The 72,089-nt window shown below is 39.2% G+C and overlaps 3 protein-coding genes across 5 annotated transcripts in view; 1 reads left to right on the top strand and 2 right to left on the bottom strand.

Annotated features, from left to right (window-relative positions):
- Positions 1–26,671: 26,671 nt before the first annotated feature.
- CCR6 (C-C motif chemokine receptor 6) lies at positions 26,672–32,766 on the bottom strand. The gene is made up of 2 exons (XM_027633978.1): positions 32,674–32,766; positions 26,672–27,766 (listed from the first exon to the last, which is right to left on the bottom strand). Exons 1-2 carry the CDS (start codon positions 32,764–32,766, stop codon positions 26,672–26,674), a joined length of 1,188 nt encoding a protein of 395 aa, XP_027489779.1.
- Positions 32,767–47,147: 14,381 nt separating this feature from the next.
- Positions 47,148–68,390, bottom strand: FGFR1OP (FGFR1 oncogene partner). Of its 2 annotated transcripts, XM_027633930.1 has the most exons (13): positions 68,067–68,390; positions 60,486–60,539; positions 58,599–58,653; positions 57,902–57,990; positions 56,952–57,086; positions 54,672–54,755; positions 53,410–53,627; positions 52,449–52,529; positions 52,123–52,232; positions 51,458–51,526; positions 50,695–50,734; positions 49,949–50,042; positions 47,148–49,499 (listed from the first exon to the last, which is right to left on the bottom strand). In XM_027633930.1, exons 1-13 carry the CDS (start codon positions 68,154–68,156, stop codon positions 49,425–49,427), a joined length of 1,194 nt encoding a protein of 397 aa, XP_027489731.1. In that variant the 5' UTR covers positions 68,157–68,390; the 3' UTR covers positions 47,148–49,424. The 2 variants fall into 2 exon arrangements, with proteins under 2 accessions (XP_027489731.1, XP_027489730.1); XM_027633929.1 differs by lacking the exon at positions 52,449–52,529 and having other exon boundaries at positions 68,067–68,373.
- A 2,489-nt stretch (positions 68,391–70,879) lies between these two features.
- Positions 70,880–72,089, top strand: part of RNASET2 (ribonuclease T2) — a 23,180-nt gene continuing 21,970 nt past the window's right edge. Inside the window, exon 1 of one of the 2 annotated variants that reach the window (XM_027634039.1) lies at positions 70,880–70,977. Coding sequence is in view for 1 of the 2 variants with exons in the window: in XM_027634038.1 (XP_027489839.1) it covers positions 71,636–71,664 (29 nt within the window). In the remaining variant the exon portion in view is untranslated. Of the gene's footprint in view, positions 70,978–71,568; positions 71,665–72,089 lie in introns of those variants that run through there. The other variant, XM_027634038.1, reaches the window with a different exon arrangement.

Raw genomic sequence — 72,089 nt, 5'->3', positions numbered from 1 at the left:
CTTCTCTGCAGCCTCAGGTGGGTTACATGTAATTTTTATTATCTTGTCATTGACCATCTTAAACCCAGTATGGATTAGTCTTTCGCTTTCTGAGTTCTGGTTCCCCAAAACAAGTTCCTGTGGGCATACCTGAACCCACTTCTGACCCCACATGAATGCAGGGCCTGCACTGCACTCTGCCTCCTTGATGCAATCTGTTTCTAAATCCTGGAGTGGATAATGCCTTTGCAGGAATTCCAAGGGGGATTTTGCTCCATCTGTGAGATGACACTTCACAGGCTGATCCACCCTACCTAGGTCCTTTGTCAGGGTACTCTCCAAAGGTCTTCCACCAGTTCTGTCTGCTTGTCCTAGAGAATCCATATGATGAGTTTGCCTTTCCTCATCCACTTGTAGGTTCATGCCTGTCATTGTTTCAGGACATGCTTGCAGGATTTCAGGCCATCTTCTCTGTGATGAGTCAATAGGATTTTCCTTTGAATCTTCGTCTCTCCCAATGACTTCTTTTTCTTCTTCACTTTGCTCAACTACTTTTGCTTCACAGTCAGTCTTTATCTCCCACTCAGCTAAAGCACAGTCTGCTTTTTTTTCATGTGTATCCATCCGTACGGAGTTACTGACCTGCAGATTTAACTGAGGGCATTCCCCCGGCTGCAGTATACCTGTGTTCACTTGGCCAGACTGGAAGAAATTACCCCAGTGATTCAACCCAGCTCGTCTGGAATGCTTGCTGTCTTCTTTTACAGTCTTCTGTTTAATTTTTTTGAACCTTGCCATAACTTCTCTTCGTTTCAGAGAAATCTTTGGAGATGTTATTTTTGCGTTGCTCTGGAAAAAAAAAAATTTAAATCCTGAGAATCACAGTCTGAGAATCATTCTCCAGAAAGGAAGATATTCACCATAATTGAAAAAGTTGAGATATCAGAAATCTTAAAGACACTGGCTTTGGGTAACTGAGTACATAAGAAATAGCCCTGAGACTACCGGGAAGGCATGAGAACTTTTAGAAGCAGTCACTATGTGATGCCTCCATTCATTCAGTAGTAGAGTAAAAGGGTTAAGATAGTGCTAAATGGTTACATGATAGAAGATGATAAAAGTTCGGGCTTTCTTCATTTTCAAAGGAAGTTCAAGTGACACATAAATATATAAATGCATCAGTTTGAGATGGTTTTGCCAGGGAGACATAAAGAAAATTCCTGAGTTATGTGCATTCCGGAGATGTGCATCTTCCAACTCACCAAGCCTAACAAAAGGCTGAGTCTGACACCTAGAGGTGACAGGAATAAGCTCATCTCACACTGCACGCACAGCAAAAAGCAGAATGGTGTTACTGAACTTGTCCCTGGTACAAAAACGGTATTTGGAAATGCCCTCACTCTCACATTAGTAGCACATGAGAGACCATTTATTATAGAAAAAAATAACAGAATCAACTTTGATGTCTAATTTAGCTAAGTATCTTGAGACTCAGGCATGAACTATGACCCAGAAAATATGTGGAAAAGAGGAATCCAGTGGGAAACAGTAGGGGAATAGGATTGTGACAGAGTAATACAGGGTTTTTTTACTCTGGGGAAAAGTCTTCCAATATCACGTGAAAGAATTGTGGAAAAATGTGCTACCACGCCAAAACAGAACCCACACGATACCTAAGGCCATGAGAATTCGTCAAAATCTAAGTGAATGAACCAACGGCAACAATACCTGTTGCTCCTTGTGCTGTTTCTCTATGAGATGATTGTCTGCTTTAAGTTGCTCTTCAACAAATTTTTCAGAAGTCTTCTGTCTAATGCCAATTGCTGATGTGACTGGCCTAGGTAAGTAAAAAGAAGGTACTTATTTGCAAGGTTCTCCAATTAGTTTTCTTTTGATAATTCTTCTGCAACTGATGTGGAGTTTAGAACTGTAAATGTTCTCTTCAATTTTATTAAATTGTGAAGAATGTTAGTAAAATCTCACTATTGTGTGAATCTAAGTCTCAGTTTAAAACATCCTGTCTAGCCTAAGCATTAATTATACTTTTAGCAAGCAACATTTTTTGGTCTGGTATTGGTCTTTCCTTAAAAATAGACAATAGTTAAAAAGAAAAATATTTCAGTCATTTCTCCAGACTAGAGCTAATGACAGTCAGAAAGAGCTCACTATCTTCCTGATAGAGTGGTTTGAATTAAATGGTGAAGGGTGATAGAGTAGAAAAAATAATATCTGTAACATTGTAGAGGGCCAAAATGAAGGCTGACTCAAAATGAAATGTAATACAGCATATATGAAAGTATGAAATTGGAAATAGGCTTGAGCCTAAGTTTAGTCACTTACTAATAATTTCTGCTGAATATTAAAAAATTCTGGGTTTTCTGCTGGTTATGCAGCACATCACTGTTCTTTCTATACCCCACCTCTACCTAACACCACTGTACCATGGATAATCTTTTCATTTGTCAGTCTGTCTCTGTCTGTTATCATATACCGTAGACCAAAACTGTTGCTGAAGATGACTCAACATTAGACAATACTCATTTCAGGGAAGTTTGCTTCAAACCAACTATAGCCTGTTACCATAGCAAAAATGTCACAAAGAACTGGAGTACATTCAGCTGGAGTAAATTCTGTGCTTTAGTTTCATTCAGTTCATACCAACGACACAATGTGAACCAAAGCACAAGTAGGGGTGGCTGGGAGACAGGCTTCAGAAGCTCATTACTGATCCAAAAAGGCATATGTGGACAGGCCAGTTTGTCCAGATGTGCTTACGGTCCTGCCACCTCTTCCCAGTCTTCTGATCTGGAGGTCCTTGTCTTCCTTCTCTGTCCAATTCCCACAGGTTAACACACTCATGACAATTACTCTCCATCTGCACTTTCCTAGAAGTTGTCCTCTTCTCTTTTATACTTCATCAAACTTCAGTGTGCCAAAGACCTGCTGCTCCTATCTGCATCAGTCAAGGAAAGGTAACAACTCTACAAGCATTTCTTCCGTCACCAATGCCAATCTACCCCTTTTTGCCTCATTGTGAGCACCCCCTCAGTGTCCTAGTACAGTTCCTTTTGCAATGCAGTGATGTACCAGATCAGAAAACTGATCCAAATTAAATGTTACATTTCTCCTCTGTACAGATAATTTTAACAAGGATTACTTCACTGACTCGTTAACTATACAGGTATACAAAAAATGGTCTCAGCACAGCTGAAGAGGCAGAGGAAGGACAAGAATGAATGAGCTACCATCACATAATGATGGCTACTGCAGAAGTAATGGCACATCAGAGGATGTTATCTCTCCCTGCCAACTTTTGCCTTACTTCTATCCTTTGAAGATCATACTTACAAAACTAGTTCATTTAAGTTGGCTAGACCAACATTCTATTACATAGAAGTAGATCAACTGACAGGCCGTAGACCTGTCCAGTTTCTGCCCATGCATATCTGCCACTCTCAAGCAGAGAAAGAACCATCATGTTGCAAATATAACACATACATTACATATACAATCAAGGAAAATATGTTTTTGTAGCTTGATGGACTGACTAAGGTAATTTCTCACCTGTCTTCTATGCTTTCAGTCTTCATCTTTGCCTCTATGCCAAAGAGAGATGGAGAAATCTCCTCCTTTAGTTGTTCTCTTTGTTCTTCTTTGGCAGCAGAAAAAGCTTCAGAGAAACCTTCTTTTAATTGACTGCTATCTAAGCAGCAGGAAAAAGGTGTAAACAAAGTCTTTACAGAATGAATAAATGAAAAATAAATATCATAAAATAATTAGAAATATTTGTATTTTCAGGAACATAGGCAAGGTTTTAATTTTTGAAAACATTTTACAGAATACAATTGAATTATGTAGGTGGAAGGATGTAATCTGTGAAAAAAAGAGGCTTCTCATCCTCAAGTTTAGTGCTGGAAACATGGAAAGGACAAATAGTATGCTTTGTGCTCCTTATCTCTAGAGATTTGTAATGCTTGCTTAATGTGTTCACCGCAGAACGTGGTAGTGTAGGCACTGCTAGACAGTACTGAATTATTTATGTATCTATAATTATGTGAGTTGCAAACAAGTTCATTAAACAGTTTAACAATCAGTATTTGTACAAGAGACTTTCTAACCAGGCATTTTCTATTCTGTTTCACAAAAGTGCAGATTTGTGCATCTTCCTATTGTAGCTTACTGGGTATGTTCACCAAAGGCAGCCGGCTTCCACTTCAATTAATTTTTTTTTCTGAGTGTCACCTAGTGTTGAGTTTCTCCTTCAGGTCAAGCTAGGACTGACAACTGGAGCAGAAAGCCTTTATTTGCTCATTCATACTATGCACTGTTGCTGTAGGCAGGAACTATATAGCTCACTTCATCATATAAATGCAACCAGTGCTACTGAAGTCCTTTGCAACATGCTGAAAGGAGTTTCTGGTCCAACAGCAGGAATACAAAAGTTTTATATTCATCCCTCAGACTTTCTCAGCTATACACCAAACATCTCCAGTCTAATGGCAGACAAGCAGTGCAGTTTCTGAAACTTGCTTGCCTGTCTTGCACCAGAATATGGTAGAGGGGTCAGAAGTAACACAGTAGGTTGACAGCAGCAAGGGATGCAGAACACATGTGTTCCTTCCCACGATCTTAGGTATGGGGCTGTGCTGTCTCCAGAATGCTTTAATAAGGAGAGGTGCCTAAACTCTGTAATTTTCAACTTGTGCTTCCCAGTGCAAGGCAAGAACAATGTCTCCAAGTAGCTGTTTAATTCACCTTTCTTTTCTTTTCTGTTCTCTTCTTGAGCATCTTGTCTGGAAAGGTTTTTTGTGGGACTCTCTGTAGACTGAAGCAGCGGCTCAGTGCTTATACCTTTAAATAAGAATGTAAAGCATTATACAAACTATTGATATGCTTATGCTTATGTATCCAGCAATAAAAACCCAGACTCATCACAACAGTTGGGAAAGTGTCAGCTCAGCCTAGTCCTCAAGCACATATTCAACTGAAGAATATCTCAAAGACAACTGCGCTGACCAGCTCCCAGTGGGAAGTTACCCTGATGTACTAAGGCCTCTGCACCTTCAAGCCTTAGTTTTACACACAAGGCAGGTCGAAGTCAACATTGCTTTAAAAAAAAGCAGTCATACCTCCCACTGTCCTAATATATTCCTGCTGTCCAGTCTTATTCAACTTGTTTATCAACAACCTGGAGGAAGGGATAGAATGCACTCAAAGCAAATCTACTGATGATGCGAAACTGGGGGGGAGTGACTGATACACCTGAAGGTCATGCTACCATTCAGGGGACCTTAATAGGCTGGAGAGTTGGGCATATAGAAACCAAATTAAGTTCAACAAAGACAAGTGTAGGATATTGCACCTGGGGAGGAATAACCCCAGAATCAGTTGAGGTTGGGGGTTGACCACCTAGAGAGCAGTTCTGAAGGGACCTGGGAGTATTGGTGGATGACAAGCTGACCATGAGCCAGCAGTGTGCCCTTGGGGACAGGAGTGGCAATGGAATCCTGAGGCACATCAGGAAGTCTGGCCAACGGGTTGATGGAGATGATCCTCCCCTTCTATTCAGCCCGTGTGAGGCCACATCTGGAGTATTGTGTACAATTCTGGTCATCACAGTTTAAGAAAGACAAGGAACTACTGGAGAGGGTCCAGCAGAAGGTCACAAAGATGATTAGGGGTCTGGAGCATCTCTCTTATGAGGAGAGACTGCAAGAGCTGGGTCTGTTTAATTTAGAGAAGACTGAGAGGAGATCTCACCAATACATACAAATATCTGAAAGGTGAGTATCAAGAGGATGGTGCCAGACTCTTTTCAGTGGTGCCAAGCAACAGGACAGGGAGTAAGGCACATAAACACAAGAAGTTCCACCTCAACACATCTTTACACTGAGGGTGGCAGAGCACTGGAACGGCTGCCAAGGGTAGTCATGGAGACTCCCTCTCTGGAGATATTCAAAACCCACCTGGACACATTTCTGTGTAACCTGCCCTAGATGACCCTACTTTTGCAGGTGAGTTGAACTAGATGATCTCCAGAGGTCCCTTCCAAATGTAACTATTCTGTGGTTCTGTGATTCTGTGATTCGTCCACCCATAGACCACCCCTTCACTCCCCTCATTTGTACTGGCAGAAGTATTTCTGAAGATCTGCGATAAACTTCACTGGGCAAATGATCCACATTCACTTTAACCCATCAATAAAATAATAGTTTCAGGCACAAGAAGGAGACAAGACTATTCGTGAGAGTACTTGTCCTGAGCTGTCTTGGAAAATATGAAATTAAAATTTCAGTTGTACTATGGGACTGCCTCACAGCATCACAGTCAGGTGTTGTTATAGAAGTTCAAATGAATTCATGATACCTGTCTAATTTACATTCTCTTCCCTTTTAGACTGTTTTATTCTGACTTCTTTTTGTTCCTCTTCCCCCCATTTTGAAATCAGTTTTTGATTTCTTGCAAATTGTTCTTTTATTCTTTCTAACCCTTTGGTATCTTCCCACAGAAAACAAGGCTGACAAAGTGTAACAAAGAGAAGATGCCAAGTAGAAACTTAACATTGTTTTAACTCTGAACCATGTGATTCCATATCAACGTGAGGAACATCAAGATTGTTAAAAAAGACCAGGCCTTCTTAGCTAAGAAGCACATTCTCACACCTTTGGAAGCTAAATCCACATCCTACTTCTTATGTGTCTCCCCCTGAATACAACATATTCCCTACTTCATATAACTTAGCTTTTCCAATATAATTCCATTTATATCTACAAGGTCCAATTTCATTCAGTGTGAGACATAAGATGACTGTGATTCAAAAACTAAAAAAAGTGAAGTTTAAAATGCTTTAAAAGCTTTCATAACAAGCCACAATAAAAACAAAGCACCTTCCCCGAACCACAATAAAACCAATCACTAGTAAGGGCAAAAATTCAGAAGAGTTGCACAATAGACTTAGGTTTAGATTTCCAGCACTTTTTACCCACCTGAATCTGAAAGCTGCACATTTTCTCCTGAGATTTCTGAACTGCTCTCATTTGGCATGAATACTGGGGATCTGCTTTGCCAAGCAGAGTGCATTGCCAAGAGAGAGGTCTGTAAGAATTCCGGGCTCTCAGCTTGGCAAGAATTTCCTGATGGGAGCTGGACAGGAATGAAAGTAGCTGGAAAGCACGGAAGGGGTGGCATCGTGGCTACTAGGTGAGAAAGTGTCCCAGGAGAAACAGAGAAACCTAAAAACAGTTGCCAGAGAAGAAAAATTAGAGAAGCTTAAGACAAATATTTTGCATTGAACTAAAAATCTCTTACTAAACTCTTATTACACAAACCCCACTTTGCTTTCATGTTCCCCAGTGGTTTGCATGTTCAGGATGAAACAATCAAATTCTGTTTATGTTAGTTTATTTAAATTGTAAAACCTGCTTGCTGCAACCACCAGTTGTAACTAAAGTTATCATATACTACAGGAACGGTGAATTAAATAGAATATACAAAGTACTCCCAAGCATGTAAAAAACCACAACATTTCCCCTGGGACTCCTGACGTCCATTAGGAGGTAAAAGTTAGGTATTGCAAAGTATCTCTGAGCCACACCACAATGCAAAAGAGGGGAAGGTTTTCCTTTTAGCTCTGGATGGCTGGTTACACATTATATTAGAAGACTATGTGGAAAAGACATAAGCAGTTCTACACAGGGGCCAAAGTCCAGGTTCACTACTTCTGGGAAAGGAGCTCCTCTCTAAGGTTGCAAAATTACATTCGCTTCTTATTTTCATTCTTCACACCAAGATTTCTCTCTGTCCTGTGACCTGACTTCAATAAGTAGAAAGAGAATGGCTAAGACTGAAAATGCCTCACCCCTAGTTAAGGTATTTTTTGGAAAATGCCGTGAATTTGATCCGTGAATTTGAATCTCATCTGGCACAGACTCAGGAAGATCCCAACTCGCTACTTCTGGGCAGACGCTTCACCCATGCAGCTAGCAGGTGGGCAGAGCCACTTCTGCCTGTGTTCCATGTGAGAATAAAATGACGATCTGTAGTTTAATGAAGTTTTGATTTTACTGTTGATCACTGTATTAGTTTAAATGCATGGCAATATTAAAGCAACTATCTTTACTATAATAAGACAAATCATAGCCTAACTAGTTCTTCATATTTTACTTCTTTAAAGCTTAATTGGACCAAATCATGCAGTGTCTTTTGCTACTCTCAATCTACACTGCCTCTAGTAACAAATAAGAGCTTCCAATGCAGATTTTGGTCAGCTTTTCATTCAGGTCAGCATTTTGTCTATGGTTTTATATATTAGCTAAATGTAGCTGGATATGCAAATACACCCAAATAGCATCCTATAAACATATTTCTTACTGTATGAGCTTGGTCTTGAATTCATGGCACTAACTGTACTTACTTTCTTCAGAAATGTGTCAAGTGATTTACAGAACTGGGTCAGAAGGAAAAGATGTTTGTATGATGAACCACAGCAGACTCAAGGCACTTTTCCTTCTCACACTTCAGTCTTTCCTGAGAACCCAAAAAAAGTGGTGCAGCCTAATGGTTCTGCTCCTGGTGAACTGGTGGAAGTAACAACAAACACCTTGCTAATCGTGGCATTTGGGCAGGGATTAATGAGCAGCATGGGGACCCCTGGTGGTCTAGTGGTTAGGATGCAGCACTCTCACCGCTGCAGCCCAGGTTTGATTCCCGGTCAGGGAAACTCCCCCAGGCAGATGGAGCTCGTCAGCCCTGTAAGGCCATCCATCTAAGAGAAGGTCACTCTAAACAAACCTACATCCTGAGGACCTCACTGCCACTGTCCAAGCTCACTCAGCCCTGGCAGATGAACCTTAGGATTAAAGGGTGGGCTCAGTTCAGCGCACACTGTGTCTCACCTAAAAAATCCACTGCGCAGGCTCGAAGGGTAAAGACCTTTCCCAAATCTTTGTTCACGAAGACTGGCCATACTATACTAATGAGCAGCATAATTTCTCTGTGGATGTTCCGCTTTGATTAGAAAACTTGGAAACCACAGACTGTGTACTTGTTCCACCTGGTCACCACGGACAGCTTGATAAGCATTTGCCTGTCATTTCAACCAGACTTTTCTCTGAGGCAAAAAGAATAGGATAATGAAGATTTCATTTATGCAGCCTCCATTCTCTCTCTTTCTCAGGCTGTCTCCCTAGTATACAGCAGTTGCTTTTGGCAGCTATTTCGTAGTGGCATAGCTCCATCAGGAAAATCAGTACAAAAACAGCCAGGTCTGCTGGTATCACTGCTGGTATGGCTTAGCTTCTGGCTGTAGAGTCAATGGTTGAGATCCTGCTTATCCCCCCCAAACAAAACCCCTGATTGTCACGCATCATCGAGTTTGAAAACAAGACCTTCAAACAGACCTGACACTGTGTTGTTTCTCAAGTGTCTTATTCCCTTCAGTCTCATATTGCTTTACACTGCTGGTATCATCAGGAAGCTCAGAAAGGACCCCACAACACAGACAACCTAAGTTGCAGAAAGCCAGGCTTTTGGTGGTCACTATGTGGCCAGTGTTTGGCCCTTGTTTCCTACCTGGTGCATCTACCCCAGCGAACATCTACTGTTAACATGCTCAGCGCCAGCACCTGCTGCACCCCAATGGTGTAATGTTGGATTCCAAAATTTGGATATGAGAAAAAGAAAACTGCTAGGTTTAAACAAAAGCCTTGGGCTAACAGAGACTGGGGAAAAACCTCCATCTAGAGTCCAGACAAGGACCCATTGATGTCACGGATTTGGAAAGTCCTGTCCAAGCCCAGAGAAACCATGCCATGATTTCATCAAGCCAGTGCAGAAGACTTTGTGTTTTATCTCTCCCTTTGTGTTCCCTGGATCCTGTGCATTCTACAAACCTGAATAATACCTCTTTCCCCCATGTAATCCCCCTAAGATAAGATGGGTTTTTCCCTGTAATTGTTAAGACCCCAAATTTGTTAACCTGGGTTTTTTCCTTACGTCATCCCCTGAAACCCCTGTTTGTAATAATTGTTATAGTTACAACCCCCTCTTGAATATATAGATCCTAAACCCTTTAAATATGAACTTGTGAATCCAATAAAGGATATAATAAAGATACCTCTGCTGGGATTGTCATAATTATTGACTCGCTACAAATGGATCTAGTTGTCCATTGTTTATCCAACTCAACATTTTGTCATTCCTATAGAAGGTTCTCTGAAACCATGAGGCTGAGAGGGAATGAAGAAAAGCCCCTTTATTTTGTTAGCTAACAGCAGCTATTATATTCATTTGTGAGGTAGATTAAACTTGCTAAAATTTCATTTTCTTTTACAGAAGCAATAATTTAAGGTCATATTTCCCTAAAGCCACTAACAAGTGCCAGCTGCAAGAGTTTCTGGGATAGGGGGTGAGGGGAAAGCAAGAGGCCATAAATTCTTAGTTGTTTTGTTATTACTACTTTGCCTAAAGTAATACCTATTGCTTTAAGTGAACCTTTGTTAAAGCAGATGTTCCTTATATGGCAACTGAAATAAATAAAACTCTTCCAAATTGGTCAAGCTACATGTGCTATGAGGTGGTTTTTTATGTGCATGGAGGAACAGCAAAAACATAGTTGTCTGAGAGGACTTAGTCATACTATGTATGGTAAAAAATCTTTGAAAAAGATTTTTCAGTTCTAAAAAGCTGTTTGTAAGACCTCATCAGGCTACACTGAACTCTAGTAGGCAAGGTGCCATCACCTAGTTCTCCTAACTCTCCTCTGAGGTCTTAGCATAATGGGATTCTTACACAGCTCCTCAACTGAGCAAAGAAGCTTGAAATTAGACTGAGAAACTGATGCCAGATCAGTGCACAGATGGAGGCTGGGCATGCCTTAGGCTGCTTAGGCTCTTAGAACACAGATTAGGTGAAGCTGCCTCCACAGAAAGTTATCTGAGAAGCAGCAGCAATCCAAGAATCATCTGGCCTTCCTATGCCATTGTGGATACTCCCTGCTGGATGTTATGCACAGGCAGCCCTACTAAAGCCAGGACAATGCTGTCACAAGTCTACATGATTTGCCTAAATTCTTCTTTCACTTTGGGGTCACACAATGAGGATAATGTGCCACTACTGTAGACACGGTGGGAAGGAGTGAGGATTCCTCTTTTTCTGCTCACTGAGTAGATGGTGTTTTCTAGCAATGCCATGGGTCAAATGAAACTGTTCAATGAGTTGTATCATGCTGTCAGGAACAGGCTGCACTATTAAAGGCAAGAATCAATTAACAGAAGCATGGTATGCTGACTTTTTCCTCTTCTTTTACCCATGAGAAGATGGAACTTTCATTTATAGGTACAGAAGAAAAATGATTTTTCAGCTTTTCTGTACTTTTACCACAATACTGTAATTTTATGTATTACCATTCAAGATTATACTTCAATAGAAGTCTATACAGGAGGTCTGTTGTTACCAATAAAGGTTCTCCTGAAATTTTAATATACAAAAGTGGGAAGGTGTCTTCTGGAGTTTACAGCTTGTATGTAGTGTGTGTAAAGGAGCAAATGTCTTAGCCCACCTACCAGAGGAGGAGTCCCCAGCCATTTAAAGCAACTCTTAAACCTTCTCTTTCTTTAAAGAACTACTGCATTTCACTGTTGGAGTGCAAGCATCAGCAGGTTCAGATACCAGTGTCAGGACGGATGCCCCTAGTACCTGGGTTGTAAAGTGCAATGATTTTCTGCTGTTCAGCCACCAGCCTTTGCAACTGCTCCATCTGCTGCTTCATCAGCTGGTCCTGCTGCCCTGGAGTCTGAAAATATCATGAGGATATAGTATCAAACTACACAGTTGAATGGTTTTTAATCAGAAAGAATCGCCATATCTGGATTTTGGGGTTAGGTATTTCTTGAAGTCTGTATTACTTCTAATAGACATTTGTATTTAAAATTCTTTTGCCATTTTAGACCTCAGAATTAATTCGTACACTGACACTGTGCAGGCAGCATGTGCCTTGCCAGGTTTTGCTACTCAGTCTCATATCAGACGGCATTTTTTTCCGGTCTATGTACTGGGATTTCCTTCTCACAGAAGCTAAAGAACAAAAGGGAGGGAAGTGTCCACCTGTGTTTCACACCAAGAAGGTTTTAGAACAGCATCAGAGCAGATGATACCCTCAGGTCAAGCTTCACTGTAAAACTTAAAAATGTATCAATGTTCGACATTTCATTGCTGATGAAAATTCCCAGTATCACTGATGAAAAGGAGCTTTCGAAAATCAATATCCACAGAACACAGATGCAATTAGGAGGAAATATAAGCATGGTCTGAAATTAGCTTCAAAAGGATGGAAGAATAACTGTCTTAGACTAAATTCCTCAGTCCTTTTGCAGCCCCCTTGCCTCCCCATAGGCACACATCTAATCAAGTTGCCTTGACTTTCTGAGTTTCCCAGTTTACATCTGTTTGACTCCTTCTTTCAGTTATCTGTTTCTTCTGTCCTGTCCACTGAGAAGTACTACCAGAGATCAGTAGCGGAAGTGATAGGTCTTTTTTTTTTCTCTTTTATTTAGTTATTGTGAGCTACCAGATCTGTCCCAGAACTAAAATTTACAGCATAAAGACACGCTCATGTTGTTGTTGTGCCAGGAGCTTACCAGCAGTCTGCCTGTAAGCAGCATTTTCACTCTACTGTCTCTATGTCTGGTATTACGTGAGAAGCACCACATAACAAAGCAAAGCCCAAGGTCACTTTTTCTTTACCAGAATCTTTAAGAACAGTTCAAGTAATTCACATAGTCAAATGTCAAAAGGTACCAAAGAACAAAGAATGCCTAAGACCCAGTATCAGATTTTATGACCAGTTGTTGACAGTTTACAATATCACAGGATACAATCTGGTCATTAAACAAAATGACGTGGTTTACACCATCCAAGAAAAGAAGTAACAGACTCCTGGGATTCACAAAAAGATATCTTTGACTGCAGTTTTACTTACATGATCATTTTTTCAACAACCAAGGAATAATATAGACATCCAGTGGAGAAAGCATTGAGAACTTCCAGCATAAATACATGTTAAATTCAACAGTGTTGGAAACATAAGAGTTTCTTTAAAATATACAACTAAGGCACTGTATTTTTTACTATCTTATAAGAAGCATATCGAGCATTCAGTGGAAGAGATATTGTGGAGTTACTTCTGTCCATCACTTTGTCAAAGCTGAGAAGAAGAGGAAAAAGTCAGAAATGAAAAAAAAAAGTGTAAAAAAAGAACATGGGGCATGAGAAGAGGATGGATAGAAAGACATATGAAACAAGAAAGTGAACATGCCCCACAACCATTACAGACACGAGAATGTGGAGCCAGAATATGCAATCCTTTCTACTAGGAGAGAGATAGAAATAACTACAAAAGAAGATGAATAAGAGCAAAATTGATCAACTGTCTCTTGTGAAAAGCACTTTATTGCATGGATGCATTAGAGCAACAGCATCAGACACATGGTTAGGATACACTTCCCAGGGCTTGCCAGTAGAGCTTCCTATCTGTACACAGACACAAAAGCTACTGATCCTTTCTTTCTGGACAGGCTGTGCCATTATCAGATATACAAAATATGCAGTTACAAATTCAGTGATTATTTAAAGCAAACTAACCTGTTCCATGTTTCTGTATGTAGGAGCACAATGGTTCATCCCAGTCTCTGAAGCAGGGAGCAGAGGAGGAGTGAACATTTCCGAAGTGCCATTTGCATCATGAATTCCACCCTGGATTACACTGGAATTCAACTTCTGAGTAAAAAAATCAGAGTTGGTTGAATAATATAGTTGCCTTGTATGCTGAAAAGCTTGACTGTGGCCCAAGTTATCTGTTGAGATGTTACTGTTGTCCATCGTACCACTGGCTTCAGTGTATGAAAGTGGACAGTTCTTGCTGGAGGACTCACTCATACCATCAATCCAATCCAGGTATAAAGAAGGTATGACCTTCTCAATTATACTGGAAGATGGTACTGATCACTGATAATCTTCTGTGACATATGGTCTTCCTCCTTTAAAGTGTCTGCTTCCATGCCCTCCATTCCAAAATCCCAGTTAGAGATGTGTGATAAAAACTACCATGCACAAATGTATCATACTGACATAGGAAATCCTGTAGTTTATTTTCTTTCTTTTTTTCCTCATCAACCAATAGATTCTTTTTTTTAGCCCAGGTTGAATGTAGAGTATCTTCAGACTTCAGAAACTGTAAAACAGATATATATGTATTTATGTATTACTATATATGTAAAATAATATACAAATATACATAAATATGCATGTAAAATAGTGTTAGGATACATGCAATACAACCTCCCTATAAAATCACAATATTTTTGATAGCTAAAAGGACTTAGATGTACTGCCTGCTCTCTCACAACTAAAGTCTCAGACAAAAAGAAACAGAATACAATAAGTACCCAAACCCATTCACCACGAGAAGCATTTGTCAATGGGTTTGTCTTTCAACTAAATCTTCAGCCTTTAAATTCAGACAAAGTGCTTCATGATCAAAGATGACTGCAGAAAGTAGGAAATGAAGATAACAGAAGGAAAAAGGAAAAAACAAATGGCATGTGGAAAAAAAACCAAACAAAAAGATAACTAAAAAACCACCTGATGTTTTAGTAGCTCAAAAGAATGTTTATTTCAAAAAGATATAATAACACTGCTACACCTTGCATGATTCTCCCCGAGACTGGCATGGCTGAGACAGACAAAGTCTGCTTCACCACTTTAGGTTCTTTGCTCCAGCTCTTCCAGGATAAGGACCAGACATTTGTTACTTACCTTAAAAAACTGGGGAGGAGTTATATATTTCAGCAGTTGAAGCTGGTGAGCACCTCCATCTTGTCTGCTACTGAGTGGTTTACTTGCACTCCTTGAGAAAGTCTCCAAAAACTTCACTCACTCATAAGAAAATTACTTAATACCTTCTTCCTACCCTAATGTAAGTGGTTTGCATAAGAGATTTACACACCCTGCCCGCTTTGTTACCTGCTTTGACAGATCCATCATGTGTAGCTAGGAAACATTATGTTGTTCACAGTCTTGAAGTCCCTTTAAAGTGACCTACAGTTCCTCTGGAAACACTTTGTATATCTGCAAATCTAAAACAACAACAGACTGTCTGGGCAGATACTCATACGCTAAAATAAGAATCCTACAGAATGGATCTACAATAAGACTGAAAAAAAAAAAAGGAAGCAGGTGTAGTGAAGACAAAAGAATGGACAGGGAGAGGTCAGAAAGGATGGCCTAAATAATTCCATTTAAAGAAGTAAAGCCCATGACCTTATATTGCAATTCTCTCTGAAGCCTAAGAAGGAGCACCAAATTCCTTATTGTCCCCATTCTTCTGCTGTCTATAGCAGTATTGGTTGTCTCCTAGTATTTACTAGGATGTGACAATTTGTTTCTATAGAAGTCAAACTCAACTGGAGCTGAAAGCTCCAACCAGAAAGTTATTTTTCTGAGTATAAGGCTGTATGCAAGTTGGTTGTGGGTTTGTTTGTTTGTTTGTTTGTTTGGGATTTCTTTACCGTTTTTTTAAACATAAGAAACAACACTTACCCTCAAAAAATCACTGAACTGTTCAGAGGGTACAAAGTTCAAAAGCTAAGCTGTTGTTAGCTGCCAGTGTAAAGGATACAGTAGTAAGAGGCAAAACAAAGGCTCTTGATGGCCTGTCCCACTGACATCACATTTTGTACTAGGTACATGGAGACTCCAAGTCCTGGTCATGCTTTCTCTAAAGCACAAATGAAGGAAATATAATCTCAAGAGTAAGAATGGTGGGATCTGGAAACAGGCAACATTTGCCAAGAGTCTCTCTAAACAGATACTTCGCTTTAGTCACCGAAGGTATCATGAGGAATTGGATTTTGTGAGGAAACCTCCTTGATATCATCAGCAAGGAAAAGATATTCCAAACTTGGAAGTAATAAGGAGGTCTCTGATTAGCTAACATGACAGTGTCGGCTTTTATCCCATTAAAAATAGAAAGGAATTATTATAAATTTCAATCATAATTTATCTTCTTCATCAATTTAATTTATTGTAAGTTCACGAAAGTGGGGGTTGTATTTTAATGCATGAGGTTTCACAGGTGAGAAATTGTTTATAAAAGTTTTCACTGCCTAGGTTGGTAACTGACTTTAGTTAGGATAAGAATCTGAACTTCAAAACTTTTTTTATCATGTATCTTTTCAGTGTTTGCTTTGTTATTGCTGCTGATTGCTAGGGAATTACTGAGTAAACAGAAGCTCTCACCCATAGCCCTAATCCCTGCAGTTCTTCCTGGTCTGCACCTCTCAGTTAAAACCACATGAAGCCACTCCTGCTCCTGGCAACACAGTAGTTCCTCAGTAAACACAGCTAAATAAGTCAAAACTTCTCCCTGTGAGGCAGAAGTACCTTTGCACCAACACCCTGGCAGCAGTGCAGGAGCAAACAAGGAAAAGCAGTACAGGCTGACGATTGTCTTGTGAAATGTTTGTGAGGAGTCTCTGTTTTAGCAGAATTTTTCCATTTAAAAACTATCATAAAGAATAAAATGTTTTATCTCGGGTCTTACCTCATGTTTTATCTCAGGCCTAATAAATATTAGAAAAAAAATAAATAAAATATTTCACACTTTCACAGAATTTCCACCCGTGTAATTTTAAAACACTTGACATGTTAACTGCTTGCATAAAGTCAGTATTTCTGTGCATGCCTGACCTGACCTTTTAAAACTGCTAAATTCTCACAAATTCCCCTGAAAACAAGCAGAAATCTAACTGAAAGGTCTGACAGTTTTAATCAGGTCCCCGGAAATAGCATTAGGAAGTTAATCACATGTACAAGGGCCTGCAGACCTCAAGCAAAGCCTCACAGACAAACTAGCAGCCCTAAAAAAGAGCTGTCAGTGACAGGGACACCCAGGGGAATCCCCTTCCCATAGCACTGTCTGAAAGACTTTTGGGACAAGAATTTTCCTAAACCCTGGAGCAGTTGTCCAAGTTTCTCCCTATTGGAGATAGCAATGAGAAGTTATTATTTGCAAATTGCCCCTTTGCTTTTTAAAATCTTATTATTAGAAGTGAAGTAGCAGCCATAAACTTAAAGCATATAGATAAACAGAACAAGGAGACATAAATCAGTGATGATAATTTTCTTTTAAGTAGCACAGAATATAAAATATTCAACAGGCACTGAAGTGCTGGACTTATCCTGCACTCACTGCATTCTCCAAAATCTGGTGAATGTTTTCTTATTCTGTATCTGCACTGCTCTAATATCTAACTATCCCAGGCACTGATCTTGGTCCTTCTCTGTTGAAAATCATAGAACTGCATAACAAAATGACACTATATTTAATAATCTGCTTATGCAAATAAGTATGTAGCTCTTCATGGGTTATATTGGGCTTCTGTAAACACAAACATACATTGACCTATTGGAACAAGTCCAGAGAAGGACCAGGAAGATGATCAGAGGGCAGGAGCACCTCTAATATGAACACAGGCTAGGACAGTTGGGGCTGTTCAGCCTGGAGAAGAAAAGGTTCTAGGAGGACCTTAGAGGAGCCTTTTGGTACCTAAAGGGAGCCTGCATGAAAGATGGAGAGGGATTTTCACAAGAGCGTGTAGTGATAGGACAAGGGGGAATAAACTATACGTGGAATTTTCTGGGTAGAACTAGGATTAATTTACCTGTTGGCAGCAAAACCAGTAACTCCCTAAGACAAACCAAGTAGGCATTGTTAGCTCACTATAATTTAACCCCCAAAAAGAATAGTAATTAAAAGCAACTTGAGAGTGGATTTCAAAATTTTTCTCCTGTTGTTCATTTCTATAAACTAATCCCTAAACGAGAGAGGAATTCACCAAATAGCTCCCAGCAAGTGTGCCTGAATTGGATCTGAGTTGCTTTGTCCCCCCTTTTATTATATGTTACTGTGTCTTAGAAAGAAGAAAAGCTTACAGGTAGAGTGAGAAAGGGCTGGAGATTAATTCTCTAGAGACATTGCTATCTGCTGTGAAGAAAAAAAATTATTTCTGCTAACTGGACAGTACTCCTCCATCTGATTGAGAAAGCTTAAGTAACTGGTAATGTGTACTGATATAAATGGGTACAGATTCTCTGTTACACAAAGTCAACTCAAGCCCACAATGAAAAAAGATCTGACTTGGGGAAGTGGTAAAACATACAACTACGTTGCACTCTGTAATATGATTCCCCAAGATTATTCTTTCAGACACTTCGTACGTGTTTTAACCACTAGAGGGAAATCTTGCACCAGTCTGAATGTGCAAAGAGACTAAAATCGAAGCACACAAATGATTTTCAAAAATGTAACAATGAAAACAATTTTACACTTTAAAGTACTGCATGCTCTCTGAAGTAATCTCCAGGGATTCTTAGGAAAGTAGCAATGTCTCACAACATGTTATGATATTAAATGTGAAATTTCTAAAACTTTTAATCAGTGAAGAGTGGCACTTTTGTATATCCTACTGGCTACTAAACTCAGACTGACAAAAAGCCCAAACAGTTTCCAAATACACCCAAGCCTCCATACTTGTGTCAAGAAGTCAGTAACTAAGATATGCAGACAGTTTTTAAACTGGAACTAGGTGATACCACATAATTGACTCAGTCTGTTTATCCCATGACATTCATTTTTTCATCTGAAACTACCAGCCCACCTTGAGTGAAGTTCCCAAGAAGAGCACTTTGCCAGTGGAGCTACACTGGCTATAACAGACTGTGACAACAATATTGTGGATACAACTTACACCAACAAAACTGACTTTCTGCCACTTATCACTGGCCTTTACTTCCTTTGCAAGACATATTTCCATGAGCAACATTATTTTGAGAGCTGGACCTTTGGCTCCTAATTAATTAAAGATATTTTAGAATCTCGTTCTAACTTCTTTTCGTCCACAATTCTTCTGCATAAGCTTCCTCACCTAGAGAATATGCATCTAATAGTGACTGTCCATATCTGGGAGCACAAACCTCTCTATAGAACCCTGTAAATATGATTGTGTCTCAGCTGATGTCAGATCCTATGACAACTGATATTTTCATTTTGCATTTTTCCCATGAGATTTTTCTGATGCCTGGTTCTATGGAATATTAAGGGATATTATGGGATGTTTTTATAAGACTAAGCAATTAAAAACATGTCTACTAAAAGTAATCTACAGAGATTTAAGATACAGAACATCAGTGTAGGATAATCTGAGCATGAATATTTTAAATGTGGTTCAAATTCAAATGAACAAACATTTTAGATAGTAAAATCTATCAAATTCACACAAAAATCAAGTGAGTGGAATTAGCTATCATTCAGGTTTTATGTCTAATATTTTGCAACTTTAGCAACAGTTTTATGCAAGTTAACATGTTTCTGCAGATTTGTATCATTAGAACAAAACAACAATTTGTACCTTTACAGAAATAAATACAAAGAACAGAAAAAGTGAAAAGGAATTAAATCCCCTAGTCTGAGATATAAAGCCATCTTAAAACCAAGATTTCTATGACTTTCTTCAGTAACATATTTTAAATTTAAATTACAAATCAACAGATATTTATAGAAAACTTGAGAGGGAAAACTTGAAAATTGTTGAGAGCACAAGAGCAGTTAAAAATAATTTGTAATGAATCCCTCTTCATGCAGCCTAAGACAGAGATTGATGAAAACAAAGTAGAAAATGCTTCCTGCATTGGTAATTCTTTTTTAAAACCCTGTTTTTATGAAAATCCCAGAGTACACACAAGAGACACTGTGTTTATGCCAAATGAACTACAATGTAAAAGGTACACCAGGTCCTTCAATATCTGTTTTGACTATTTCTATCCCTGCTGATACTGTTCTTTATTACTAGTAGTTGCTTTTGAAGTTTAAAACCAGCATACATAACCACTGATCTGAAAATTACATAAACTGAGAAAAGCCTCTGAAAACAGTACAATTTTTACCACTGTTGTTATGAGCCGAATCTGTTTTGAATCTGAATCAGAAAAATAAATACAAAGGTGTTTATATTTTTCTATTATAATTTTATGAGACAGATGGTTAAAATACATCATAATTTACCTGAGATACATTAATAAGATTCTTTTAAGTTTAATAAATGGATCTCTCTTAGAAATCAAACCATCTACTATAAATACACAGCATTCATGTGTTCTACCCAACAGTACATTTTCTGTATCTTAGTATTTCTTTTTCGCTTCCATTCTGTATTTCTGGAATTGAATACAGAACATAGACATCATTTTTATAAAAACATATTTAACACTAGCAAAAAATAATAACAAATCACATGGAATAGCAGCAAAGCTTGATCTGATACCTACAAGAAATTAACAGGTTTGAATCTGAACAGCAAAAAGCTAAGTGAAGAAAATCAGTGATAGCAAGTAGAATTCCATTTGTAACTGCTTTAATGGTTCCATATTTCTGTAGAAGTTTTACAGAAATGGGACTATAAACCACAATAAAACCATAGCTGAATGATCCAATGCAGGATAAGAAACAAACACACAAACAGAAATAACAAAGTCAAACAAAAAAAAATTTCTGGAAGTTGGATAGCTTTTTTACTTTATAATTCCCAACCACGAGATAGGACTAAGCACAAATTCCTCACAAATAATACTACTGTGTGTTTTACTGTAGCATCATGGCTGTCCATGGTTGGCATAAAATAAGTTCATATATTTCTTATTTTGAAGAAAAATTTTTACTTCAGTGTTCAGCAACTATTTCTTACAGAAAAAGGAAGAAGATGAGTGTTCTCTACTTCCCTTAATCCTCAGTGAATTACAAATTTATAAATTAATTCCAGTTAGTAGAGATTAAATACATATCAATACATTAATTTGTATTAACTGAAATAAATGTCTAGGAACATCAAAGCTATACTAAAATGAAATAAGAGCTTCAGAAAGTTTTGATAGAAGAATATTAGTTTGACTGGTTTAGCTCAGCCTAATACATATAGACCAAATTGATAATACAGTAATTCAATATATATTTCTAACAAAAAGACAATGAAAATAAATGAAATATGAGGATTTTGTTAGAAATATGAATGGTGCATCAGGATATAAAACTGGGTTACAAGATACCATCAATCCAAAGAAAACTGACTATGGATATCAGCTAGAAAATTGTACAGGCAATGGGTTTTTTGGTTTGTGGGGAAAGGAATCCTGACTGTGTATAAAAATTTTCACCATCAAAATAACTTTTTAACTACTAGATTTTGTTTTCTTGAGTAAATAAAACCTAGACACTTTTCAACTCAGGTTAGATAATGGAGTTCATTCAATCAAAAATGAAGAATTTTTTTTTAAGGAACTCATCCTAAAAGGAACTGAACTATGCTTGAAGCAGCCCAGAGGACAACACTTTGCTTAGTGGTCACATCATTACCACCAGCTCTGGAGTTGTTCACCTACAGCAGAGATGTCATTTAATTCCCTCTTCAGCCTGAAGGACCTTCAACTTACACTGTCCAGAGGAGAAATAAGATCTATTGCTGTCAGACAATTTAAGGGTAAAATTCTCTCTCTTTTTTTTTCTCCAGCTGTACTTTGGATAGAGTGTTTCAAAGAGGGTATGAGCTCTTAACTCAGAAGTGATGGTAGTGGCTTGGTGCCATCTACCACAGGAGGTGCTTGGAGGGAATACCCTGATTACTTGGCAGCAACATAAAAAAGCAGATTATGAACCACTTTCAGTGGTTTTGTGAAATAATTTCCTTGACATTTATTATAGTATCTGAAAAATAATCAGAAATATCAAAACATTTTTGATGCTTCATGAAACAAACTGTTTTGACATTTTGAAACTGTTATCATTGTCACTTAATCTAAAATTTTCCCAATTGTGTCCAAATTTTTAAAGCTTCAAGTACCATTTTTTGCTTCAGTCACAAGAAAATTTCCCCAAAGTTTCCACAATTGCAAATAACAAGATTGCCCTACAAAGATTCAAAGCAGAGTTATATCTGTTATGTACTTAATCATTATTAATAACCTTCCATAACAAAAATGTTCCTCTCTAGACTGTTTCTTTCAGTCACCACTCACAATCTCCAACTGTTACCTACCTTTGCCTATAATTTTCATTTTCTTTCCTTTGCCTTTCCTTGCTACTCACAAGGCCCAAATGACTTTGATCTTGTCTGTCCACTGTGACTCTCTTGTAGGTCCACCAGCTTATAGGGATTGTGCTTCTAAGGAAATTAATATACAAATAGAAAAGACAGAACATGAAATTTAAATGCCATGGGAAGAAAGCTGTCATTTTTATGGGGAGATAAATAATAATTTAGATCCATTTTTAAGATTTTCATATGGCAAGTTTCACAGAATATTCTGTGTTGGAAGGGACCCACAAGGATCATCAAGTCCAACTCTTAAGTGAAGATTATATATGTCAGAAAACAGATTTAGCTTTAGACTGTCTGCACTGAGATACTGTGCTTTTATTTAACAGCTTGTGCTGATGACCTACCTCCTTCTGAACTGCTAGAATGGGAAGTGTAAAGCAGGGCCACCATGGACTCACCAAAAGTAGCATGGATCCCACTAACAAGCAGACCTTGTATGTGCAGGCGATACCACAATGCAGCCCCAGTCCGCATGTGGAGGAAGATATGAATCAACTTCTCAAAGCTTATCAGCCACATCTCTGTATGTAAGACATGACGCAACACTGTATGTATCCTTCTCTCTTTAAATATGATGGGAAATGAGAACCTCTGTGAAATCAAGTCTTTTCTTTCCAAAAATCCCAGATGGGATACACTAAACAAAAAAGAAAATCTTACCATGTGCTTGTTATGCACAGTTACCACAACATGAAAATCGTAATAAAATGCAGCATGCATAGCAGTTTTACAATAGCAACATTACTCCACAAGCAGTGAAAGTAACACAAACTTCCCAAGCTCCCAGGCTCCTCTAAATCCGTGCTCTTTTCATGCCCTGAACTACCAACATCAGCCCTAGCTCGCATGTTGGTTCTGCTGACCTGGCCACCAAAGGAATGACAATATCTGAGGGCCCACCAGCCACATCTGCTGGCCAGTCTGCCACTAAGGCCACCTGCTGCTGGACATTGAGCAGTAGGACTCTTCTCCTCCACTGCAGAGAAAGGTTCTGGCAGCCAAGGGGGTTATAAGGGTGGCTACTCTGAGAAACTGCTAGAAGCTTCCCCCATGTCTTGACACAGCCAATGCCAAACGGCTCCTCCAAGATTGTATCCACTGTTGGCCAGGGCCAAGCCAATCAGTGATGGTAGCAAAGCCTCTGTGATAACATAGTTAAGAAGGATAACAAAGTTAAGTAAGAAAAAAGTTATTGTGCAAAAGTAATTGCAGACAGAGAAAACAGGAGTGAGAATATGTGAGGGAATCAACTCTGCAGACACCAAGGTCAGCAAAGTAGGAAGGGGAGGAGATGTCCCAGGCAGTGGAGCCAAGATTTCCTTGCAGCATGAAGACCATGATGAGGCAGGCTTTCCCCTTGCACCCCACAGAGGTCCACAGTGGAGCAGAGACCCACTCTGCTCTGCAGTCCCTGGAGGAGTCCCAGACCAGAGCAGGTGGATGTTCAAAAGAAGGTTGTGACTCCATGGGAAGCCAGCGATGGAGCAGGCTCCTGGCAGGACCCAGGGAGAGCAGAGCCCATGCTAGAGAAGGTTTCCTGGTTGGACTTGTGACCCTGTGGGAGACCCACACTAGAGCAGCCTTTTCTTGAAGGACTGCAACTCACAGAAAGGGACCCACGCTGGAGCAGGTCATGAGGAACTGCAGCCTGTGGGAAGAACTAGAGTTGAAGTTCATGGAGGACTGTCTCCTGTGGGAGGGATTCCACACTGGAGCAGGAGAGTAATTCCTCTCTCTGAGGAGAAAGCAGTGGCAGAAAGAACATGTGATGAACTGACTGTAACCCTCATTCCCTGTCTCCCTGCACTGCTGCAGGGGAGGTGGTAAAGAACTGGGAGCAGAGTTAAGCCTGGGAAGGAGGAAGGGTTGGGAAAAAGGTGTTTTTAAGATTTGTTCTACTTTTCATTATCCTGCTCTGAAATTGACTGGTAATAAATTCAACTAATTTGCCCAAGTTTCATGATAGTAATCTGTGAGTGATCTCTCCCTGCACTTATCTGAACTCATGAGCCTTTCATTATATTTTCTCTCCCCTGTCCAGTTGAGGAGGGGAATGATAAAGCGGTAGGTACTTGGCAGTTATCCTTGTTAAACCACCACAGGAGTCCACACTGTCCTTTACCCCCATCTTTCCCAGAGACAGAGTGGTCAGTCATAGCAATCAAGATTTCAGCTGCACCTCAAACAGGACTTTTGTCAAGGCCTTGACACTAGCACAATTCGTACCCCAAAAGCTGTTTTAGTCGCATGTGTACCACATTCATCTTCCCTCAGCAGCACTTCTCTGTCTCGAATATTGGAGAGAGGCTAGGTACATTTTCTACCTTTCAGCGTAATTTCCAGCAAGCATTTCCCCCTCACGCAATCCAGCATCCGGGAGGTTGTACCTGCTCCCGCCTGAGGCAGATGTTCCACCACCACTTTCAATTCGCCTGGGTCCCTCACAGTTACCAGGGGCTGGTGACCTGTGAGGCAGCCAGGTCAGAGACCCCTCTCTCTGGGGAAGGCCCTGGTCTGTGGGACCCAGCTTTCCTCTCTTCCCCTGCCTCCCTCACCCCTAAAGGAGGATGATCTTTCAGCCAGGAAACACTTCACAAAGGTTATGGCACGCTTGCCCTGCCCTCTCCCGTGTCGTGTCAGCAAGCCTCCTCTGCTGGGACAGGGACAATGACAGGTCAGCAACTGCCTCTTGGCTGCTGCCTTGCCCTTTAACCTCATTGGAGCAGTGTTTGGGTTGGTCAGTGGATAAAGGCCAACGCAGGCATGGAAGTAGGACTGCAGGAGGTGGGGAATATGCTTTTGAGCCTTGCAAGGTTTTGCCCAAGAGCTGCCATAGCTCCTTCAGCCCTAGACTTCCTACTCTCAGGCACAATCCCTCAGGCAATCTCAGATGGACAGATGCCGCACCATTCAGATATGAGAGATTTTGCACTAAATAAGAGAATGTTTCATGGCAATACATGTAGAAAGAAACTCTTGTATCTGAGGCAATTTTCCCCTTTTCAGTTACATATTTTATTTATTGAATTCTCTTCCAGAAAATCATGATTTCTATGTACAGAAAAAACATGCATATGTAATTACATAATTTTCTATTATATTTTTGCCTACATTGCTTTTTGGTAATGACAAATTCATGCAATCTTTATCATATCTGGCACTGATATTTAAAAACCTCACACTGCAGTGGAAAGAAGGATGGCTTGCAGCAGTCAAAGCAGTACTAGCTTTGTGTGCCATATCAATGTGTTTCCTCAACGGATCTTGATCCTCTTCTGTCCTCTAATCCTGACCCCGTGTTGTTCACCTTCTGCTCCTATCTACCTCACTATCCCACCATGACTGCTACAGTGTGGTGAAGCTCACTCAATGAGCAGAAGATCGACTAAGATCCACTTAGGATTTGCTGAAAAGTCATGTCTGGATAAAAATAATTGCATTCATTATATTCATAAATATTCCTATATTCATAGTGAGTCATATGCATATATATGCATATTTGAGCTAGTAAATCTGTTCCCAAGGTAACTTTGCTAACAGTAGCTAAATACAAAGAAATTAATCATATTTTGTTCCAACAAAAAGTGTTGGAATAATTGCAGTTCCAGACAGTTTGCCACATTAGAAAGAGACAACTTTTCACAAAGAGGCATTCACCAGATTATCAGCTTTGTTAGATTGTAGCACCTGAATCCTGTGCCAAACAAAGAGAAGAAACTCTTAAGCAAAACTCCATTCTCTGTTCAGAAGATATATCAGGAGATGTCAGAACACATTTCTGATGGTATTTCGGTATTCTCTTTAAAGAATAATTTTCTTTTTTTTCTAATATTCTCTTTAGAAGATGTACCACTGTTGGCTTTGAACAACCTCAGCCTTAATATAGGCAAGTCCTGATGAGCAGGTGGAGTATAGAACTGGCCAAAGATTTACAAGAACAAACACTTAAGCCCAGCTCTGTCAGCACCCTTTAGCCTCTTTCTTAATTTCTCTGTTTGTTTTCCTTGCCCTGCTTTGCTCAAAATGGGTTAGTATTGTCACAAATGACTTGTCTGCAATATAAGGGCAGTGGAGACTTACACTTAAATAGGATTTACAGGTAGAAGTAATTAACAGATACAAATGTAAGAATGAGCCTGGACATAACCTTATTCATTTACTTATTACTTTGGGGACATTTCAGTGTTACAGGACCAATGAGATGCAATATTCCCTTACAAAATGAGGTTTCCTCTGTAAACTTCACTTACCCTAAAATTCTAAGAGAATGTACTTCAGAAGAGCATTAAGAGAAGTGAGTAAGATTTCAGTTTTACACAGGACAGTGTTATTCTTTTATCTTAATTGGTTTCCTGAAAGGAGTTGTAGATCACAGAAGTTCCCTTATAAGTACAGAGAAGCTCAAATGACTTGGTGTCACATGCACAGTGACACTAGTTTGGCTCACTCAGTGAGAAGAGTCCTTCAGTAATAATGTTGTTCAAAGTCTATTATATCGTAAAAGAAGATCCAGTGTCAGTCAGAATTTCACTAGTCTGTCTTGAATGATAAGTATCAGAGCTTGTCTTTGAACTACGTTTATTGTATTTCTTATACCTCTTGCACCATAGGTTCTTCATTAGCTTCACAAAATAACTTCTGAACTTCACTCCAATAAATGCGTAGAGCACAGGGTTCACACAACAGTGTAAAAATGCTATGGCTTCAGTGGTGTATTTTGCATAAGCCAATATGTTGTCATTTTCACAAGATTTGTCTATCTTCCCCATGTTTACAGCTGTCACAAGAAGAATAATGTTATAAGGTACCTGGCAAACTAGAAAAACAGCTACAATTAATATGATCACACGGATTGCTTTGTTTCTTTTGGAATTCTGAGATTGTTGCAAGGATTTGACAATGAAGGTGTAGCAAAAAAACATGAATATGAAAGGTATAAAAAATCCAAATCCAACTTGTAACCACAACAGCAATGATTTCAGCATTTTGCTTTCAGACTTTTTGTCAAATCTGTGATCACAAATCTCTTTGGTTTCATTGATGGAGAAGGTGTAACTTTCACTGTAAATAAAAGAGGAACTAGAGACTAAAATTGATGATACCCACACAGCCAAACAAATGAGTTTACTATATGCAAGTGTTCTTGCCCTGAGTTTAAATGACTTTGTAGCCTGTACGATAGCAATGTACCGGTCCACGCTGATAAAGGCCAAAAGCAGCATGCCACAGCTGAAGTTGATTGCATAGATACCTCGAGCAATTTTGCAAATTAAATCACCAAAAATCCATTCATTAGCAGCATAATTCACTGCCCACAGTGGAAGAGTGAGAACAAACAGTATGTCTGCTATGGCCATGTTGAAGAGGTACACATCCGTCATGGACTTGGTTCTTTCATATAAAGCAAAGGTCATCACTACGAAGATGTTACCAACGAGGCCAATGATACAAATCAATGAATATGCAACTGGCAGAAATGCTTTTGTGAAGTTCCTGACTCCCAGCTTAGAGCAAGGTTGCATGATTAGAGAATCATAGTTTGAATAGTCTGGATAATCGGGATAATCTGTGGTACCAAGGCCTGTCTGTAAAAAAGGAGATCAACAGTTATTAGATGAAGATATTAATCTTTAATTCTTATACAGTAGAAACATGATAGATGACCAACCACACACCACAATTACAAATGCATTTAATGCTGCAGAGGAGACTTGTAAGAACTGTCTAGGACATTTCATAAACTTGTACTTAAAATAGGAATGTGGAAGTAATCTTTTTGGATGTCCCAAAGGTCTCTATATTTAAATATATTATGCAGAAAGGACTAGTCTGCTGTCACAAAACTCACAGAAGACTCTAGAGTGTAAAAGTCTGAAGTTGAAGTAAGAGTCTAGTCTTCCTTTACCATCAAGGAAGGGGAACAGACCTTTCTAGCATGTTACTCACATCACACTAATGTAGCTTGACTAAATCAAGCCCAAAAATGAGTACTTCTCTCTACTCAGCTAGAAAGGCAATCCAGGATAACTAGCCTGAGACAGAGTTACCTGCACTACAAACACCAAACCTGTAGTTACATTAAAAGTGTGCAAACCCAATAAACAGTGGTCTTTGACAGTGAACTCTTCTGCCAGAACCCTCTTCGGCTTATCACTCCTGAAATTAGGATGATCTGCAGTCTCAAAGAACTGGGACTTCCAGATTCATTGCTTTATTGATGTACTAATACAGTTTATCAATTAGGTGCTTACAAAATTCATTTTGGCAGTACACTTCACAGAAAAATATGTTGAGAAGAACTTCAAAATACTTTCCCAAGGATTTCTGAAAACAAAATGAAATAGACTGGATTGGTAAACCAGCACAAGAAATGTGAACAAGTAGAAAAACACAATTGAAAATAAAACATTTACTCTAAACAGAATCTCATCACTTCAACTATATCAGCAACTCACAAGAGCATCTCGGCAAATAACACATCTCCACAGCAGAATGTACAGTTTTAGAAAATAGATTGTTTGCATCAGTACCTTTAAGAGCACAATCTTATACACTGAATGTTTATTCATAGGCTAATAAATGATATATGAGAATATGTGACTCTTACTTCACATTGAATTTGCACCACAACAAATTAAATTAAATTTTACATTCAGAAATTCTGTGTGACAATGGCAATCAGTGTATGGAACATGGAACAAATAAACAGGACTTCCTTAGTATGCTTCATAACAGTAATATGAGACTGACTCTTTCCTTTCCACTCTGGCATTTTATCAGTGCATCTCAGCACTTTTAATATCACATTATTTGCTCTTTTTTATTACACTAGTGAGGTAAGTGAAGAGTGCCAGAACGATATCTTCCTATAGTGTAGAAGATAGTACACAATGGACAGACTGAGCACTAGTGTTTTGTCTTTGTTTGGTGCACAGATTTAGAGTGCAGTGTTCAGTGTGCAGTGTTGTAGACTGCACTCTATGAAAATAATTTCTTTTCTCTGTTATCACTGTGATGCCTAACTATTTTACAAATGTTAATTAATTTACACAACACCTTGTGGTGAGGAGGTATTACTACATTTATTTACAAGGAAAGAACCTGAGCACTGAGTCATTAGAATATAAATATCTACTTGAGATGTTCAGTTTGAGACACCTACCCCTTTCAACATCACTTTTAAGAGCGCTTAGAATTACAAAGGCCTTCAGTTGTGTTAAGAATTAAATTCATTGACTGGTTGCATGCAAGCTCAAACTTCTGCAAAACAGATCAGACTCTGAAGTCACAGAAAAATAAAATGGGGAACATGCCATTGGTGGCCACATGTGCAAAGGTGGGCTTAAATGACTTGTTCGACCTCATACAGGAACCCATGGGCAGGAGATTTAATTCCTCAGCATTCCCCTGCATGAGTTCAGTCCTTCTGTTTTTTCCATCAGCTGCTCTGTGAGAACTGCACCTATCAGCAATGAAGTAATTTCAAGGACTGGATGACATGAGGTCCCATGCTAAGGTTGTAAATGGCAGTTTTGTCTAGAGTTCGTCTGCTTTTTGCTAAGCTGTGCTACTAATTAGTAAGAGCGCATGTGTCAACTTTAAGTCTAGACAAGTAAAACTTTCCTGTTTGGGAATTACCTAATTTTGAAAGAGAGAGAGAGACAGATAATCTGTGAAAACGGGACAGATGAAGTCCAGATATAAATGGGAAGTTGCAGGAGGGAAAGGACAGAACACTCCCCAAAAACATAATGAGAATGACTCATGTGGGGATGCTGGCTTACAACAGAGGGCTGCAGATATACTACATATACTACACGATGTTGCTAAGGCATCACAGCTTCTCTGAATTTCCTGCCCTTTAGATAAATCTTCAACCACCTCTCCAGCTTCCTCTACTGACTTTTGGAAACTGATTTTTAGAAGCTGCAGGAATTATGACAGCCTAAAAGTACTTGAACACCTTCTGAAACAAATTTTAAACACCTTAAGGTGTCTCTCAGACTTACAGAGATGTAAAAGGCAAACAGGTTAAGTTGTGCAGTTCACCTGGGGCTGTGGTCCTCTAGCCCATCTCTGCACGACTCTAGTCACCATCTGCTGCTTTACACTCTCTGATCTCATCCAGCCAGACACTGACCTTGCACTTAGCTGCAACTGCAGTAACTCTTCAGTTAGACAGCACTAAAAGGGTACCTGTCTAGGTTATTATTTTAGAAACTGTTATTTTATTGTTGCAAGAAAAACACCATTCTAGTTATCTGCCATTCATGTTTTTTGAGACCTACATGGTTAAAATATACAAAGAGAGCCTGACAGCATATCTTCTCTGTAAAAGTCATTTTTCATTCCACTTAGACAGTCACTCCCACGCATTAGGATAACGTATAGAAGGAAGATTACTGGTTGAAGGCATTTAGAAGAAAGTGAGCACAGGTATTTTCTGCAGCCTACAAGGAGGGCTAAGAAGGGAGATCTTTTCAGATTAGAACCAAGAAAAGGTTGTTTAGTTCTCAGAAGAGCTCAGCAGAGACCCTATAGGGAACAGCAACTATTCATTACAGGAGAGCTGCATAGTCTCCCTGACTCTACAGGAATTCATAAAGGCACCACCAGACACACATTTATTCAGAAAATTACTTCCACTGTCCAGCAAAATATTCCTGAGGATGGCTGGTATGAGGGTAGTAGCAAAGGACTCAAACTGAAATCAGAATTGCAGAGATCAGATTCAGACTTGATTTAAATCTATCGAGCTGACTTCCTTTTTTGAATTTGAAATGGCATCCACTGAAGTTATTAAGAAGATGCACTGGCTGCTGAGAAAGTTGAATCCGAATTCTTATAAACACAATTTTCTTTTCAACTTATATCTTTCTAACACTCAGTAGGCACCTTTATAATTTATAATCTGCACATTTATGTCTTTATTTAGCCTTAATGTCTTAGGTAAATATAAAAAATGTATGTAAGGTGTTGTGTGTGTTCTAACATCACTTATGTACTACATATGGGCAAATGTCTATTCATGTGCCCTCAAAAACACTTATGTTCTTAATATTAAATATATAAGCCTTGCATTTTTAGCTTACTTTTTTTCCACTTCACCCACATTATCACATTTCTTTTTATTTTGAAAGCAACATGCGAGTACTCAAAGGTAAGACTAAACCACAGTCTTAAGAATTATTTAAAATATTATTTGAATTATACAAGCAAAATACAATGAATAAAGACAGGCACAACAAAAAAGAAATTTTTCTATGAGAAAAAAAATTCAGTCAACAAGTATGTTTAAGAATAGTCCACCTTTGTAAGTACAATCCTACTTACATGTTCACTTTACTACATTCATCACACGTACGTGCATTATATATTACCTATTTTATTTTAGTACTTACCAGAAAAAGAATTGTCTGTAGGTCAGGTGAAAGAGGATATATGATTCTGTTACATTCTATTGTGGCTGACTCAGGCACATTTACCATCAGCCTCAACACTTTAATTTGAAAAACAAGAAATAACAGCATTATTTAAAGGTACAGAGTTAAACTGAAATAATCACCACTCCCTTCTGACAAGTAATAAGAATAACCTGCATTTTTACATAAAAGAAAATGTTTCCATGTTGAAAACGTGCAAGCGGGAGGCGAATATTTTATTAATTTTTTAATTAGGCTACCTATGTAATGATATTATTTTTAAAATAATCAAGATAGAATTAGAATCATAAAAAGTAGGGTGTTAATTGCCACTGTGCTCAGAACACATCCGCAATAATGACCTGTTTTTGCAAAGGGTGGACTAAATGTTATGCAGATGAGTAGTTTCAACATTAATCATTTAAATCAACAAGATCGCTTAGAGTAAAACTGTGAAACTGAGAAAAGTAATAATTACCAAATTGATTCATACCTGTTTTAGAAGAAAAAAAAATAATCTGTTATATATCAAGGTGCACATAATCCAGATTTTTGGCCTGAACTGCTAACACAAAATGTAAATGCCCAGGTGAAGTAAAAATGCAATCGTATTTGCGTGTTTGGCACAAACATTTGCTGTTCGTGTGCATGTTGCTCAGGTCTGCTGTCAAAGTTAATTTTAACTAGATATGAAAATATTTCATTTTATGATTCCTGAATTTTAAAACCTATAAATAGTTCTTTCCCAGACCTTGGTTTCTGGTGGCGACTTAGATGTTTGCATTGAGAGGGGGGGAAGAAAAGAAAAAAAAAACTAGCAAAAAACCCCCTTCAAACTCCTTATTTATTTTAGAAATTGTGTTTGTGATCCTATTAGAGACAGTGAATGTCATAAATACAGACAACCTTGTAAGATTGTAAGATATGATTAAATTAATAGAATACTGGACCTAAAGAAATGCAGGTTGATAGATGTTCTGCTCACTCATCTTCTTTTCAAAATTGAGCATATCACAATAGCAGTGGCTCCCTAGAAGCTTAAGTATGGTGCTGCTTTCCGCTGACCATACCCAGTGAATGAACCTTAAGGACCCTTTAAGTGCTTCTTTCTCATAACTTTGGGAGTGAAGAGATGGATCTATGTCTTGCAAAGCAAACGTCATTACACAAAGACAAACCTAAGCCATGGCAGTCATGTAACCAGCAAATGAGTAATAGAAGTAGAAAAATCTCTTTCTATTTCAAAAACATATGTCACTTCAAATCATCAAGTCCCTGATGACTTTAATCCATATTCAAACAAGCACTTCTACTGCTAGTAACAGCTTGCAACATCTCTCTCAGACAACAACCTACTTTTGGAATGCCAACAGATTAGTCTGCAAAGCAGCAGAATATTATCAACAACATTTCATGGAATGGAAGTCATCAAAATATAAATCAGAACTTTAATAGCTAATTAAAAGATAAATCAGAGTTTTAGCTTATCCATTACAAAAACTATTGCTCATCTTGTTCCATATTCAGGTGTTTTCTAATTTAAATGTATCTTGTGATTTTACTCTGCAATATATTCAATATCCATCATGAATAATGGTCTTTCAGAAGACGAAAAATTCACCATTTGGTGAATGCCAAAATTAATACAAGGTAACTAGTCACACTTACCTTCTCAACACATTTTCTTTTAATCCAGTTACGAAGTCCAGCCAGCCTTCTTTATAGATGCTTTGTGCTTCACCTTCACACTGTGGCAAGTGGAAGGAGTTTTTTCTCTTTAACACAACTATTTGATAATCTGCATATTATGCAAATGAAGCCCTCACATGTAGCTAGGTTTTGTTCATATGTTAGAGCTCAGAAAGGAAACCTACTCTCATTTAGCTAATATGGTTATTGTGGTTTCTCAAGTCTCACCACATGTTAGTTTTCTGCTACCACTAATTAAGGAAAGAAAATATTTAAAGATAAGGAAAAGAAAACCATTGTCTGAGTTATTCCAGAATCCACATGTTTCTTCTAGAATGACTCAGTAGGTTGCCTTTTTTGAGTCTAAAACAAAGGCAGTATGCTCCCTACATGCTGTTCCATCCTGCTTTCATGTTCCTTCAGTTAAATTTAGATCAGTCTAATGTGACTCAAAAATCTGGCCTCAGCTGAGGTTCTGATCTCTTCATCGTTACTTTGGACTATACAATGTAAACTATCTATTTACATTCAAGTTGTTTATGTTACCTACTTAATTTTTTTAACATGACCATCCTACATTGTCAATATATATTTTTTTCATTAATTCTATGAAGCTTCCCTTCTTTTTGTTTGCATCTGGCTTTTCACTCCCTGTCAAACATGTCAAAACCCTGTCTGGTTTTGGTAGTTCTGTATTTAGTTTTTTGTTCTCCCTATTTCTTCCCCTTTCTTTGTTCAGCTTTTCTAGATTTGTCTTATTACCATCTCCTGTTGTCTTCATAATTTTTTTCCAGCATACATTTTTGTAGCATCACTCCCTTGCTTCCCCTTTGATCTTTTTTGTTCCCATTTTCAACCTCCCTTCCACCTGATTCCATTATCCTCTTGTGTGCAGCCCTCCTCATAATACACATTATGAGGTGCCAGTGATTGATATCCATCCCACATTGACTGTCATCCATCAAAGTTGTACCTACTCAATCACCTCTGTCAAACATTTTAGAGAAGACAGAGCCCTCCTAAAGGCCTTCTATAGGGTTTTTTCCCCACAGGAGCAGATGGAGCTCAGGAGGCTAAATGGGTAGTGGTTGTAAAGAGAGCACTTGGGAAGGAGAGGGCCTGCATAATCAGTGCATAGGTCTCACCTCTAGCCCAAGATATGATTGCATTTGTAAGACATCACAATCCATCAGTTTTCTTCCACCAACGCACTTGCTATTTAATTTGAAAATGAAGGGAAAGTAAAAAAAATGGATGGGAAACAGTTTGCTGGTCATGGTCAAGATTCAGAGGTGATTTCTTGTCAGACTAAACACGGAATTTTTGAAAAGGGAGCACAGTCAGAGCGCTCCTCTACTTCACTGCAGAATCACTTAAAAAAAGCCTAGCTTGTAGCTGGCCTGACTTCCAGAAGGAAGCAAAAAGAGCAGTAAGTGTATCCTTCCACTAATAATCATCGACTTCAGAATAACTGGTTAAAGATATTTTATTCTCTTGGAGAAAATGTTGATAAACCAAAGTTTCAAACAAAAAAATTATCGTATTTTTGATGGAAATTGTTATAGCAAAAATACCAGTTTATAAAATGCACCAAAATGCACAGCTGAGTTATTATATGGTTGTTTATGTTTTATTCTCTTTTGCAGTCTGAGCTTATCAATCAGACTAGGTTTCCCAGCTTTGGACAGAGAAAGCAAACAGTGAGTAAAGTCATTCCATGGTCTAAGGTCTCATAGGAGCTTAAACAAGAAAAGGATTGGAATTCACAAGAAACAACAACTCCCATGAGACATAAGACCGGGTTTTTCCAATTAACACATTTCAATTTTTCATTAAAATGTTTCTGGGATAGCTAAAGGCATTCTGAAGGAGAAATCTGTTTTATTGAAATCATGGGTTTTTACTTTAAGAAACAACTTTTATCTGATCATGCTGCATCTGGTCTGTTTCCTACAGATAACACTTCGGCTGCTTATGTTAAAGAGGTTTAAGAATCATTTCCAGTGAAAGCATATCCCAAGGTTATACCAGAAGCAATGAACCTCTGTAGTGATTAACAGAATGATACAAACCCTGTACTGTCAAGGGCCAATTGAATGAATATGCCAGGCTGTAATCTCACTTATCTGCTTTCTCTGCCCACAAGAAATTGTTTTATAGAGCAGAAAATACCTGTTTGTTCCTGAAAACCCAAGAACGAATGCATAACACAAGTCACAGTCCCTTATTTTGCACTACCTGAGCAATGATTTGCATACAGCTGTACATCACCCAGACATTTTCTTTTCTCCAAGAAGATTGCTCTCATTGTAAATGTCCTTTCTGAGAGGGAAAGTGGTCTCGTTCCTGTGTATTCCCAGCCCAGTGAAGATCTATATTTCAGAATTACCTAGTACAATATTTCTTGATCCCATCTAGGTCAATGAATCCATGAAACCAAGTCCATGTTACTGCAATATTTACACATTTTGGTAAAATGAGACCAAGCCTAACACAACAGCTACACTGAAAATCTTAAAATCAGACTCTTGCTAAAGTGGATCTAAATTTTTTTTCAGTACAAATAAGACAAAATATTGCAAAATATTTCCAAATAACTATTGTTTTCTGAAGTCAATGGTCTACTGCAAGAAAGTTCTGCTGAATTGTCTGTCAGTGTATTACTCATTTACATTAGGCTGTAGAGGACAAGTGAATTTCCATTTCAGAAATCCTGCAAACACAAGGTAAAGATACAAGCAGAATTAAGTATGCAATTTCTTAAGTATGCAATTAAGTATGCAATTTCTATGGTTTTGATCCTGTAGTCAGACCATACCCATTGCGGTAATATTTTTTTCTTGTTTACTCAGTCACTCACTCTGTTTCGCGTCTCATTGAAATAACTACCAAAGTAGTTTCTCAAAGCCTGTCATCAATCTGTACTCCCAAGCATTTACATTTTAACCTGAGAACGTTGAATTCATTGACCTGATTTCTTTTTAAAGTTGTACTTTCTTTATATGACTATTTTTACAAGAGACCCACACCATGGAATGTCCCAGTCCCATCTCTCTTGCAGTAAGCTTCATGGTCTAAGAGTTAAAAGACAGTTTAAAAGGTACTTGCATAGCTAATGATGCAATTGGTTGCTTAGTAGGAAATGTTAGGGCATCTGGGATCCTGGCTCCCACCTAAAACCACAAATGATGAAATGGAAGAGTGAAATTTGAACTTTTGTCTGCATAGTATTCAGTTGCTACCTTGGCTGGATACAGATCAGAGATGGCCAGCGAGTGCTTTTCAGCACATGGACTGTGATTTTACAAATTGTAAAGATGAACGGGAGGTGTTGTCTGACCACTTCATTGAGACAATGATTTGTCTCATTTTACTTCTATGCCATAGTGTAGGCTGTAACTGCTAACCACACCAATGACCTGAGGCTACCCAGAGAAAAACTGCCACAGGAGGTTGTTCTGCAAGGAGGAAAATCTGCTTCCATGTCTTCTGCACAGCAGAAATTACTGCTCCTAAACAGTTACCACGGAGGTGCCACTTGTGCATGCTGGTGTAGGAAGGAAGTTGTGTCCTAATCACAGATCCTCTCTCTGGTCGGATGTTGATTAGTGAGATAATCAAGCACATGTTTAAAACATTTTGTTTTTAATAAACTTTAAATGTTTTGGGCACTTAATTCATACTGCAGAAGAGTTGTACCTTGGTTCCTTAAGAAAGCTGAAAATACCCATGCATTTCTGTGTGGATTAGGAGGGAAAGGAAGCACACACTGGGGTGTTGTGCCAAGCAGATGACAGGGAGAGTGGTTGCTGACACAGAACCCTTTGCTGTACACAGCTAACATAGCTCTCTGAATTCATAGTGCAGCAGATAGTTAACTTTTCACTTCCCTTCTAAAAGTGGGCAGCTGCTGTTATCGTTTGATCTCTAGGTCTTTATGCATGCAGTCACTTACTGGTGGTTTGTGCTTTGAAAAAATTGATTTTTCCACTGTGATTTTAGAGGTGGTAAAAAAAGGAAAAAAAAAAAAAGTACCAGGAAGCACATTACTGATCATTTCCTCACGGGAGCAGCAAGTTGGCAATTGCTGTTGATTAATTCTGTGCTGCTCAGAGAATGCAAGCATGTCCTTAGATCTCACTTCTGAGAGATGATGGTTTTGTTTCCATAAATATAATCTAGCCCACACTAAGAGAGGAACTTGCTAATGCTGTGGGGCAGATATGTCCGAGAACCAAGCAGCACAGCTAAATCTACTGAAATGATACTATAGGGCAAGAGCCTGAATAGTGAAGAACAGTAGATGGTTAGGTCAAGCAGGTATAAATCTCCTGCCAGGCAGCACCAATAGCATAAAGGGACTGATCAGTTCAATCAGTTCAACAGATCAATTCTGACATTGATTTGAACTTTACAGCTGTGTAGTGGATTGACCCTGGCTGGTTAACAAGTGCCCACCAAAGCCACTCTATCATTCCCCTCCTCAACTGGACAGGAGAAAGAAAATACAAGGAAAGGCTCATGAAATGAGATACAGACAAGGAGATACACTGATTACTATCGTGGGCAAAACAGATTTGACTTGGAGAATTTATTACCAATCAAAATCAGAGTAGGGTAATTATAAGTAAAACATACCTTACAAACACCTCCCCCCACCCCTCCCTTCTTCCAGAGCTTAACTTTATTTCCAATTCTCTACCTCCTCCCTCTTAGTGGTGCAGGGAAAAGCAATTATGGTCAGTTCATCACAGGTTGTTTCTACCGCTGCTTCCTTCTCAGGGAGAGGACTCCTGTGGTCTGTCTATGAAATTCTCCAGCATAAATCCTTCCTATGGGCTGCAATTCTTCATGAACTGTTTCAGAGGGGGTTCCTTCCACATGGTGCAGTCCCTCAGGAACTGGTTGCTCCAGTGTGGGTCCTGCATGGGGTCACAAGTCCTGCCAGCAAACGTGCTACAGAGTGAGCTCCTCTCTCCACAGGGTCACAGGTCCTGCAAGGAGCGTGCTCAAGTGCAGGCTTCCCACAGCATCACAGCCTACTTCAGGTATCCAGCTGCTCTGTTGTGGGGTCCTCCAGGGGCGGCAAATGAATCTCTGCTCCATCATGGGCCTCCATGGGCTGCAGGGGCACATCCTGCCTCACCATGGTCTGCACCACAGGCTGCAGGGGAATCTCTGCTCCAGCACCTGGAGTACCTTCTCCCCCTCCTTCTTCCATGACCTGGGTGTCTGCAGAGCTGTTTCTCTCATATGTTCTTATTCCTGTCTTCTTTGTCTGCAGTGGCCCTTGTAAAGGTTTTTTTCCCCACTTCTTAGCTGTGTTATCCCAGAGGCTTTACCATGATCACTGCTAGGCTTGGCCTTGACCAGTGGTGTGTCTGTGTTGGAGCCATCTGGCATTGGTTCTATTGGATACACAGGAAGCTGTAGCACCCCCACTACCAAAACCTTGCCACACAAACACAATACAACCTGGAAAAGCAGAAATTTTGCTACGGTTCTTAGCCTTGTCAAGGAAACTTCTCCATCTGCAGCAAGCCAAGACTTTTTAACAGATCTCTCAATGTTTCTTCCTTACCCAGTGCAAAGCTATACCAGATAGTTCAGGTGGCAGACTCAGTACAGCCCCCAAAGTATCCATTTATCTTACTGTAAGTTATTTTGATGTCTGCAGCACCTTACTCATCTCTTCATAGTATTGTCCCTGCTCATTGCAGAGGGATTGGACTAGATGACCTTTACAGGCCCCTTTCAACTCAAACTGTTCCATGATTGTATGATTATATGATTGTGTTGTGCAGCATAAACATGTTCTTTACTGATGGGGAAAGCATGTGTGTCTGTGAGGACTCACTGGATAAAGCCGGCAACTGTTAGCTACCCATGGTCCTTTCTCCCCAGAATGTTTTGGTTGCCTCCACCGCCAAGATTTGGGAAAGTGAGCTAGTATTAACCACTTCCTGCTTCACTGCATCTTCCTCCCACTTCATTGACCAGGCTTGGCAGACATCTAAATTTGCACTGGGCCATCACTCATCCCCAGTGGGCTCTTACTACTCTGAAGTTTTAGTGTCTATTCCAGGAATCACCACCTAGGTGCTAGCAGGGATGCCCTCATCAGGATCTGCAGCTGCCCCCCATGACTGCTCTCTGTGGCCCCACACAAAGCAGTCTTGGCTCTGTCTGCTTCCTCCTACAAAGAAGGACAAGGAGGAACTTACCTTTACATGCCCCAGCATAGTCCTTCCATTCAGAGGGGACCATCTTACAGATATGTTTCCTTCTCTCACCGTCAAAGTATTCTTTCTGTTCACATTCAACTGACCTCACCAGTCTGTGTTTGGAGACAGGATCAGAACTTAGATGGTAATATTTCACACAGCTGTCTTGTTCTTTCATAACTTCACAGACACAATATTGCTTTTCCTATTTCCAAGTTCAGTTTCTCCAAAAATACCTCTGACCATTGCTACCTGAAATGGTAGCAGGTCTACCTGAGGTGAGATCTGGCCCAGTCAGTCATTTCTCTTTACCTGCTGTCAGTCGTAGCAGCAGAGATGCTGAAGAAAGGGATGGACTCCTACCAGCTGAGCTCGGCCAGAAGGTTGCTGGACATCCTAAAGTGATAATGTGTGGTCTCTTAAAAAATTTAATCAAAAAAAATACAACAAAAGAGCTTGCACTGTGATGCCTCACTTAATAGTATTACTGAAGAGTAACTATGAAAAGAGGTACACTGTAATTACTAGATTCGTGTCCTCTGTTGCTCAGATGCTATTGCCTGATAACCGTGAACTACACCTCAGAATTCTGAAGTTCCCCTGGCTCTTCAGAAGCGGAACCGATGGCAGGATTAATGACTCAAAAAGTAAATACTTGTTACAGTATGATACTGCAATAGTAATTTATTTCCTTGCGGGTTTCTCATCATTTGAACTGCCTGTAAAGTCTCAGTACTCAAGTAGACACTTCTCAGTGCAAGAAGCTGGTAAATAAGGGAAAGGTTGAACTTGAAAACCTCCCCTTCTGCTCAGATGTGCCACCCTATGAGGGTGAGAGTGAGGCCATGCCAGCAGCCAGAGAGAAACCCTCAAGCACACCACATACATCTTGCCTGGTTAAGCGAAGTGTAAGGTGAATGTGAGGCTGGTCCAGCCTGAGACAAAAGGTGTGTGGAAAAAGCCAGTATTTTTTCAGTTCTCCCTGAAGGCCTTTTTATGACTTTGAAGTAACTTTTCTTAACACTAATTTTCCTTTTCCATCACAGCTAAGTAAAACGAAGACTGTAAAGGCAAGACAGAACATTAGACTGAAAGATTTTTAGAAGCAATAGGAAACTTGTGGTTAAAAGTTATTTTGAATTCCTACTGAGGAAGATACCTCCTCACTGAAGGCAGCATGAGGTTTTATTCTTAAAATCTCCCCTCTGATTATACATTAATTAAAAGGCTGCTGTTTGAATAAAAAAGAAAGAACCTTTTCTAGAGTTCAGTTTGCTATAAGCTGTGTACTAAGGGTGCTTTGTTTTGGAGAGGGTTTAAGATAAGTTTTGATGAAGTTGAAATCTTAATATTCTAATCATTGGAAAATATGAGAATCAGACTTGTTACTCTTAATAGTCATAAATGCAGAGATTTCTCACTGCCTACAACTTTATCTTGTTATATCTGAGGTGGCAACATCCTACTTTAAACGTCTTTCATCTTCTCTTTCTGCTCTCCTGCAAGGCCCACGGTGGTTTTCAGTCTGTGTTAGAGTACCTTAGCACCCAACTCACATTAAGGCTTTGAAGCTCTTTTTGACAGCAGTTTCTTCCTGGGACAGCTGCCAACCTACTCTCTCAAGAAGGAACTCTTTTGTCCCTATACCACTCAAATGCTTTGAACTTCAGATTAGAGTTTGAAGCACCATCCCCACACCAGGACATTTAAGCAAGCCTCTGGGTACCCAGTTCTGCCTCACAACCCCTCCTGAAGGACCTCTCAGTCTGCCTGGTTCCAGCATCTCTTCCCACTACAGAATAGCTTTAATGTACCACCACAAGTGCAGATCTGCATCATTGAACTACAGTGTTTGTAAGGGGAAAACCACATCTGCTTGATTTGAAGGCAATTCAAGGGGTTTCTTCCACGTCTCTGCAAAGACAAGTAAATATATTAGTGAGGCTTGCTGTCTCTTTCTCCCCTCTAATTTTGCTCTAAAGGCTCAGGTCAACATCAGTGTGGATTTTGTTTCCTTCTGAGCAATGACACTGCCATCACCTCAGACCCATCCCAGATTGAAACAGTGGGTCACCTGCAAACCATCTCATTTTCAGCAGAGAGTTGTTGAGTTGCAATGACAGGTCATTGTCTCAGGTCAGGGACAAAGAAAGTGACTGGACCAGCATGGGAGGGAATCCACACAGCACTGACAGTGCTCGGGGATGTAATGAATTTCATGAGCTGTATGTTGACAAACTGTCAACAGGTCCATCCACTCACATTTTACAGCGGAGGCTGTGACACAGTGAAACACTAAGCAGTTTGGCTAGAGTCACCTGTGAAGCCTGTGGCAGACCTGTGAACATACCTTGGGAGATGCAGGTTGGTGTCACAAGGGCTAGATGGCCCCTTTTTGGAACATGATCAGACAAAAGTAATTTCTCCTGGTGCTGTGAGCAGGGTGGCTGGTGGGAGAACAACTGTGTCAGTCAGGTTCACGGTGTCACTCTGCAGAACACAAGTGCCTCTGGGAGCTGAGAAAGAGACGGGATGAGCAGAGGCAATTCAGGGACAACGACAGAGGGAGAAAGATTCAGTTGGAGGCACAAGGGAATAAAGGCAACAAAGGAGGAAAGCCAGAAAGGAAACTGAAGAGGAAACAAATCATATACAAAGTGAAGGAGCTTGAAACAATCAGTCAAGGAATTTTTTAAGCAACTATCTTGTGGCTACCTATCTGCGCTTAGAGTGTCTGAGTTCCCAGTTTGACGGGCCTCAGGAGTAAAGAATGAAGAGGGCTTCTCTGAGATAAGAGGTTTTTACCTTTTCACAAACCATCAAACTAATGGGAAGGAAGAATAGCCAACCTCCTGCTAACACCACTGTACAAGTCTGGGGAGTGAGAACAGCTCTGCACAACACAGTCTGCGCATGCCTCACTATACTCCACCGGGACTTCAGTACTGATCCCACACTGCCTCACCACTGACGGTTCAGACTCCAAATATGCAGCAGAGGATCCTCCACTATCCTTCATCCCCCTCCTTTCTATGCCTGAGACTAGATACAAATCTGTGCTTATGTAGTTTTATCTACATGTGCAGTTTTCTGCAGTTAGAGGTTAAGACAAGGGCGTAAGAGGCATCAGTGTCCCTTCACTTACTCACTTCAGTAGGTTTAACATCACAGTATTAAATGCCACTCCCCAGTGCAAGCTTATCCACAGAGAAGGCACTGCCTTTCCCCAGACAGAAAGCTCAGCAGGGAGTATCCTCTTAGCACCTTGCACTCGTGGGCAATACCTTGAATGGCAAAATTTCTGCTTTTCCCAAAGCACTGGCAAATTCTATACCACATGAGATTTTTCTGCATTGCCATATTTTTGAGCTGGAGCCTTAAATTCTATGAAAGATCATATTTATTAAAACAAAAATCACAGTTCACTAATGGTTATTCCAAATATCTGTGTGCCCCAGGCTGGTAGCAAAAAACAGATTACTGTGGTTTTAGATTAAACCCTCATTTTAAGAACAAAAGCCAGGGGAGGGAAGGGGCAGCTGTACTCAAGAAAGGAGTCTGTCTTTAGCTATGTTTTAGCTTCTCACAGCTCAGCATCTGAACTCCTGTACTACTGGAACCAAGGAGGGAGAAAATAAGCTCAATTCAATCATTTTTCCTTGATCTGAATGAACTCTTTTATATGTTTTGCCTGTTGAAAGTTCATTTCAATTCCCTTCTCCAACCCCTCAAGGCAGTACAGAGAGAAAGAAGTAACAATAAAATGATTCATTAGAATTTGGTTCTACTGTACAGAAAAAAAAAAAAAAGCAGTCAGCCTGAGCAAAAGTGCAGTAGTGACAAGTAAATGTATACATGCTATTTATTGTAAAAGACCATGCAACTGGACAGTGCTTAGTTTGCTTCCCCTGACCGACAGATCCTTGGTGATCAGTAAGAGCATTGGTATACAACAACATGAGTTTGAATTAAAAAAAAAAAAAAAAAGAAAAAAGAATGTATCTTAAGTCCATAAGAGCAAACTACATCAGGAGATGAGCAAACAAAAAAAGGCTGTTCTGCAAGATTTCCTGTTCCGTGATGCATGGGTAATTGACCTATATTTGTGACCCCATTTTTCTTTCAGATTTGTAGCTGTACTGCAGAGACTCTATCCTTTGACTGAAAGTCTGAAGGAGTGCGAATGGCCAATGCTGGGTACAGACAGCCTTGAATGAGGTGCATGGCCTTAAGCCTGAACCAGACCTTAAATACTGCTCTTCAGCAAAGAAGACATAGAAAGGCAAACGGCCTGCTCCCTCAGGCACCTCTTTGTGAACTGCACTCAAACCTGAGCTGCCCAGCACAGCCAGAGCCCAGGGCAGGGTGGGACAGGCTTTTGCTGGCTGTGGTGGTGAACAAGCTGTGGCGGTGAACAAGCTCTGGCACAGCAAGAGGACCTTTGCGGTTCTGCTCCCACCATTAACAAGGGAGAGGGGAGTGACTGATAATTATGAAGCTACCTCTAAAATTAATCATGTGTTTCACAGGCTCTTTATATGGTTTGTACTGAAATAAGCTGCACCTGCTTTGTGCACTGCTAGAGCTGTAGGGTTACAAGGTACTTCTGTTACACAAAGAACGGTGGGCCAGAGCTGTGAGATCATATAGTCTATATGAGCTGCTACAGGTATGCATCTCTTAATCTTTTCCCAACAAACAGATTTTCTAGCATATTCCCTACAACACCAGGCCATAGCCAAAATTTAAAGTCCATCTTCTAAACTTTTCTTTACAAATGGGATTATGACTTCCTTCTTCAAAACCAAAGTGTTCCTCAATCTCTAACATGATGCTGTTATGTCTTCAGATTTTTTTTTAACTCAAATTAATCCTTGCATCTGCTTCTCCCTGCTCTAAACTGCCCAAGTTGGTATCTGCTTTACTACCAAGAACACAGCCACATGCTCCAGGGAAGGAAGCACAGCTTCAGTCATCCTTTTGTCAATGCAAAGGGAGTTTCCCGCACCAAGACACCACTCTGGTGCTGGCTGCCAGCACTTTATTGTTTCAGTCAGTTTTACATAACTTGCTCTCTGCTACCACCCATTGCTTTCTCAGCTTCACTGTTCTTTGAGCTACTCTCAATTCATGCATATGTGCTTGATTTAATTTTCTTTGTATAAACTGGATTAGCTTGGGTTCTTTCAAAGCGGTACTTGGCACTGCAGAAGCCGTTTCTTGCTATGAAGGTGCATGTGATACTTTTACAGGGGAACTGTGCGAATGACCTGATTTTACAACCTTGTATCTGTTGTGGTTTCCACACAGCATTGAGCAATTGAAACGAAACACCTAAAGCTGTTAAGAAATTGAAAAACAACTTACGCCTTCTTTTTAAACTTAGATAGACCCAAGTGTAAGGATCAGCTGCAGTTACTCACACAGGGCACTATTCAACTACTTTTTAAGTCCACATTTTCCAAGAGATTTCTTCAAAGATATAAGGTTTAAAACCTTACAGTACAGTAAATGTTAAATGTTAAATTACCATATTTGCAAATGCTGGCCCTTCTCTGTAGGACAGTTTGCGTGTACGTAAACATCTACATCCATAAACTGCAGCAAAACTGTTTCTACATGCAAACAAGGTAGTTTGCATGCACAGAGGCAGCCAGATGGAGTCTGTCTATCCCCATAATAACTAATCTCCCATATAAAGGTCTATTTGATAGAATCATCAAATAATTTGATTGAAAGGGTTCTCTGGAGGTCCAGCCTCCTGCTCAAAGCAGATCTAACTTCAAAGCTCAATCAGGTGGCTCTGGGTCTGTCCATTTGAGTTTTGAAAATTTCCAATGATGGAGAATTCACAATCTCTCCGAGTCCTGGTCTAAGTCCCGGACCATTTTCATAGTGATTTTTTTGAGATTTTATTTCATGTATGCAGGTGGAATTTCTCTCAATGCAATTTGACTGTTCTTTCACTGGGCACCTCTAGGAAGAGTCCAGGTGTCTTCCATATAGCCCATCACAGGCATGGAAGTCTACAGCTTAACCACCCACCTTTACCTTCTCTTCTACAGGTAGAATAGTCCCAGCATTTCACAGATGACATGCTCCAGCCCCATCACCATCCTCCAGCCCCTCCACTGGACCCTATTTTGTTGGCATCTCTTGTACTGGGGGAGCCCAAGCTGAACACAATACTCCAGGAGGGGAACCAACCACTTCCCTCGGTCTACACACTGACTCATGATTCCAGGTTTTCACTTTTCACAGCTGCCCCCAGGCCCTTTTCTGCAAAGCTTCTTTTTATCCAGCCTATCTGCTCTCAGTTTGGTTACATAGATGTTTTGAGAGACTTAGGCTAAAGCCAAAGAAAGTTACATCCACTGTTGTCCTCAGAGCCATGATAGAAGGTGATCACATTGGTCAGCCACAATCTGCCCCTTCTATGCTGGTTGTTCTGATTACCTTAGTTTATCTCACATCATTAGAAATGGCTGCCATGAGGACTTGCATCAAATTTCCCAAGGACTGAGGTGAGACTGACTGGCCTGTAGCATGCTGGACCCTCTTTTCTCACTTTTTTAAAAGCTAGACATAATATCAGGAATGTCCCTTGATCACCATGACCTTTCAAATAAGCCCAACAGCAGACCTTGCAGGAACAGAAGTGAAGAAGAAACAGTACCTCAAGTCAGTCTTTCTTTACCTGCGTTACTGGGTCACCTACTCTGTTCAGCAGCAGACTCATGTATTATTTTTTCATGTTTCTTTACTGTTGCCGCACTTGTGCAAATCCTTCTTGCTGCCTTCACACCCATTGCTAGCTTCAGCTACAGCCAAGCTTCAATGTCCCTTGTACCATTCCTGTATTCCTGTGCAGTTCCACAGTAATCCCTTTACCCCATCCTCATTTCAACTTTCCATACAATGTTTTGCATATGAGCTCAGCCAGGAGTTCCTCAGCCAGCCATAAGGTTCTTCTGCTATGCTTATGCATTGCTTTGCACAGTGGAAGGAATTCTTTTGAAATGCAACCAGCTCTGTTAACAAAAAAGAGTATTTCTAACCAGACCTAGCTGGTACAGAACTACACAGAGCAATCGTAGGTGCCCCTCTAACACACTTGCTTCTCAGCTCACAGAAATGTTCCCATCTTTTATGACAGGGCTCTGGTTGTTAATTCTAACAGACATCTGAGGCAGGGTACTCAACTACATTAGGTCCTTCAGGGAGAAGCCTAATGTGAAATACGAAACACTATGGTTTGAATTGTACAGTGAAACAAGCAATCAAGACAGCTTAACTTGTCAGTTATATTTAAATACCTCTAATAATAGAAAACAAGACAAAATTTTGACAAAGACAAAAAAATAATCAAGACTGTTGGGTTTTTCCCTTTGTTGAATTATAAACCATCTGACAACTTGGGTTGACACTCAGTAACCTAATTCAGTCAAGTCTTAGACTTTAGGATTCATCATCAGGAACTTCAAGTTCTTTTGGGCTTAGAAGAATTCTGAATTGCAGGTTGAACTAACTCTGAGAAAAGCATTTTTCATGAAAACCCCTCAAACCCCATAGAGTTTCCTGAATTTGTCTAAATGTTAAGATTTTTGGTTCAAGAAGTCTCAAAGACACAATTTAGCCAGCATAATAGCTTTATTTTACAATTTGAATTATTATACACAATTCAATAAAAGCTCACAGGAGGAACAGCACAGAGACTTACCACTTTTTGGTATTTCCTTTAATTAGAGCCAAAGTGCAAGGCTTGCCATTAACTCCCAAGGTAAGAGAACACACTCCTCTGATAACAAAAGTCATGTTAACACTTAAAATATGTAATTAGTTTTTGAAAAGGCCACATCTTCAAATGTAATTAGAAATAATTTAATAAACTTTTTGTTTCTTTTGGTATGATAAATTGCCACATATCTTACAGCTAACAGGTGTAACAGGAACATCATGTTTTCCAAGACACTTAAAAAAACCAAACAACACTGCCTCTGCTTTATTCCAAACACCTTAAAAATGAATGCCAGAAAACAATTGTTCCCAGGTGTTCATGTGGAATTTTATTTCCTTCAGATATGCTGTTGCTCTTAAAAAAAGAAAGAAAAAAAAGAAAGGAAAAAAAAAAAGGAGAAAGTAAAGAAAAAATACCAACCCAAACTTTTCATATATAGTATCTTGAGGCACAGGTTCCCCTATCCATAAAGGAATTTTTTACACAGGTTGTATCATATAACATTGTTGCTATTTGAAGTCTATGGCACATGGGGGTGAAAAAAATTCTCCTGTGTTCAGTTGCTACAATATGGCACAAAGTTAAAAGTTAACAGCATGACCAAATATTCTGATGCTTTTTTGCTGGCTATTTTGGGGTGCACATAAATAAAAGGCACACTTTTTCTCTCCTCTCAAATCATTTATGTAATGTACAAGCCTAAGTTCCCAGCACTGCTCCAGGCCTGCTGGCCCAGTGCAAAAAAAAGATTTAAGTCAGCTTCCAGTTATAGTAGCAGCTTTCTATGCTTAACCAATGGCTTTAGTTTAGCATGCTACTTCCATTGTGGTGATCACAGATGACAGGCCAACAGTGTTCCTGAAAAAAAAATTACAAAGTCTAAAAAAAGGAAAAAAAGTTAAAATTAAATTATTTATATTCACTTACATGTCTAGTTTCCAAATGTGTCCGCAATGTTCAGAAAGTGCACATTTTGAAGTCTTGTTTCAGTATTACAAATGTCCATGACCTATATATTATAGCAGCGCCAGGTACAGTATTGTTAAAGAACTGTCAATGTTTCCATTACTGACCCTGTTTTGCAAGAGTATCGTGAAAATACAAGAATTTGCTCTTAGCTAGAACTTAGTGTCCGTAATGTTTTCGGTATTTTTAAATATTTGCATTTAATTATGTACAGCAGTCAGAATCTGAAAAGCAGAGGGTTAAGTGGTTTCACTTTTTGGCGCTCATTTTTACTTAACAAGGATTTTCAAGAATGAAAGTAAGCTTACAGCACGTGAAGAGCCCTCAATAATAAAAGCTCCACAAAGCATTACCACACTGTTAAAAACTTAAGAAAACCCATTAAAAACTTAAGAAAACCCAATAAGATTTAGTTAATGATTTGTGAATAAAATTACTTTTCGTGATTTAACAACAGATAACATTGATGAAATTATCATACACAAAAACAGCTTAGGTCTTAACATCAATGGTCTGACAAACATTTAAACAAGAATATTCTGAGTTAAGTCTAGTGCTAAATTTAGCTCCTAAATATGGCTAAATTTAGATTTAAGAGTTCAGATACTCTCAATTTGATATGCCTTTACAAAAGTTAAAGTCCAACTTTCAGAAGAGTCTGTAAAAGAGTAGTTTCAAGTAAGTCCGGAGTAATTCGGTATTGTGGCTAGAGTTACCGTAAATATGTACTACATGCTGACTTGATAAAATTGTGTTAAAAGATGTGTGAGTTGAACCAGTACCTTTGAAGGTTCTTGCTTTGGTTATCTTTAAAAAAAAAAAAAAAAAAAATCAGACTGTTAAAATAACAGTGCAAGTTCACTATAAAGCCACATGCCTCTTTCTTGATGTTCTCCTAATCAACTGGGTTTTATTATGCCCACTGCCAGCAATGGACATTCGGCTTGGAAAATCCACCTCCTGCTGTAAAAGGTTTGGCTGAACCAAATGAAGAAAGTAATTCTGATATCAGACTCAAATGGGAACACACTATTTCATTTAGTTCTTGTAAAGAATATTTAAATGCCTTCTCCACCTACAGTCTTTTGAAACACAAGGCACAAGAGTAGGGAGTGGACATTCCAGCAAAAAGTGATTGTCTGAAATTAATAGTCCACAGCAGTCTTCTAGTCCAGCACAATGAAAGATTTTTTGTTGTCCAATTCTATGCCACGTCTTCCAGATAATCTGCAACGTCACTTAACTGAGAAATGGTAAGGTCTTGTGTGATGCTTTCGAGCTAGAAAACAAAATTGCAAATTCAGAAACCACAACAACAGTATTATGTCATGCAGTCCTTCATATAGCAACCTATCTTTTTGGCCTCAAGCTCTTTCAGCGAGATTTCATAATCCTTTAGGAGATGCTCAGATAGATCTTGAGATAATGGGGTTAAGACTTTTGTATGCTGGGTACTAAACCAGTCTCAAATACATTTTATATGCCTAGAAAAAGACAGTGAATTGTGCTACTGAACAACTGTTGTGGGGCTGCTTTTTCCTTTAATCATTATAGTATCTAACTTGGCAGGGATACTAGGTGTAAAAATACAGAATGCAACAAATAATACAACCTTAACATGTTACCTAGTAATGTAGGATAATGGCACATTACTTCATAGAAGGTTAAAAATAAAGTCAAGACAAGATAAGAAGACTATCAAGAACAACAATTTTGAAATAATCATACTTTATCACTGGCATTTGACTCTTCTGTTCCCACAGAAATTTCATCTATTTCTTCACCGATACTGATATCACTTTTTTCTGAGCGGTGACTAGTACTAAAGAGAAAGAAAACCAAAATCATAGAAATAAGACTTCCTTTTCAAACACCCAGGTATGACATTCACTTTATACCTGACATTTGATTGGGATTTCATTTCCTAGCAAGTTAAATATGTAGTTACTTAAAACCCCATAACAACTAATGGCTTTCTACCTTGATGAAACCATGATAAATACTGAGAAGTACTTAGGCCTCTGTCATGCAGTTTATGACACCAATACCTTCACATCATAAGGATGAGGTTGCTAAGTATTTATTACTGAGCACCCACAATGCTTTACTTTCCAGTTAAATATTTCAGCATATAACAAAATCATTGACTAATAGCATTAATTAGAGTGTTAAAACACTGTTAAATGCAGGGTTCAGGAAAAAAATCTCAAATCCCTTTCCTAAAAAACGAACAAAGTATTGTCTTAAAGTTAGCACTAGGTTTTTAAGGAACTCATTATCCCTATACAAAAAGTGACCTGTTTGTTGGTTTTTGAACTCTTAATTAAACCTATTAAAATAGCAAATTGAAGTTTAAAGGAATGCTGAAATACTGACAGACTCCAGCAATAGTGACTGTCTGAAATATTATGAAATAATTCAAATATGCTAGTGGGTATGCTTATAATGCTACTGAGGTATCATCCTTCTCTTACCTGTTGAAGTCATCAGCATATTCATCATCATCTCCATTTCCTAAATAAGTTTTAAAAGTTATTAATCAAACAAGTTTTCTTTTTGGGAAATGCAAAAAAAAGAATCTATTCCTGCACCAAAATACATGGTTTGATGACCAGCAAAAGTGGGAGTAGATTAAATTACTTGTGCAGATTAGAAAGATATTTGTCCTTAATTAGTCTCAATACTGTTAACACAAACTGTTTCAAAACATACATTTTCAGGATGCTGACTACATTGCTGAATACAAAACTTAAATACTTGGCAGCTCTATTTTGAAAGAATGTTGACTGCTCTTTTGTCACATCTTCTTCATATTGCATCTAAAGCTAACAAGGCAATTTTCAAAGATGTGGAGGGCAAATAAATATGCAACTGAAAACCAGTAATACTTATCAGGCTATCTTTTACCACAAATATATACCCACTCTTTTTGTAGAAACCTAGACAACAAAATTTATCACTTGATATTAGCAAACGCTTGCACAGAATGAATCAAGTTTTTTCCATGTGTAGGACACTAATCCACAAGACACCAGTTATCCCTTTTCTGTATTCCTTTAGATCACATCTTGCTCTTAACTCCAGTCAGCTTCACAATGGTGCCAAACAGAATGTCAGAAGTAAAAGCTGAAGATTTTAGTTCAATGTATATTTCAGTTTCTCAGATTGCTCTAAGAAGCTGGGCCAGAATTTACAATTAAAAATATCAGAGCTTCCTAACTTTTATCAGTTACTTACCTAATTCTAGTGATCCCAATTTTGCGTTCACCAACCGCAGGTCTTTCAAAACAGAGTTTTTATTCAAATCTGTAAACAAAAGCATTTGTATCAGAAATCTGACTTGTGACTCTTCAATAAGATCCCACTTAAACATACCAATCAACCATTTATAACAACTGTTCTTTTATAACAACCTTATATACTTTTATAGTATAGTATGGCAATATCATATTAAATTTTCAGGTCTGAACTCATAACATTTAAAAACATGAGTAGTAAACAGGGATAAATCTCCCAGTACTCAGGATCAGGTTTTACAACATGAAAGCAAATACCCCTAAAGCACTGGTGCAAATAATGTAAGATAACAATACAAAGGAGTAAGACAATTTCGGTTAAAAACTGAGCAGTAGAATTACATACCCATAAAAACTGCTTTATATACACACAATAAAAGGAATGTAGATAAGTATTTCATGCTCCAAAACATAAAATGCCCCAATGATAGCATAATATATCAAAACCAATATGCGATCAGTCAGTGAAGAAAGCATTAGTATAAAGCACATTACAACCAGAAGGGGGCCACATACTCCATCACATTTCCCTCTGAATGTGTAGCTCACTCATTACAGGAAATATCTTCTACAATCGTCAAAAGACAAAAACACATGAAAACTTACTATCAGACTCCTTTATCAAAGGTGCACCAGTCAGGGAGCTTAACCCACTTTTTAGAGGTGGTGCATCAGAAAGGGATGCTAGACCTCCTGCTTTACTGGCTTCAGTTTTCCTAAAACAAACCAAACAAATAAGTACTCCACAGAGCTGTAAAATGTGCGCAGTTCATTTCTTTTCTATTATTAAATTGTCATAAAACTAGAACAGCAATATTACAGCAAAAAAGAGCACGGGGACAGGACTATTCATTCTGCTATCTTAAAAACAGTAGGCAGTTTACTGACACAAGTGTCAAGCACAACATCCACTAAGAAAGTCACTTTCTCACCCATGCAAAGACCTCCTCCTGTCTCCTCCCACAGACAGAGCTCCTGCACCTTCATCGGCATCACTATTTTTATCAAGGGACCTTTCATTATCCCCACATGTAAACGCAGCCAAAAGAAGAAAGATTCAGGTATAAATCAGAACTTTAGTTTGTTTTACGACTAAAAGATATTATGTGTGATGAAGATATTAATTCTAAGAGCAGTCTAACTTACAGGAAGATAGATCTCATTATCACATGTTTAAGTTCACTTGGTTACTACCTAGTTCAAATCCTACTTGCAAGCAAAGGATGAAGAAACACAAATTAAGAGACCAAGACTTTCACATTTAGTATTGCCAGAACATTGGTGCTGTGATTCCATTCCTATAATAATGAACAACATTTGAATCATTCATTGTATCTAGATCACCAAAACATCACGTGTAACATCACACATTAAAATGCTTCAAAATTTTGAACAACGGGTCAGAGATCTAGAGCCAATGAGTACCTGCATCATCTCTCATACTCTCCTTAGTAAGTGCTTGCTCCCTTCCTCTCCAGTGCACTTATCCTACAGGAATGGGCAAGGCTCCCACAAGGAAATTACCTTGTTGCAAACCAAGCGATGCTGGTGCCTCTCCTACTTATTTACCCCTTGGGACTCAGGCACACCTTCATACCTGTTCGTTCCACCAAAGAAATAGGCTGGGAACATTTTATAGCCTCACTGATGCACCTTGAAGTGATACAGGTTTTTCCACTCAAGGTACATCCCAAGAGATCCCAGAGAACACTCTTTGTGTATTTCAAAGAATAGTCAGAGAAATGCACATTTCAGAAAAAAATGTTACAGAATAGATCTAAACACTTCCACTTACATGTGCAAATAATGAAATAACAACTAGCTCTCAAAGGTCTGCAAATATCCTGAGGACAAAACAAACCTGGTATTATGTAGAACGTTCATGTTACCTACCAGCCATAAGTTCTTTCTGGTTTGGGTATAGGATCATCAAAGAAAGAGTCTCCTTCTTCATCATCTTCATCCACACCTGCATCACTTTTTTCTTTGGTATTCAAGTCTTTGTTTTCTAGTTGAGGATCTAGTTTTGCTTCATTAGGCAGAAAATGAATGCTTCTTTTGCTTGCTTCCCCTGATGAGACACTGGTATCACTCTGAGTGTTTTCAGCAGCCTTGAAAGATAAAGAATGAAAGAAATAAGTATTTATGTCTGGTAATACTCTAAGTGGTAATATAAACAGACAACATATAACTACCATCACTTTTTAAAATGTTAGCTCAAATTCCTGAGAAGTACTGATAAATTTATTAGTATCATCAAGAATCACACGGGAGAAAAAAAATTGTTTTATCACTTTAGAAAGTGTTTATTGTTGCTGCCATAAAAAACTTCTGTTCCATTCTGTGCACTGCTATGCTATCTAGATCACTCCTACTATAAAAGCAAACAATTTTAAAAGATCTTGCTTATCAAATAAAGAAATCTACAGACACAGTACTTTTCTACCTAGCAAGGAATACTGCTATTTTATCTTCTCCTAGACTTATTAAAATTAAACCAGAAAAAAGATTTATTACATTAACTTCTTTTTTGCACACTAATAACGGCACAGTTTTGAAACAAAACCAACAGTATTGTTTAAAGCAGATACCCAACAGGTATGTAGGTTGTAATGTCCCAAGTGTTTCTTTATCAGTCATCAACTTTCATTCAGAAGACTGAAGTAAAATTTTCAAATTATAGGCCATGAGAGTTAAAATTACCTTGGTAGGTCTTTTTCATACCAAGGCCATTTTATCTCAGTCACAGAATCACATTCAATTGTTGGCAGCAGCTCAGTTCTTCTAGGGCAAGAAGAAGTACTCAAACCCGTAAGTGGTAGCAACAACAATATTTTAATTTCATATCCTAGAGGAACAGAATTGTTGTTGAAAATTAAGAGCTTAATGATAGCCTGACTAGAATAAAGGGGAAGCTACAGCTACTTCTCTGTTCTGGGCCCCGAGGTCGCAAGCTGCTACTATGTCATCTGAGAACCTGCAAGCACAACAGTTGGTCTTGAATTCATATATAAAAGTTTTGCTAAAGTGAAATAAATACTTTCAAATTGCAGATGATTTAAGTGAATGCCATCATATCTGCAGTTTCATAGGAGTTCTCTCTTTTACCTCTCATGTATGTCATGAAGCTTTTCATTACATATAAACAATCCTACCTTATTTGGTATAGAACGTGTACTTGACCTTCCATCAGATGATTTTGATGTGGGGCACTGGTTATCACTTAGAACTGGAGCCACCTAAAAGTTTCACATAAACACTTATTAAAAAATATATTTAATTTTGTCATAATTCCATCCGACAAGAAACAAGGCTACCATCCTCACTTGCACAGTATGCAAACCGTGACATTGTCTGTGGCAAGATAACTTGGCGTAAAATAAGAGAAAAGTGGGAAGTTATGTTCACATTCTAACAGAAGTTACAACAGTATGGAAATTATAGGGTGAAACGCAGTTGGCATGCACGAAATACATTGCACAATGATTGCCCACACAACACAACCTGCAACCCCAAATGCATGCTAAGAGGGATGAAACAGAGGGCGCAGCAGAGTGGATATACTGCGGTCAAGCTCTGTTGTAACCTTTGTAGGGAGGGGAACTCAATGGTACCATGTAGCTGATAAATCACATAGCAGCTGTCAACCAAGGGAGAGACGAGATGTCATCTTGCTGCTGAAGCAGCAACTGTGGCGAAATCGCTCTCCTTGGATGAACTTGGTTCATTATAATCTAATTGTAATACTAAGTCCATCTCAAAGTCACCCTCCTCCAAGGTACAACCACCCCTCACTCACCATGCACTCCATATTTTATTGACTATAAGTTAAAGAGCAAGAGATAAAATCTTACATCAATCAGTAACAAAAGGGTGTATAACTAGAGTCACTTAAGCTCCACCTAAATGTAAAGTAATAGTATAAAAGTAAACTAAGAATGGGGAGAAGTTAGGGAAGACTCCACCATAACTTCTGGGATCAGTTGATGAGCTGAACCTGTGTTCTCCCCCACTGGGTAAGAACCATATTCTACGGGTGCTAAGTGATTATTTTGAGCTAGCTTTCGTTGGTGATTAGAGCTTGTCGGTGTCATGCTTTAAATATATCTTTGCAGTCACTTGTTAACATGAGCAATCTTACAACATTAACCTGTCAGAACTTTCTAATATCGGTGTTTTTATTAATAAAGTGTGTTATTCCACAAACTGTTTAGCACGAGTCCTTCAAGGGTGCTATCAGTCACCAGCAGCAGATAACATATTTGACTAAGAGTGAGGAGATCCCAGAGAGCGTCTCCAAATTGTAGTAAAGGATTTGACTCCAATACACTGTTGGCATTGTCTCTGAACGAGTCACTCAAACCGCCCTCTGATCCAGCAGCACTGTTCAGTGGAGCCCCGATAATGGGACAATGACAGACTGGTGGGGCACAAGGGTATCAGCTTTCCTGGGGTGCTGACAGACTGATCAAACACCAAGGGCTTGAGGAAACACCCCTTTCATGTGAGAGAAAATTGCTATGTCAAGAACTCAATGACAACTACTTCTGAATTTAAGCTTTCATTGGGGTACTGAATGCATCTTGGGTGTAAAGAACTTCGTTTTGAGTCACAATCAAATGCTATTGGTTGGATTTCATTAATTTAATTAACAATATTACTGTCATTGCCTTCCTGTAGTTCAATTCTTTGATATATTTAGTTTTAAATGCATATGTTTTCAGAAGAGCTTTAAAGTTTTTAACAAAACCCCTTGTAGGCTTTTCAGGTCATATTAAAATTAAAAGTGTGGCAAACAAAATAGGTACCGATAAAAGTGTTATCAAATCACACTAGCAACTAGAAAATAAGTGACACAGTGTTTTGTGTCATTTATCTGAATCACAGAATTACAGAATCAACTAGGTTGTAAAAGACCTCTGAGATAAAGTCCAACTTTTGACCCAACATCACCTTGTCTACTAGACCATGGTACCAGGTGCCACATCCAGTCTTTTCTTAAATACCTCCAGGGACGGTGACTCCACCACCTCCCTGGGCAGCCCATTCCAATGTCCAATCACTCTCTCTGTAAAGAACTTCTTCCTAATGTCTAACTTAAACCTCCCCTGGAGCAGCTGAAGACTCTGCCCTCTTGTCCTACAGCTTGTTGCCTAGGAGAAGAAACTGATACCCACCTGGTTCCACTCTGTGCTACTCTGTTTTAGCAGAATATTAGTAAAGAGTACTAGGGTGGCATTAAAAGTAGTAGAATCGTCATAATGTTTACCTCTTATCTCTCTGATAAGTTAAGTTGAAGGCATAATACAGTAACAATCTGAAATACTGTAATATAACAATAGCCAGGTGTTCTTAATTTCAGTTTTTCACCATTGAAATAAAAATTAATAAATAATTATAAAGAAAGAAAGAAATTACATGTTAATACTACTTACTTCTCCACTGCCTGAAATCTTTTTCTGCTGACACTTCCTAACAACCTCCAACAACAGGGGACCACCCACAGTACCTTCTGCTTCTGTAATTCCCAAATCTCGAGCTAAGTTTTCTCGACCATCAAGGCCATTTAGCTGAAGGAGAATTAAAAAAAGAATCACAACATAGAAATAACTGTCAGAAAACAAAATACATTGTAATATAAAAAAAAGCTTTTTGGTCTTATTTAACACAGCTTATATTTTGACTAAACAATGATTATTTAAGACTTCCTGTTGCATAACGACTAAAGTAATAAAATCATAGAATCACTTAGGTTGGGAAAGACCCTTAAGATCATTAGGTCCACCACTAAACCATATCCCTAAGTGCCACATCTACACATCTTTTAGACACCACCTATTGCATAATTTATTTCTGATCTATACCTGAACTTGTCACAGATCATGCAAAGTTGTTTTAAATATGCAAGAATCTGTCATTAGCGTGCTATCCCTGTTGGTCCCTCACAACTGAACTATACTTTTTGTCAAGTATATCTGCACAAAGTCCTTTGTTTCACTGAAATTTCTCTTAGAGTACATTACTGACATTATTTTAATTTTCATGCAACAATACTAACTTATTATTATGACATAGTAAAGTTAGTGGCAAAAAATGCAGGAATGTTCTGTTGCATACGCTATTATAGGATTCCACAAAAATTGTTAACTTGGTAATTCATAATTATCAAGCATTGATTCTTAATAAAGGGAATACTCATATTAGCACACGTTTCTGAAAAATGTGTCTTTATGACAATAAGTAACTTTTACAGACTAAACATTAAAAAAATTATTTCTTATAAAAAGAAGCAAGTGGCTTAAATAAATCTGCTACAGTTTTTCTATTTATTGCCATGCAGTCCAAACAGTCAGCATAGCATACAAATAAAATCAGTACATCTTACTGTGCTTGATTCTGGCTGAAAAACAGCCAACGTAAAATCAAGATTGAAAAACCGCAGAAATTCCGCAACAAGACCTGCTACCAAGCGACCTAAAAAGGAAATAAGAGTAAAAATACACCAGACAGAATTCTTACTTCAAAGATTTAACATTAATATGGTTTCAGTATGAGCATAATTTAGACATTCAGCAAACTAGTACCACATAGCAAATTTGTATACCAACTCGAAATTATCTAACCCAGCCACTACATCAAAATCATTTAAGTCAATAATACTTCAAGAGCATAGAGATTGCCTACAAAATTCATGTGTAAGATTTTTCTTTAAAACTATTCAGCTGTTTAAAAAACATCATTTTGACATTTCTCCTATGTGTTTATTCACTCCTACACCTCTACAGTCAGTTTTCACTGGTTACTGTTTCCATTGGTCTAGAATGTCTCAGAGTCAGCAAAACCGCCAGTTATCATTAAATATTAATTTAAATGCATTAATCATCTTAGTTAAAAATACAATTTCAGCACTATTAAGTTCAAATATTATAGATTGAATTCTATTCTGAATGAATGGTAATTATGACATCTGAGAGGAACAAAAGCATGTCATGATGACTGTACTGTTAATAAGATTCAAAGATTTAATATTTTGTTTCCTATTTTTATTATTTTGACAAGTATATACTAAAAAAAGAACTTACCATCTTTTGTACCTAAAAAAGTTTTCAAGCTTTCATTTACCAGAGGTGTTTTGTTCTGTCAAAAAGCAAAAACCAAAGAGTAATTAACATCATCTTTGTGCTAGAAAGAAAATGAAAACCACAGCAAGATAATGTTTTGTTGTACTCTGTTCCACAGTGATGCCTCACATATGTAATTCACTTCTTCAAAATCTACCTTTGTATTAATTCGACTACCTACATGTAAAAGCTACATTTATTTAGGAAAATTAAATCTGTCTCAGAGCTAAAATAATTTCACCAAAATTCTTACCAGCATACTGATTTTTATTTACTTAATGATTAAAAAGGTAAGGTAAGCAGTTAACTTCCCAGGTCGCTCCTCTAATGTAGTGTAAAGTTTGTTTAAAAAAATTCAGTCCAGCCTTTTAAAAAATGGAAATTTACAAATCTTCTAGACAGTGTGGACCATGCTAATAACTAGTACACAAATAATACTAATCTTCTATTAATTAAAAGATCTTCAAAGATACTATGAAAACGTTTTTTTCTCCCTTGTTAGATTTGCCCTCTTCAACTTTAATTTTTAAACTGAAATAAATCAATGTGCTATGCTTGGGTTTGTCAGAACTGCTCACGGATTTCTCAAAACAAATTCTAAATGCCATTCTTGACATATCAAAATGTCCTGGGTAAGAAAAGGATTCGTTATATGTATTTATTACTATAGTTGTAAATACTAACACACACACAAGAAAGTGCTGCCTGAAAAAAAGGAAATCTATCTTGCTTAATATTCAGGAATTCAGAGAAGTGGTAAGTATTAAGATACCTCCAGCGTCTACAGTGTAGATTTAAAATATCATGATAAGCTTTTGGAGAAATGGTGAGTAGAAATCTACTGCAGCAAATTTCTCTTCAGTGCTATTATTGTCCAGATAGTTTGGGAGGTTGTTCTCTGGGCACTCCATAATATGCTGAAGCTTCCCATAAGAAATGGCACTGTTCTCCTACATCACTCCTCCATCATGTCTTCTTCCACAATTTTACACTACATTTCTGGAATATGGAATCATATCATAGAATAACTACTTCTCCTCCTTACTAATGTCACAATACTGTCTGTTTCAGTTAAGCAATTTTCTAGAAAGAGCACAACCATCTAACCAGTAGAGGAACAGAATTTTTCCATTCCTCTCTTTTTGAAACAGAGGATGGACATACAGTACTTTCTACTCTCCAGTTCTGGAAAATGAAAAGACACAGGAAATGGAGCAATGTTGGCAGCAGAAGGGGTCACAAGACCAGTGTCTGTATACCACAGCAGTACTGCTATGTAATCTTGATAGTATCTCATTCCCTTAATATTATTATATTGTCAAAGTATCAATACATAGTCCATCTGCTAATTAAGAATTCACCCTTAAGTATTAAAGCAAATTATCCTGAAGCAAGCTTACAACATCCTTATGGCAAATACCAAAAGCATTGGCATTTTACTGCATTGCTTTCACAATACACTTGTCAAAAACCCCCACTGTAATATTTTCAATTTCAAAAGACATTATTCTGATTTGAGAAAATCTTGATCAGTCAACTAGATATCTCTTTTAAAATAAGTATTTGATAGAGAATACATTTAGTTATTCTGGTCAATTGGACAGAAGCAATATAAACCCAGTAGACACAGTTACTTAAAAGTACGATTTCAAAAGGCTATTTAACAACATCGGGAAACACCCTGACAATCCTGTTTTGTGTTCTTTATGCATCATGCTCTTATGCAGAAATACATATTTTTATCTTCTTACATTTCACAAATAGCAAGTATTAAAGCAATTATATTTAATTCTACATGAAGAAATACCAGGATGTTTTTTTCTGATTTATTTTTTAAGGTTCTCTTACCTCTACTTTCTCTTGTTCTTCTAACGCCAAAAACACAGCTGCTCGTAACTCTGCCTGCCAGGTAAAAAACAAAACAAACATCATTTCTATAAGCACTGTTTTCCCTATGCAAATAGAATGCAAAGAGCTAGCAAGTAGCTTAACAGCTATTTGTTTCTCCTCAAGCAACTTGGCATGAACTGTAATCTACATCAGTGCAATCAAAACACATAAGATTACAGGCAATGTGATTTGAGGCAGAGAAATAATAGTTTCCAGTCTGAGAACAAGGTGGGAGGGGGGAGCATGGAGGGGGAAGCAGAATTTGATACAAGACTTCCTAAATTACTTCTTTGTACATAAAAAGATTGCAAAGCACCTACATTGCCTCTTATTATATCTTCCAAAGTTAAACATTCAGCTGTTTCAGGCAGCTTTGAAACACCTATCCTTCATCTACAATTCATTCAGGAAACATGAACAAATAGCTTATAATAGCCCATTTAAAAAGTTAACATTAAGATATACAAATTCCTATTATTTCTTGTCAGATTATGTGCAAAAACTAGAATTTCTCAAGGAAAAGAGCATCTCAGTCATTCAAACACTCCTGTAGTAACGTTTTACCTAACTAATTCTAAATATATTACAATCAATAATTAGAATTTTTCTAAGGACTACTTTGAATATTTAAGTTTATACCTTGCATACTTAATTTTTGTAAGCACTACAGTTTCTCTACTTCTTTTGTTGAATGCATCAAATGGATAATACACATTTGATGAAGTAGTCTGCCACCTTAATCAACTCTTAATCTGGCATTTTGATTAATTCAGTCATTAGACAACATTGCAGTAATAAGCTATAAAAGACAGTGTATGAAAGTTTTCTCAAGAGTAAGACAGAAATCAGGGTTTTAAAGAAAGATCTATTTCCATAACTAAGAATAAAAACAGTACGAAGTGTCTGGACTTTCTCATGTATATTACAAGAGAGAACTAAACACAGATTACCCTGTAATTGCTCCCTCCCACCAAAAAAAAAAAAAATCCTTTCATGGGAAAAACAAACACTTCCTTTTTAAGCAAAACCCTCTTTCAACACCTTTTCAAACAGCAAAACCTCTTACACTGCATCCATTTAAATATTATTCTTACAAAATCAGTTTACATTTAACTTTCCCACCAAAAGCTAAAAACTTGTTTATTTAGTTCTATGTCACTATGATAAACTTAACATGCTTGTGAGGCTTTCTTTGTCACTTATGCCACAGAAACCAAATATACTAACATAAGAAGACAATAAAAATAAGGAAGCATTCCTGACTGGCTACTACAGCTGTTCAAAATAAAAACACACCAGCCATTACATGTGGATAGGGGTAAACCCCCTTAAGGGTCTGGATCGTGGGACTCTATAACAAAGTTGTCAGAAAGTAGTTGCCAATACATCAGTTGATACAGAGTCTGACCCGTTTGAGATTTTGGAACAATATCACAACTGTCTTTTTTTTTTTTCACATAACTGGGATTGTTTGCCTGCTCCACTCCTCTAGGTCCAATCCAGTGGGTTTTAATTACAAATTGAGGTGCTTTTCTTCTTATTTATGTAATGACACACCGTCAGTTTCTCCCAGATGTTGCCATTCCCCACTAATAGCCGGTGCACCCTTATTTACTTTAGTGCCCAATTAATAACCTTAAGGTCAGGAGCTCATCACTAGAAGATAATGCCACCAGTATTTATGACATCTCCCTTTATCTCACCTGCATTATCTAGAACACCCCCCTAAAGCCTTTCCACAGATATGCAGCCCCTCAATCGACCCTTCAATCCTGCAAGCATCCCAGTATGCTTGAAGTTACACACTCCTGCACTATCTCCAAAAGGAAGATTTGCACCACTACAACACACTGATGTTCATCCACTGAGGTGGGCACTGCTCAGATCATAGCAAGATATTCTCAAAATATCATCTCGATAAATTTAGACATGGAACCGTACACTAGAATCTGTGCGAGATTAAGGCAAAAATTCTCAAGTTCATGCAGAAGAAAGTAGAAAGCAATATAATAAAAAAGCTGAGGACAGAGGAATAATCACTCTAATATAAGATGAATCATAATAACCAGTAGGATGGATAATGTCATACAGGCTTTTCAAGATTTGAGACCAGTCACAGAGAATTTGAACACCAGAGACTGAGATCAGGTATGGCCACGGTAATTTGCTCCCACCAGCAGATAACTTATATAACTGCATAGATTAATCCATTTACGTCATTCTTCTCACACTCCTTTTGTTTTTACTAAGTGTGAACAGTTTGTATTTGTCTTTGCTCTGGTATCCTTCCCCACCAACCCAAACTGTGTTCCATACATTGTTACAATCTGCTCTTGCAGATCGTAACACATTGTAACAGATTGTAACACATTTTCCACATTTCCCTATTCCACACTGCCTCATTCTGATAGCAGTTTTCAACATAATCCAAATACATCACGAAGAATTTTATTTACAGTCCAGTAGTAAAGCAGAGCAAAGCTTAATAATCAAATTCTCCACCCATATCCTTCCTAAGGCTTCAATAAAACAGGGTTATGTCAACCGAGACAGATGTTGATGAGTAAGGTAGGTGGCAGCGTCTACCATCCATCAAGCCTACAGACTTCTTTCTCATCCCCTGAAGATGCCCGTTCTAAGTAGTTTTATCAGGCAAGAGCTCATGTCAATGAGACAGCAATCTGATTTCACTGAACTTAGCTAAAATGAGGAGGGCTAACATTGTATATGACAACTACTGTCTGTATTCGAGAAATGTATGGGTCAGTGTTTTGAAACAAAAGAATGTTTCCCCTTTTCCTCCCGGGCATTTACAGCTCGTCAGACAACACTGTTTTTTACAGATTGCTGTTTACCATAAATCAGAATCTTTTAGTCCAGGAAAGAAAGTATCTTTTCTGCACTGGACTGTAGTATCCCTCTTCAGAACCTGGACAAGTTTACCCCATTTTAAATAGAGAGCCTTTTGCAGGTATCCTAAGTACTGTTCAGGAAAACAGCTCCCTCAACCTGCAGTTCCCTGGAATAAGAGAGAACAGTTCTTAGTATCTCAAGAGCTCCCCAAACACACTTTTGAGGTGACATCTCAAAAATGCCAATCTAATTTGGAAATATGCTCTTAATAGGAAAACAACAAGCACCCACCTTAACAAGGGTATTAGTCAGATTTAGTATGCTTATAAAAGCCATCCACAGCAACTTAAATAGCAGACACCGGATGAGAAGTAAAAAGATTAGAGACCATCCAGAAATGAAAGATGACCTGTAGCCTCTAACTACCTCTTGCTTGCAGACTCCAAAACATCTCTTGCATATATAAAAATTAGCAGCACATGGGCAGCTTCCCGCACAACTTTCAGCACCTCCACTTCCTAACTCCAAAATGGCTGTTACATACCTTGGTAGATACAGAGCAGATGCACTGCTCTGGAAAGAGCAATGGCAGAACATGAAGCTGTTTAACTCTGCTGGTCACCCCAGGCTAAAACCCTGTGTGCATCAGGCTAAAAAGCCTGCACCAGTCTGATACATACCAGATACATATTACAAATCCAAAGCTGGTGCCAAACCATAATCAGCAACTTCACTATCAATATTACTCAGTACCCACCCTGTCCCTCTCTATCTGCAATATCTGTGAGGTTCTCATCCTTGAGCACAAGGTGGTGTGCTCTCCCCATCACATGCTAAATTTTGAAATCTTGGCTAAGTGACATAAAGGACTGATTGTGCACACATAATCCTTTAGACATAAACTGGTGACCGAGTCTGGGACTAGCAGTAGAATCACATTGTACCTAGACTCCTCTCAGAGGAATTTATAAAGACCTTTCTGAACCTCATGACTCAATGGGAGCATCTCCCTGACAGTTTTGTCTGACCCTGTCCTCTACGCAGAAAATAATCAACTGTAATTTGCCATCTCATCTTGTTAAACCACCGTCACATTTACCACTGAACTTTGCTAACTTACTACTTTATATCAGTAAAGTATATGTTGCTTCTCTCTTATGAGTGAAGTGCAGGACCACAACTGCGACAGAACAAGATCAGTCAAGTAGTTTGCACGATCATTTTTTGTCAGCAGCCTAAATCGGTTAAGAAAGTTAAACTTGCTGGCAATGTAATCGTAAAGATGAATGCTGGAAAAAGGAAGAATTCATAACACAAAGGAAGTAGTAAACACTTAAAATCATAAACTTTAAATATCCACAGCTACATTTATCAGGTGCATGTCACAAAAAGTTCCTGTTCTCATATTCCCAAAGCAGGATACATGCATGATATTATGAGGACCGTACTGACATTTAGATGTTAAATTTCAGCTAGTTTACCTGAAATAATTATAGATGGTTATATTTTACTTAACTTATAAAACTAAAAAGAAATAGATGTTATATTAAAAAAAAAATTATTGATTCTCCTTGATTACAAGAAATGAGTTGACTCTCTGGTATGAATAACTTTAAAACAAGTAACCAATCACAAGATGTAGAAAGATGACAATGTAGTGTAAAGCATGTTCATCATGACAGCTTATAATTCTAAGACATTTAAAAGCACTGGTCACTATGATAAATAGAACGAAGATACAAAAGCAAATAGGACAATTTTAACTGACCTATATGTATGCAGTTAACAGCTCATTTTAAAAAATAGTATTTTTATCTTATCTAGCATGAAATTATTTTCCAGTACCTCAGCTGTCCATGTTTTGAAGCAAATTAGTAAGAAATTAGCAGTATCAGCAGGCCAAAAGCTTTACTAGGCATATGACATTTGTGATTCTAACCTTCCTCAAATCTGTAACAACAGCAAGTTCCAGAGAAAGTGTAAAATTCAGGTAATATAAACTTAATTTTTCCAAAACAAAAGAGATTAAAACATACAAACCGAACAAAAATAAGCTAACAAAGAAACACAGTAAAAAGCATAATGGCTCCTCTTGCTCTGATGATGACAGCTTCCCTAGGAGAAAGATCACATTCTCTTCAAGACACAACACCCCTATTTGTACACTATCACACAGAATCATTATAATTTTCACTAAAGTACAAATATCCAAATATCCACAGTTATATTCTGTATGTTTATAGAATTCATTAGAAACCTATCTTATCCATCAGACTAATTCCAATGATTAACAAACTATATATATATTTATATATATATATACACACACATATTGCATCTTAGAGAATACAGGAAATTCTTAACTGCAAGCGGCAAATACATGTATATATCTTCCAGTTTTCACAATATTACTTCATTAAGTACTCTAGTGCTCAAACTATAATGTAAATTCAAAAATCCCGAACATATTTTTAAAATGTCGTACAAGTAACATTTTTTTCAGGTAAATAATTTACATCAATACCAATGCTCACCGGAAATTAATCTGAAAATAAGAATAAACTAATAAACTGGAATCCATTATAAAATCATGCTTTATTAGAGAACAAAGGTATCACAATAAGTTTCTTTCTAAAAATTACTCAGTCATTATGCTACAAAATGTATTACCTGACAGCCTGATACATTCCATACCTTGAAATAAAATTCCCCTTAAATTCTAGTCCTTCCAGAGCTGTAATTACCTACAGTGCTTCATACCAATGCATACCACTGGCCACATTTTTCTCTTTAATACAGCTACTTCAATAAATCCCTTCCCCCCCAACTGGTCAGTACTCATTTTGAAGTATAAAAAAAAGACTGTAAACATTCGGTTCACCACATAATAAAAAGTACTAACATGCAATAGATAAACAGTATTGATCACAATTCTGTTTAATTTATTTTAATGAAAGAATGACTGCAATTTTTTTAATGGATTGTATAATCTAATTTCAATTAAAAGATGACAATTTAAGAAGACTTGTTCAACCTTAATTCTTCCAGCAATGGGCTTTTTGTTAGATACTAGCAGAACAAATTCTGTAAGTCATTAACACTATCAATCAACACAGTCATCAAACTCGCACGCCAGTTAAGGTTTACAGCTAAGAAAAAACCCACCATGAATTCCTCCAATCAACAGCCTTAGCCATAAGCATACCAGTTATTAAACAGTAACTCCTAGTAATAAAAAAAGGAATAATGCAGTTGTATTTTTCTAAGTCATTTGCCAGTTTGCCTCAAGGATACCTTACACTATATTGTATGCCACACACTTTTGGCATTATAGAATAGTGAACTACAATAAATATATTTACGCAAAACTCAATGAACTGGCAAGCGTAGTACAATAATTTACACGTTACACAAAGGCAGGAATTAAGAAACTACAGCTCAGAGGCTCAATGTGACCCAATTGCCTTGCAATTTTTTTTTAATTACAATGTTATTATCACCATACTTTCATTGTTTAACATTATGTGAGTGGTTAACAGGTGGCCCAAAAGGCCTATATGACGTTAGTTAGAAAAAGGTCTCCCTACTCAAATTGCAGTTACATGAGCTAGAATCTTCATCTACTTTGGGAGTTTAAATAAGGATCCTCCATTTGAAAGGGAAGAACAACACTGTTTTTAATATTTTTGTTGAAAAGTATGACTAGTCCAAAATGCAGGAGACATCAAAGCACACACACAAATATGCTCTCACTCCCATTAACCATTTTAATTATTGAACTGTTCCTGAAGTATCAGCAACGACCATCCACCTCTGAAGGCTTAAAACACAGCACTGTGGACAAACACCACTATCCTTGATGTGAAATCTACACTTCATCTCTCCTTTAGCATGGAAGGGTACCCATCTATTTTTAGGCTTCCTTACCTGTATTGCTGTCTACTATACACACTAGTTATTGATGGAAGCTTCTAATGGAAACCATTTCCATACCCTTTCGGACACAAGCTCAGGCTACACCATAGACTTGGAAGTAGTGTACACTCCACTATGTTCCGTTTATTTTCTTAACATGGCATTATTTGTTCGTTGTAGGCAGGTAGCATCTCCAGAGAGTTTCCAGATTTAGCAAGCCTTCAAGGCACAGCTCAAGCAACCCATACTCAAGAGAAAGTGTTTAAATAGCGACCCACAGTAACTCGCTTGAAATTTTCAATAGGTGCTGTTCGTATCGAAACAGGGATAAACTCTATCCACCCCGTCCCGCACCACCCAGCAGCAGAATGCTCCCAGCCCTAAGTTTAGCGGCAGCAAGGGGGTTCTTGAGGCCACACGGTACCTACGAGGGCAAACCCGCACAGCCGGGGGCGGGCTCCCCGCGCTCCCGTCCCTCTGCCCGCCCGGGGGATCCCGCATTCCCGCGGGGCACAGCCCGTGCGGCAGTCAGGCCCGGGGCCCTCGTACCAGCTCCACCACGAATGGCCAGGGAGCACCACGGGGAAAGCAGGCGCCACCGCCAGGCCGCGACGCCGAGGGAGCGCCCCAGCCGGGAACACCGGCTGGAAGCGGGAGCGAGAAGGGACGAAGCCCGGGAAGCCTCAGCCCTCCCAACACTCCGCAGGAACGCAAGCCGCCGCCAGCGCCAGCCAGCGCTCCCCGCTGGGCGGGAAGCTCTCCTTCCCCAACCTTAATCTTATTGAGCACCCCGCTGCTCTCCAGCGTCTGCACCAGCAGGTCTCGCAGCTCCGTGTCCTCCTCCGCCGCCGCGGCCGCCATCTTGCTTCTCCCTGACAACCGCCCAAACCGCGCTAGCGGCGGAACGAGCTCGGCAGATTCGCCTCCGCCGCCGCCGGCGGCACTAGCCCAGAGCGGACCCGAGGGAGTGCGGCGGACGGGCCCAGCGGCCCCCCTCAACACCAGCCCGAGAGGGGACGCAGAGAGGCCGCGGCCATGCAGCGCCTCCGCCGCCCGCAGAGCCTGGAAAGTGCGGCGGCGAACGCGCAGCGCGGCCGCGGGCGGCGGGCGGGAAGTTCAAAAGGGGGCGGCGGTAACGGCTGAACTGGGCAACCGCCCAGCTCCGTCAGCGGCCCCTCAGACCCTCCCTCCTTCCCGCCAGGTTCGAACACAAGGAGCCATACGAGGAGTGACTGAGCCCGTTCAGCCTGGAGGAGAGTGAAGGGAGACGTCATTACAGTCTACAACTCCCTCACGAGGGGAAGAGGAGAGGCAGACACTGATCTCTCCTTTCTGGTGACCAGTGACGGGACCTGAGGGAATGACCTGAAATTGTGTCAGGCGAAGTTTAGGTTGGATATTAGAAAAAGGTTCTTCACTGTAACAGGCTCCTCAGGGAAGTGGTCAGAGCACAAAACCTTCCAGAGTTCAAGACGCGTTTGGGTGATACTCTCAGGCACGTGGTGTGACTCTTGGGGTGTCCTGTGCAGGACACCCCGCAGGGACGGGAGTCGGGCACAATCCTTGTGGGTCTCTTCCAACTCTGAATATTCTGTGATTCTGAACGCCAAACCAAGCCACCTTCACCCACACCCGCTGGCTACAGGTGCTCTGTATTTGGGTTTAAGGGGCAAACAGCTCCCGCTCTGGGGCAGAGTGCAGTCCCTGGGCTCTGTAGAGGGCAACTACCCCGGGCGGATCTCAGTCAGGGAGACAAAATTTGAAAGTCTCTGTCTGGATTCTTAAATCCTAATCTAAATGTAAACCGCTGAAAGGTGGAAAAATGTATTCTTCTGAAGGGTTTAATATAAAATCTTTAAGAAAGATGAATCATGCCAACCTCATTTTGGGTTGTTTGGGTTTTTTTCAAGGCCACACGTTTCAGCATATAAACATACAGAAATCTAGGATACTACTACATTTGTTGAGAATTTTTTTGAGGAAAATGTTACTTTCATGAAATTTAAAAGAAACTTTTCAAATATTCTGACATTTCCTCATTTTTTCCACCACATTCTAGTCACAGCATCATGATTGTTAATAGCCATCAGGAGATAAGCCAATAAAGAAATAAAAGATCATAGTACACAAATGAATATTAAATGGAAAGTCTTGAGGAGACAGTTGTCCCAAACAGCTTTCCATCGTCTTTCTCATACCTCTCAAAAACATTCTCTTTAATAACACGTGCACTATTTCATGATATTGTGACATAAAAATATGGTTTCCTTGTCCTAATACCTTAAGAGCATACAGTATTTTAGCATAGCTTTGGATCTCTCTCTGAAACCACATTAATGGGAAACTTGTCTTTGGGGTTAGTTTTCACCAAGTGCAGTGTTAATTTGGCAACCTCAGAGAGCAAATCCCTATTGCACCTTGAAACACAATTAACACTGGAGTCCAAGACCTTGCAAGCTAGAATGTTCGTGCAGTACAGCCCACTCTTTTCAACTCCAGTCTGCAAAGATAAAATCAGGCTGAGTGTCCTTATCTACTGACTCTTCATGGGCAGTGACAAAGACTTCAGATGGAGCTGTAATGTCCTCAGCAGCAGGAAGAGCAGTGCTGCATACAAGGATCTGGAAAGCTTCACTATTTTTAACTCTTCAACAAAATTTCTGAAGCTTTTGATACCTATTAGACACTGTCAGAGACAAGAGCAGATGGATCACTCATTCCATCCAGCACAACATTTTCATGTTTGCACAGAAAGGTGGGCAAAGAGATTATTTTTGCCTCATCCTTCTTCTTACGGTGTAAATGTGTAAACATAATTAAAAAAATTTACCAGTGAATCAACCTGAGACTTTGAACAAAGATCTTATTATAAAGACTGTAATTAATCTGTTTAAAACAAATGTTGTTTTGCTTGTGGAAGCAGATCTGCCCACATATTTCTCAAGTGCATTAATAGAGGATGGCTGTGACATATCCCCCCTAGTCCAAAACTATACAAGTTGATTAACAATCACGCTTTTTATTTATGATTCACACATTGGCAGAGAAAGAAAGGTGAGAATATGTTTCATAGTTTACAACAGCGCTGAGAAAACAGTAAATCAAGTCCTGCCTGGAACATTTGTGACTCATCCCTTGGGGCTCCTTCCTCAGAAACTTGCTACTGTTTTCAAACACGACTGTTAGCTTTTCAGACTTCCCTCGCTATTTTGGAGAAGCGCGCCACAGACACCCGTGTCAGCATTTCTCTGTTCCCCTTGCGTTAGTCAGTAGGGTCCTCGTTGCACTCTCGAAGACCTCTGTGCCGCACAAATTCTCGGTAGGAAACCAATTACAGTTAAAGCCTAGAATATGCTAAAGAAGAACCAACCAAACCAGCAAAACCACGCACACCAATTCTGCCTTCCGCAGGCCCCCGGCGCTCCTAACTTGCCCGCGCTCACATGGACCCGCTCGCCGGGGCGCCCGGCTGGCCAAGAGGATGCCGCGGGAATGCTACCGCCCCCCGAGCGCTCAGGCTGGGGGTCTGGAGCAGCCGGCAATCCCCGCTCAGGCCGCAGGGAGCCGCCGCCGGAGGTGCCGCTCCCTCCGCCCTCCCGCCCGCCTCTGGGGCGGGGCTGTGCGCGGCGCGGAGAGAGGCCCGGGCGGCTCAGGCGGGCAGGGCAGGAGCAGCGGGCGGAAGGTAACGCGGGCAGGGGGGCTCCGGGCAGGGCCGAGGTGTGGTGAGGTCTGAACGCGAGGCAGCGAAGGTCGGATTTGAGAGTCTCCCTGCTGCTCCCTCTTCCCGTCCCCTGCCCGCCGTGGGGCTGCGTGGCCGTGGCAGCAGCCGGGCAGGAGCAGGTTGTGTTCGGCCCGCCCGAGGTGTGTCTGTGGAAGCCAGTGAGATTCTTACTTGCGCGAAGTTAGGTGGGACTTGCAGGCCTGGAACGGGCTCAAATCATGTTAGGTTTTTATGCCTTAAATTCCCTGTGTAGCACATCGGAAGTCAGCCAAAGGCATGGTAGCATTTCTCAGAGCTGGGAAGACTGTTAATAGTTCTTTTTACACTTGGCATCAGCTTTGGCATGCACCCGTCGTTTGCAGGCATCCCGCTACCGGTGCTGGGGTGATTTGCATTTCTTACAATTTGGGAAAACGCCTCTGTAATGATCCACAGCAAGCGCTTATGGTGTCGGGAAGTTACATCTCGTATCGGTGCCCAGAGCAGAGCAGTTTGTCAGTGTGCGAGGGAGTCGAGGTGGCGCCGCCCTCGGGACTTCCCCAGGAAGCCAGCCACTGAAGCCTCTGCGGCTCGAGTTCTGCCTTGAATTGTACTTTGCAAGAGAAGTAGCGAGGAAGTAATGCTAAAAAGCTCGCTGCGGCAGTGGACGTGAGTATTGCTTCCTTAAAGTGCTTCTTGTAGTTACTGAGGCTATCACTCCTGCCTGGGATGAATGATTAGCTCGGAGTCGACTGTGGAAGTAAAACTTGCTGGAGCTAAGAGCATTGTTATAAATTAAATTAATGCTTCTGGTATACGGTGTTGTTACTCGGCTTGTCTAACGCGTTGTGGCAGAGGCAGTGCGCGTTGCCTTGTTTGGGATGCGACCAAAACCTTGGGTGTTCATTTTTGGGCCTTTAGACTCTAGGCTAGCTGTCCTAGGTCTTACTGTGGACGTTGTTGTCAGCATTTAGCAGCGTCTGTGCTATCTGATAGCCATGGGAGTCCTCTGCTAATGCTTGAGTGCTCTTCTGCAGTCTCTTCTCTATTCTGGTTCTATGTGCTGAATTAAAGTGTAGAGCTGGAAATTTTGT

The sequence above is a fragment of the Corapipo altera genome, unplaced genomic scaffold (assembly GCF_003945725.1).
Source record: "Corapipo altera isolate COAL_440 unplaced genomic scaffold, ASM394572v1 2b, whole genome shotgun sequence".
NCBI lineage: Eukaryota > Metazoa > Chordata > Aves > Passeriformes > Pipridae > Corapipo > Corapipo altera.
This window is presented reverse-complemented; position numbering and strand designations above follow the sequence as displayed.

Bases quoted from the DNA above. Each gene is read 5' to 3' on its own strand.
- CCR6 (XM_027633978.1), bottom strand. From the start codon at position 32,766: ATGACGTTTGCTTTGCAAGACATAGATCCATCTCTTCACTCCCAAAGT. The intron at 27,767-32,673 runs GTATGGTCAGCG...CCTTTTTTACAG, and splicing joins CCTTAAGGTTCATTCACTGG to ACAGGCCTTGGTACCACAGA.
- FGFR1OP (XM_027633930.1), bottom strand. From the start codon at position 68,156: ATGGCGGCCGCGGCGGCGGAGGAGGACACGGAGCTGCGAGACCTGCTG. The intron at 54,756-56,951 runs GTAAGTAGTATT...TGAAACTTTTAG, and splicing joins AGATTTCAGGCAGTGGAGAA to GTGGCTCCAGTTCTAAGTGA. The intron at 53,628-54,671 runs GTAGGATTGTTT...TTATCTTTCAAG, and splicing joins CACGTTCTATACCAAATAAG to GCTGCTGAAAACACTCAGAG.